Raw genomic sequence first — 68,486 nt, 5'->3', positions numbered from 1 at the left:
GGGTGTGCTGTCCGGTGGACTGTCAACTCGGACATTGGGGTGCCTGGTCAGCGTGTACAGGAAAGCACCTCTGTAGCGGTAAAGGAACTCGGACAAGAAAAAAGGTCGTTACAATTCAGGCGACGTGTAAAGGCAAACAATGTAAAAAGGAGACACAGTCACAACCTTGCTTTGTTGCCTGTTGTCCACGAGACTGTCAGGTACCTTCTTCGTTCACTACAGCGAGGGTAGAAAAGTGAGGGTTGGTGGTGTGTAGGTGAGCGCCTGGAGTTCGTGGAGTTGTACTGTAACGTGTGGTAACGGACACACTTTACGCAAGCGGACTGTACAGAGCAAAGCATCGTGTGGCGGTCTTCCATGCCCTCACCTTGCAGAGACCAAGACCTGTAGTGGCCAACCGGATCGAGATTGCAAGGTATCTGCAACAGTAATTGATAACAATCGAGTTGATTGACGTTTAATATTTAGGTCGGTGACTGGTCGTCGTGGGGTGCTTGCATACCAAAGAGCGGAAATTGCGGACAAGGGACTAAAACCAGTACCCGCACCGTTATTAAGAATCGTGTGTGTGGTGGAGCTGCCTGTCCGGCACTGTCTCGTACTATCGGCTGTATTCGCTGTTGTCTCACCAATTGTGTTACTTCTGATTGGGGGAGATGGAGCAGTTGCTCGGCAACGTGCGGATCAGGCGTCCAGTAAGCTCTCAAATTGGCCAAGTTACATATTGTATCTTGTTATACTCGCTTCCGGGTATCTACTCGCTTTAGAGCATGGACCCTCACGTGTGGCACCATAGGCGTAAGAACCAGGGGGCCACGGGAGCCATGGTTCCCCAGTCAGCAGCCTATGCTCACTAGATGTAAACTAGATTATTGTGAAAACGAGCTACAAGTGGAAGAAAACGAGGAGCTCCAATATACGATAGTACAAACTACACTTGCGCGCAGACGTCCTGGGTACACGAGGCTACACTTTCGCGTATTGCGGTTTGCCCCCAACCTTGATGCAATTTCTACGCCACTGTGTGCGACCACGTGCTTACGGCTACGAGAAGCTGTCAGCATGTGGTCACGCACGTGGGCCTCATGTTATAAAGTGTGGACAAATCTATTTTGGACTGATTCTAATTTGTTTGTTTGTTTGTTTGTTTAAGGTCTCGCAAACGGACTGAGACTACACCCGCGTCGTGTGGTGGTATATGTGGCAGCTTGGAGGAGATTCGCTCCTGTAAAGGAAGCCCTCCCGTCAATTGCACACACGGAGCGTGGTCAGACTGGTCAGCTTGTAGCAATGTGTGCGGCAAAGGGACCAAATCTCGATCTCGAACCGTCAGAAAGTCGGCTATATGTGGAGGCTCGTGTCTGAACGTTCACGAAACAACCGAATGTAAAGACTACTCCTCAAATCAAGATTGCAAACTAGAATGGGGAAATTGGGGCAGTTGTAGTTCGAAATGCAGCGTTGGAACGAAGATACGAAATGCAAGGGTGAAAACGCCAACGATTTGTATGGGCAAATCTTGCCCGCCTATAACGGTTATTATTATAATTGGCAATTTATTTTTTATTTTATAATTATTTGTTTGTTGTTGTTTTCAGGAGACGGCAACGTGTGGTCAGACCAATGGAGGTTGTGATCACGTGTGTAAAGATGACGTGTGTTCTTGTCATACGGGTTATAAACTGGACGCTGGCAGTTGCTCTGCTGTCTCTTGTGGTTCTCCATCTGTGCAGTATTGTCCTAGTGGAACGACGTATTCCACTTCTTGTCTGTATCCGGGGTTTTCCTGTTCTGGAACCACCTACCAGTCTTCGTGCACGCTGACGTGCAAGAATGGTTACCAACTCAAGAATGGACCATCCGTCATACTTTGTCAGTCATCTGGGATATGGACTGCTTACAATACCACCTACTGTAAAAGAAGAAATCGGAAACCCACCAGCGTACGGTTCTTATAAACAATAATTCTATCTACGACGTCATTTTTCTAATGTTTCGTTTTAGGTCGTGCTTTCTGCTACTTCATTTGACGAGAATACGTCATCTGGTAGTGTCGTCGCCACTCTGTCTACATCGGATCCTGATAAAACCGACACACATACTTACAGTCTTGTGGATAACGCAGGTGGTAAGTTTGCTGTGAATCGAGGCTCACTCATTGTCAAATTTAAAGCAGATTTTGAGACTCCGCCTAATCAGTAAGCGATTTTCTATTGTTCGACAAGCATCGATCGTCGTATCTTTACGTGAATCTCATGCCATTGTTTTCCAGGTACGCGATTATCATTCGAAGCAAAGATCCTGGAGGACTGTACGTCGATAAGAAGGTTACTATTCGTGTGAACGATGTCGGCGAAGCTCCCGTTGCGCTTTCTGTATGATGGCCGCATCCTTGAGGCAACGTGATGTTTAATTAATAATTAACATTTCTATTGTGTAGCCGACTGTGCTGTACGTGAATGAAAACAGTGGTAAAGGTACTGTGGTTGGAACTCTGACTAGCAATGATCCTGACGCAAGTCAGACACACACATACAAACTCATCAAGTCACCAGGCAATCTCTTTGCTGTACATGGAGATAAGTTAGAGGTATGTTGTAGTAAGTATGCCAATTGTGATTCATATCTATTAAGCGAATAACTGCGGGGTGAACAGACGACAAACTTAAAAGTAAACATAGCGATAGACAAACCGGATGTGGTGTGGTTGGGTTCTTTCAGAGATCATTTCATGAGCAAGCGCATAACTCCTGATTGCATGGTACCGGTAATCATCAGACCAAGTAGGAATGTCGACCATTCGCGAACGGTCCGTATATATGACAATTCGCGAATGGTCTAAACCCCAATCCCAACCCCAGCCCCAGCCCCAGCCCAGCCCCAACCCCAGCCCAGCCACAGCCCCAACCCTAGGATAGTCTGTGCTACATTGTACCTTTTCTGTTAACCCTAACTCTAACCCAATTTCGCCAATGGTCCGGACCGTTCGCCGATTGTCGGGATTTGTACTTGGTCTATATAAGTACTTCTTTTACGGTCGTACCTTAATTGAAACGAGCAGACGGAAAGACAAGTGAACGGACACTTTCAATAAGTAGTGCAAATTATACGACTGCAGCATTGCACTGCGTGGATTAGACTGGATACAGATAGAAATTCTACAAACATTTATTTTAGATGACACGTAGCGTATCATACTTATTTATTGTATAGGTGAATGTTAGCAACAGCAAGTGTTTAACGTCTGGTGGAAGTAGCTGTCAACTCAACTACGAGGTGAAAGCTTCATACAATCTCATAATTCGGTCAACGGACAGCGGCAGTCCATCGCAATCCGCTGACTTCACTATTACCATCAAATTACGAGATGTCAACGACAAACCTCGAGACTTGAAAATAACAGGGTACACAGTTAAGGAACACGCAGTCTCGGGGACTAAGATCGCAAACGTGTCGACCACCGACGAAGACTCGGGACAGAGTATTACATACTCATTGAGCACTAATCCGGGAAATCTGTTTGCTATCAAAGGAGATAAGTTGATAACCGCTAGTAGCTCGATTGATTACGAAACCGGTAAAAGTTACAAAATCGTTATTGTTGCAACAGACGGCGGCACTCCGTCAAAATCTGTGAGACATTTGACGCTTTTGTTTTGCCCAACGTTTTAGTCAGAATTTCGTTTGTCTAGACATCGGCTTCTTTCACAATTGACGTACTTGCGCTAAACGAACCGCCTGTCGAGCTCAAGTGTACCTCTACAGGCGGACAGCTCACGTTTCCCGACGACAAACCCGAAATTAGAGAGAATGCAGTGAAGAATGCGGTCGTGGGAACGTTAGTGGCGTACGACCAAGATGCAAATGAGCAGTTGACATTGAAACTGGATGACAGTGCGAATGGACGGTTTACGTTGAGTACAACGAAGCCACGATGTGTTGCAGTCAATACACCGGTCAGTTAAATGATTCATTTTATTTACACACGCGCGTACACGCACGCACGCACACGCACACACACACACACAAACACACACACACACGCACGCACACACACACGCACACGCACACACACCACGCACACACACCACGCACACACGCCACGCACACGTACACGCACGCGCGCGCACACACACACACACACACACACACACACACACACACACACACACACACACACACACACACACACACACACACACACAGAGTAATACTTTATGATGATATTATCATGATGTGACTGTGACATTGTCCAGACTGCCAAAACGAAGTGCGAAGCTCAACTACTGGTCAACGCCGCTTTGGATCACGAAACGGATCCTACACTCACTATCATTATTCGCGCTACTGACGCAAACGGTCTCTTCAAAACAGCGCGATACCAGATTAAAGTGGTTGATGTCAACGAGCCACCAAGAGTAAACATTATTTTCTTCAAGTTTGTATTATTTTAGCTTTACTGATTGTTGATGGTGTATGTAGGACATCACTGTTGCTGGTGGTCAGCTCTCTGTTCAAGAAAATCTCAATAACTTCACGGTTGCAGAATTCAAAACCGTCGACGACGATATCGGCAACAGACACACGTACTCGCTTGTCAACGACGCTGGCGGAAAGTTTACTATTACTGGTAGTCAGCTGATGACGTCTGTAAAAGCAAATCTTGACTTTGAAAAGACATCAAAACATACGATCATCGTGAGATCAACAGACAAAGGAGGATTACACTTAGACAAAGCGTTCGTTGTGACCGTAGAAGACGTCAACGAGGTTCCTACCTCAATGAGTTTGACAAATTCTAAGGTAAGTCTCCTGTAGTCGTGTGCGCGCACGTTGGTGCGTATTGATTTGTGTGTGATGAATAACTATTAAAGGTGCCGGAAAATAGTAAATCAGGCAATGTAGTTGGCACCATTCAGACGAGAGATCCCGATAACATATTGTCGAATCGTCAGTCGTTTACGTATACGCTACTGGACGGCGATCAAAAACGATTTAAGATCGAAAACGGCGTCGTGAAGGTCAGTACGCGATGACGACTCAAGTGTTAGCGACTCTGCCGTAGTTGTGGTTTGTTATAGGTGGCTACTGATCAGACGCAGTGCGAGAAATACGGCGGTTTGTATTGCAAACTCAACTATGAAGTGAGCAAGACACATAAGATTACTGTGACGGTGACCGACAACGGCAGTCCGGCATTGTCAAAGACGTTTACCTTAACTATCAGCGTTACCGACGTGAATGACAAACCAAGACAATTGACGATCGATAAGTTCAAAGTAAGTTAATAATGTAGGTTAGGTGAGTCTGTGCTATAACTATAAGTATAGGTACGGTGTCGACATTTGTCAGCAAAATTTATTGTTTACCACTTGTGTCGTTTGTAACAGATAGCGGAAAACGCCAAAATTGGTGCGGATGTTGGTACGTTGAATGCGTCTGAGGAAGATGTCGGTCAAGTATTGACATACACGATTACAAGTGCAAGTCAGTTTTTCAAGACGAAAGACAATCGGCTTATCGTCGCTCGTTTACTTGACTACGAGAGTGCAAAGATTCACATCATTACAGTTAAAGTAACTGACAATGGATCACCATCTCTAACAGTGAGAATACTTTATAGAACTTTTCTCTCTCCATTACTAATTTTAGTGGTTAATTGTTTAATAGATGTCAGCTAATTTTACTGTCGAGATACTGAATGTCAACGAGAAACCGTCGTTGCTCACTTTCAAGAATATCGGAGGTCAAATACAGTTTAGTGATAATTTCCCATCAGTGAACGAAATGAGTGCCGTCGGAAGCGGTACGGCGGTCGGAACGGTCGTTGGAACGATGGAAGCGATTGACGCAGACAGTGGGGACAAATTGACATTCTCTTTGGACAACGACGGAGGCGGTCGCTTTTCTCTGTCTCAGAGCACATCAAAATGCCAAACAGCAAGGAACAAGGTACATCAATCCGACGAGTGATAGCAAATATAAGATTGAAGCGAAATTTCATTGATATTTAGGATGTAAAGACTGTTTGTAGCATTCAAGTGTTGGTCGTTGGAACATTAGACTATGAATCGGTGACACAACACACTGTGACGGTCAAAGCGACAGATCAAGAAGGATTAGTAGTTTCCAAACAGTTTACTGTCAAAGTGAACGACGTCAACGAACAACCTACGGTAACGTGTTTGCTTGACGATGAAGTGCATGTGTGAGTTTTCTTCTTAAAATTGTATTGGTGTGCAGAACATTAGTGCATCTGAAGGAGTCTTTCGAGTAAACGAGAACGCAAACGGAGCGACAGTCGCATCTCTGATCACAACAGATCCAGATCGAGGCCAGTCGTTTGTATACAAAATTGTGGACAATCCAGCTGGACCTTTTACATTGGATGGCAATGTTCTGAAAGTGAAACAAACGGGAAACATCGACTACGAGATCAAGTCGTCGTATACAGTTACGATTCGATCGACAGACACCGGAAATCCTTCTCGCAGTTTCACCAAGAAAATCGTTGTGAAAATTATTGATATTAACGAACCGCCAACTAGCATTTCTCTTGCTCACGATAAGGTTGCTTGCACTTTATCGTTGCTGATATCTCTTTCTTTCTAGTTATTTACGTATTTCTACTTTAGGTAGCAGAAAACAGCGGTACTGGTACGGTTGTCGACGTTCTTCTCATCAGTGATCCCGAAACGAGTCAATCTCATACGTGTACAATGTTGGACGATGCAGGAGGACGGTTTGTTATGAATGGTTTGAATTTAGAGGTATGTATACATTGTGATATATTTGAATGAATCTGTGAAATTCTTTTCTGTTTGTGTATGCAGGTACGAGCGTCCAACGCAAGTTGCATTCAAGCCGGTGGCGCAAATTGTTTGCTCAACTACGAACAAAACAAATGGCACAAAGTGACTGTACGCTGTACGGACAACGGAAATCCATCAATGTTTAAAGACAAACAGTTTACTATTAATGTCGTCGATCGTAACGATCCACCGAGAGAGTTGAAACTCAGCAAACAAAGAGTACAGTAGCGCTCGTTGACTTAAATCGTCATAATGAACTTTGATTAATGTTTAGATCAGTGAAACGTTTAGCATTGGAGACGTAATCGGCGTGTTTTCGGCTGTGGAAGAAGACAGCGGTCAATCGATGTCGTATTCACTCACCAGCAACAGCAATGGTGTATTTGATGTGAAGAACTCACAACTTATTCTTAAGAAATCGCTCAACTTTGAACAACAAAAAACTCACAATATCGTCGTCAAGGTCACCGACAATGGCACCCCACCTCTCTCGGTTAGTTTTGCTTCTGCTCTTTAGTTAGATTTTAGTAAATGTTTGTATGTTTTATGGAATATTGATTTACCGTTGCAGATGACGAGAAGCTTTACCATTGAAGTTATCGACGAAAACGAATCTCCGATTATTGTCACCTTTCTTGATTTGAATGGCCAGTTGACGTTTCCTACCAACTTTCCAGTAGTAAAGGAGAATTCAGCAACAAACACAGTTGTGGGCACGATTGAAGCCGGAGACCCGGATATCAATGAAAAGATTGTCTTCAAGTTGACGGATGATGTCGGTGGTTTGTTTACACTATCCACGCCGTCGCGAAGCAGTTGCAAGAACGAATCTGGAACTCCAGTAGAAACATTTGTTGAAGAAAAGTTGGAGTGAATTTTTTGAATTGTGTTTGTGTGAGTGTAGGGTGTCAAGACTAAGTGTCAGGTGCAACTTTTTGTGTCTGGAATGTTGAATTACGAGCTGAACAGCAAGCACGATATCACGGTGTTAGTATCCGACTCAAACGGTAGGACCTACTTGGCCAACTTCACGGTCACCGTACAAGATGTAAACGACCCTCCAACGGTACCGAAACAAAATATTTGTTGTGTCGTGTTTGTATGTTGTGTTGTTTGTATAGAACGTGGAATTAGCCGGTGGATTGGCGACAGTTACTGAAAACCAGCAGTCAGATGTAGTAGGAGAACTCGTCACAACCGACGACGACCGACATGAGAAGTTTACTTACTCTCTTGTGAGTGATGGAGGTGGACCGTTTGATATAGTGGGGAAAGAAGTTCGACTGAAGAGCGGAACAAGCGTCGACTACGAGAAGAACAAACAATTCAGCATCCGCATTAAAGTGACCGACGGAGGATCACCCGCAATGTCTTTGACGAAAACGTTTAAAGTAAAAGTTATTGACGTCAATGAAGCTCCCACCAATGTCTATTTGTCTAAATACGAGGTTTGTTTATCAAAGTGTTGCGAAAATCAGAGTAAAATAATAATTTTGCTTTTAGGTCAATGAAAATAGTGACGCGGGTACAGAAATAGGAACTATTAGTACAAAAGACCCGGACAATGACGATACAATTACTCAGACTCATATTTATAGATTAGTTGACGACGCCGGAGGAAGATTCGCAATCGTCAATGGTGCTCTTAAGGTTGCAAGATCTTCGATGGTCGTAGACATTGATAAAATTATTATATATTTTATTTTATCTCTAAGGTGAAACCTTCAAACAAGCAATGTTTGAATTCTGGTGGAGATTTCTGTTTGCTGAATTACGAAAAGTCGACAAGTCATCGCATTGTAATCGAAGTTACTGACAGTGGCAAACCGTCAATCAAGAAAGAGTTTGTTGTAACAATTAAAGTTTTGGATGTCAACGATAGTCCTCGATCATTAACAGTCAGCAATCTGTTGGTACGTATAGACTAGTAACTAAAGCTATATCCTGGAAGCTACGAGCGTTTCAATGTAATTGCGTCACAATGTGTGTGTGTGTGTGTTTGTGTGTGTGTGTGTGTGTGTGTGTGTGTGTGTGTGTGTGTGTGTGTGTGTGAGAGAGAGAGAGAGAGAGAGAGAGAGAGAGAGAGAGAGATAAGGAGAGAGGGACAGAGACAGAGACAGAGAAGGGTTAGAGGACGATAAGGGCAGAGAAAGGGCGATGGGGGGAGAGGACGAAAGAGAAGAAGAAAGAAAGAGAGGGCTAGAGGGAGAATTCGTATATGTGGAGGTGTGAGCGTTGGTTCTATTGTATTCTGTTGGTGGTAAAGTACGTAGATGTAGAGCACATCCCTGCAAACATACGTACATGCATAAATGCGTACGCACCTGAAGTGGCAAAGCTAATTCGTTATAAAACAAGTAGCAACACTCGTAGTTACTATAGTATTATATTGCACTTCTTTTAAGCTTCCAACTTCTTTAGATAGAAATTATCCGTAGTTCCTTTGATATTAATGTTGCAGATTAACGAAAATCTTCGTAAAGGAACTCTAATAGGAAGCGTGTCAGCTGTTGATGAAGATTCTAGTTCCTCTCTATCATATCACATTATTTCGAGCGACGGTGGAAACTTTTACTTGAGTGGTAACCAACTGTTTACTGGACAGCTCGAGAACTATGAAGTTCGATCGTCATACCAACTCAAACTGCAAGTCAAAGACAACGGATCTCCACAACTCTCTGTGAGCGGTCACTATACTGGTTTACGTGTGTCTGTCCGTGACGTCATTTGTGTCATATTATAGATAAATCAATTGTTTACTGTGACCGTTATTGATGTCAACGAACGACCAACTTCGGTTTCTGTCCTCCAAACAGACGGACAATTAAACTTCACGGTCAACTTTCCCAAAATTCGAGAGCACACATTAGCTGGTACTGCTATCGGTACAGTGGAAGTAGTGGACGTGGATAAAGGAGAAATGATGACGATCACTTTGGACGACGATGACGGAGGGAATTTTCGAATAGCAACGAGAAATGACGTTCGTTGTGCTTCTGCAACATTACAAGTAATCATTTCAATCATTCTGCTTTCAGATTGAAGTGACTAATTAAGAGAATATCTCGTTTTTAGGGTTTCAATTCCGTTTGCCGAGCAAAACTTTTTGTTGGCAAGACGTTGGATTACGAAGTCAACGTGCGACACACGATCATCATTCGCGCTACCGACAAAAGTGGACACGGTCTCTCTCGAATAGTCAAGTTGACTGTCTTTGTAGTAGACGTCAATGATCCTCCAACTGTATTTGCATATTGAAATTTGTGAAATGATTGTCATAAAAACGTGTTTATGTTTTGCATTTAGGACGTGGATGTGGCTAGTGGCAATCCTCGTGTTCACGAAAATGTAAACGGTGCTGTCGTTGGAGAAGTGTCGGTCACAGATCAAGACACGTGGCAGTCGCACTCGTGTCAACTCACTGACAGCGCCAGTGGCCGTTTTGTGATGGTCGGTCGCAAAGTACGAGTGAGTTCGAATGCAAACTTGGACTACGAGTCGCAGCAGCAACATACTATAACCGTCCAATGTACTGACGACGGAACTCCTCCTCTTAGTATAACGAAGAGTTTTACAGTCAAAGTTCTCGATGTCAACGAAGCTCCTACTGCACTTTCTGTATGATGGCTGAAATGCATGCATTCTTGAAGCAACGCGTTGTTTATCCTATTTTGTTGTGTAGCCAACTGTACTGTACGTGGATGAAAACAGCGCTAAAGGTACTGTGGTTGGAACGTTGACTAGCAATGATCCTGAAGCAAGTCAGACGCATACACATCGACTGATCAAGTCACCAGGCAATCTTTTTGCTCTAAATGGAGATAAGTTAGAGGTATGTTATTATCTATAGCATACGTGGCGGGGATTCAGAAGCCTAGCTAGTGAAAGTGCATGGGGACACGTGGCCTTCTCTCAACAGCTCTCTGATTCTGATCTACACTTTACACTTTACAATAGCAGGCTGTAGACAGACAGGTTAGCAAACACTTAGAATAATTGCGTTGGCACTGGATTAGCGTAAATGCTTGCAGAAACAGAGTAACTTCTGTTTCTTATTTTAATCATTTATTGTAGGTGAATGTTAACAACAGCAAGTGTCTAGCGTTTGGTGGAAGTAACTGTCAACTCAACTACGAGACGAACGCTCTCTATAATCTCGTCATTCGCTCAACGGACAGCGGCAATCCGCCTCGTTCCACCGACTTCACTATTACCATCAAATTACGAGATGTCAACGACAAACCTGGAAACGTGAACCTAACCGGTTACACAATTAAAGAAAACGCAATCTCGGGAACGGAGATCGGAAAAGTATCGGCCATCGACGAAGACGCACGGCAACGTATTACATACTCATTGAGCACCAATTCGGGAAATGTGTTTGCTATCAAAGGAGATAAGTTGATAACCACTAGTAGCTCGATTGATTACGAAACCCGTAAAATCTACAAGATTGTCATCGTCGCAACAGACAACGGCAATCCGCCCAAATCTGTGAGACCAATTTTTACGACTTTGATTTGCTAAACGTACAACGAGAATGTTATTTGTCTAGACATCGTCTTCCTTCACAATCGACGTTCTCGCACAGAACGAACCGCCCGTCGAGTTTAAGTTTAGTGCTACAGGCGGACAGCTCTCATTCCCGGACGACAAAGCAAAAATCGGAGAGAATGCAGTGAAGAATACGGTCGTGGGGACGATAGTGGTGTACGACCAGGACGCAAACGAGCAGTTGACGTTAAAACTGGACGACAGTGCGGGTCGACGGTTTGCTCTGAGCACAATGAAACCACAATGTATTACAGTCAATACATTGGTCAGTGAGTATATGTAATGATGCAGACAAATAATGGTGTGACTGTGATGTCGTGTAGAACGCCAAAACAAAGTGCGAAGCTCAACTGTTAGTCGACGGCGCTTTAGACCACGAGAAAGATTCGCTCCTTGGTATCGTTATTCGCGCTACGGACAGAAACGGACTCTTCAAGATCGCGCGCTATCAGATTACAGTCGTTGATGCCAACGAGCCACCAAGAGTAACATTTGGCATTACTTTACAATTATTACTCGTATACTGATTGTTGACGGTGTGTAGGACATCACTGTTGCTAGTGGTAAGCTTTCTGTTCAAGAAAATCTTAATAACTTTGCAGTCGCAGAATTCGCAACGGTCGACGAAGATGTCGGCAACAAACACACGTACTCGCTTGTCAACGACGCTGGCGGAAAGTTTGCTATTACTGGTAGTCAGCTGGTGACGTCTGCAAAGGCAAATCTTGACTTTGAAAAGACATCAAAATACACGATCGTCGTGAGATCAACAGACAAGGGAGGATTATCCGTAGATAAAACGTTTACTGTGACCGTAGAAGACGTCAACGAGGTTCCTACCTCATTGAGTTTGACAAATTCTAAGGTAATGCTTATCAATGTGTATTCGTGTGCTCGTGCACGTATATAGTAATCTGTGTGTGATGAATAACCAACTATATTCAAGGTGGCGGAGAATAGTAAGGCGGGCACGGTGGTTGGCACCATTCAGACGAAAGATCCCGATAACCTGTTGGTAAATCGTCAGTCGTTTACGTATACGCTACTGGATGGCGACCAAAAACGATTTAAGATTGAAAACGGCGTCGTGAAGGTAAACACAATGATGACTCGTACAAATTTACCAACTATATGGTTGTGGTTGCTCTAGGTGGCTCACGATCAATGGGAGTGCAACAAAAAGGGCGGTTTGTATTGCAAACTCAACTATGAAGTGAGCAAGACACATAAGATTACTGTGACGGTGACCGACAACGGCAGTCCGGCATTGTCAAAGACGTTTACCTTAACTATCACCGTTACCGACGTGAATGACAAACCAAGACAATTGACGATCGATAAGTTCAAAGTAAGTTAATAATGTAGGTAGTGAGTCTGTGCTATAACTATAAGTATAGGTACGGTGTCGACATTTGTCAGCAAAATTTATTGTTTACGCTTGTGTCGTTGTAACAGATAGCGGAAAACGTCAAAATTGGTACGGATGTTGGCACGTTGAGTGCGTCTGAGGAAGATGTCGGTCAAGTATTGACATACACGATTACAAGTGCAAGTCAGTTTTTCAAGACGAAAGGCAATCGGCTTATCGTCGCTCGTTTACTTGACTACGAGAGTGCAAAGTCTCACGTCATTACAGTTAAAGTATCTGACGATGGATCACCATCTCTAACGGTGCGAATACTTTATAGAACTTTGTTGTAAATTTGCTAATTTTAGTGGTTGTTTAATAGATGTCAGCTAATTTTACTGTCGAGATACTGAATGTCAACGAGAAACCGTCGTTACTCTCTTTCAAGAATGTTGGAGGTCAAATACAGTTTAGTGATAATTTCCCATCAGTGAACGAAAGGAGTGCTGACGGAAGCGGTACGACAGTCGGAACGGTCGTTGGAACGATGGAAGCGATTGACGCAGACAGTGGGGACAAGTTGACATTCTCGTTAGACAACGACGGAGGCGGTCGCTTTTCTCTGTCTCAGAGCACAGCAAAGTGTCAAACAACAACGAACAAGGTGCATACAGTGTGTGTGTGTGTGTGTGTGTATATATATATATATATATATATATATATATATATATATATATATATATATATATATATATATACATATGACGAAAGTTGGGTTGAAGTCGATATTTTATTGATATATTTAGGATGTAAAGACCGTTTGTAGCATTCGAATGATCGTCGCTGGAACATTAAACTATGAATCAAGCACAGAACACAATATAACGATCAAGGCCACAGATCAAGAAGGATTAGTAGTTTCCAAACAGTTTACTATTAAAGTGAACGACGTCAACGAACAACCTACGGTAACGTACTTGCTTGATAATGAAGTGCATGTAAGTTTGTTTTATGTATTGTTGGTGTGCAGGACATCAGTGCATTTGAAGGAGTCTTTCAAGTAAAAGAGAATGCAAACGGAGCGACAGTCGCATCTCTGGTCACAACAGATCCAGATCGAGGCCAGTCGTTTGTGTACAAAATTGTGGACAATCCAACTGGACCTTTTACATTGGATGGCAATGTTCTGAAAGTGAAGCAAACGGGAAACATCGACTACGAGATCAAGTCGTCGTATACAGTTACGATTCGATCGACAGACAACGGGAATCCTTCTCGCAGTTTCACCAAGAAAATCGTTGTGAAAATTATTGATATTAACGAACCGCCAACTAGCATTTCTCTTGCCCACGATAAGGTTGCTTGCACTCTATCGTTGCTGATATCTCTTTCTTTCTAGTTATTTACGTATTTCTACTTTAGGTAGCAGAAAACAGCGGTACTGGTACGGTTGTCGACGTTCTTCTCATCAGTGATCCCGAAACGAGTCAATCTCATACGTGTACAATGTTGGACGATGCGGAAGGACGGTTTGTTATGAATGGTTTGAATTTAGAGGTATGTATACATTGTGATATATTTGAATGAATCTGTGGAATTCTTTTCTGTTTGTGTATGCAGGTACGAGCGTCCAACGCAAGTTGCATTCAAGCCGGTGGCGCAAATTGTTTGCTCAACTACGAACAAAACAAATGGCACAAAGTGACTGTACGCTGTACGGACAACGGAAATCCATCAATGTTTAAAGACAAACAGTTTACTATTAATGTCGTCGATCGTAACGATCCACCGAGAGAGTTGAAACTCAGCAAACAAAGAGTACAGTAGCGCTCGTTGACTTAAATCGTCATAATGAACTTTAATTAATGTTTAGATCAGTGAAACGTTTAGCATTGGAGACGTAATCGGCGTGTTTTCGGCTGTGGAGGAAGACAGCGGTCAATCGATGTCGTATTCACTCACCAGCAACAGCAATGGTGTATTTGATGTGAAGAACTCACAACTTATTCTTAAGAAATCGCTCAACTTTGAACAACAAAAAACTCACAATATCGTCGTCGAAGTCATCGACAATGGCACCCCACCTCTCTCGGTTAGTTTTGCTTTTGCTCTTTAGTTAGATTTTAGTAAATGTTTGTATGTTTTATGGAATATTGATTTACCGTTGCAGATGACGAGAAGCTTTACCATTGAAGTTATCGACGAAAACGAATCTCCGATTATTGTGACATTTCTTGATTTGAATGGCCAGTTGACGTTTCCTACCAACTTTCCAGAAGTAAAGGAGAATTCAGCAACAAACACAGTTGTGGGCACGATTGAAGCCGGAGACCCGGATATCAATGAAAAGATTGTCTTCAAGTTGACGGATGATGTCGGTGGTTTGTTTACACTATCCACTCCGTCGCGAAGCAGTTGCAAGAACGAATCTGGAACTCCAGTAGAAACATTTGTTGAAGGAAAGTTGGAGTGAATTTTTGAATTGTGTTTGTGTGAGTGTAGGGTGTCAAGACTGCGTGTCAGGTGCAACTTTTTGTGTCTGGAATGTTGAATTACGAGCTGAATAGCCAGCACGATATCACAGTGTTAGTATCCGACTCAAACGGTAGGACCTACTTGGCCAACTTCACGGTCACCGTACAAGATGTAAACGACCCTCCAACGGTACCAAAACAAAATGTTTGTTGTGTCGTGTTTGTATGTTGTGTTGTTTGTATAGAACGTGGAATTAGCCGGTGGATTGGCGACAGTTATTGAAAACCAACAGTCAGCTGTAGTAGGAGAACTCGTCACAACCGACGACGACCGACATAAGAAGTTTACTTACTCTCTTGTGAGTGATGGAGGTGGACCGTTTGATATAGTGGGGAAAGAAGTTCGACTGAAGAGCGGAACAAGCGTCGACTACGAGAAGAACAAACAATTCAGCATCCGCATTAAAGTGACCGACGGAGGATCACCCGCAATGTCTTTGACGAAAACGTTTATAGTAAAAGTTATTGACGTCAATGAAGCTCCCACCAATGTCTATTTGTCTAAATACGAGGTTTGTTTATCAAAGTGTTGCGAAAATTGGAGTAAAATAATAATATTGCTTTTTAGGTCAATGAAAATAGTGATGCGGGTACAGAAATAGGAACTATTAGTACAAAAGACCCGGACAATGACGATACAATTACTCAGACTCATATTTATAGATTAGTTGACGACGCCGGAGGAAGATTCGCAGTCGTCAATGGTGCTCTTAAGGTTGAAAGATCTTCGATGGTCGTAGACATTGATAAAATTATTATATATTTTATTTTATCTCTAAGGTAAAACCTTCAAACAAGCAATGTTTGAATTCTGGTGGAGATTTCTGTTTGCTGAATTACGAAAAGTCGACAAGTCATCGCATTGTAATCGAAGTTACTGACAGTGGCAAACCGTCAATCAAGAAAGAGTTTGTAGTAACAATTAAAGTTTTGGATGTCAACGATAGTCCTCGATCATTAACAGTCAGCAATCTGTTGGTACGTATAGACTAGTAACTTAAAAGCTAGGTTTTATCATTTTCGAAGGTGCGAGCGTTCGAATGTAATTCAGGACATGCATTGTGTAGCTAATGTGGTGTGGTGTTGTCTGTGTGTGTGTGTGTGTGTGTGTGTGTGTGTGTGTGTGTGTGTGTGTGTGTGTGTGTGTGTGTGTGTGTGTGGTGTGGGTCCGTGCGTGCGTGTGTGTGAGGAGAGAGAAGGGAAGTGAACGGAGAGAGGAGAGAAAGTACCTGATATGTGTTGTTGTGAGTGTTAGTATTAGTGTGGTAACTAGTGTAGTGGTTAGAGTAGACGTAGACGACATTTCTATTTTATAAACATACGAACATGCATAAATACGGACGCATCTGATGTGGTTGTATTCTTTGGCAAAGCTAATTCGTTATAAAGCAAGTAACAACACTCGTAGTTACTATAGTATTATTACTTCTTTAACTATCCAACTTCTATATAGAAATTATCCGTAGTTACTTTGATATTAATGTTGCAGATTAACGAAAATCTTCGTAAAGGAACTCTAATAGGAAGCTTGTCAGCTGATGATGAAGATTCTAGTTCCTCTCTATCATATCACATTATTTCGAGCGACGGTGGAAACTTTAACTTGAGTGGTAACCAACTGTTTACTGGACAGCTCGAGAACTATGAAGTTCGATCGTCATACCAACTCAAATTGCAAGTCAAAGACAACGGATCTCCACAACTTTCTGTGAGCGGTCACCACACCGGTCGGCGTGTGTCTGTCCGTGACGTCATTTGTGTCATATTATAGATAAATCAATTGTTTACTGTGACCGTTATTGATGTCAACGAACGACCAACTTCGGTTTCTGTCCTCCAAACAGACGGACAATTAAACTTCACGGTCAACTTTCCCAAAATTCGAGAGCACACATTAGCTGGTACTGCTATCGGTACAGTGGAAGTAGTGGACGTGGATAAAGGAGAAATGATGACGATCACTTTGGACGACGATGACGGAGGGAATTTTCGAATAGCAACGGGAAATGACGTTCGTTGTGCTTCTGCAACATTACAAGTAATCATTTCAATCATTCTGCTTTCATATTGAAGTGACTAATTAAGAGAATATCTCGTTTTTAGGGTTTCAATTCCGTTTGCCGAGCAAAACTTTTTGTAGGCAAGACGTTGGATTACGAAGTCAATGTGCAACACACGATCATCATTCGCGCTACCGACAAAAGTGGACACGGTCTCTCTCGAATAGTCAAGTTGAATGTCTTTGTAGTAGACGTCAATGATCCTCCAACTGTATTTGCATATTGAAATTTGTGAAATGATTGTCATAAAAACGTGTTTATGTTTTGTATTTAGGACGTGGATGTGGCTAGTGGCAATCCTCGTGTGCACGAAAATGTAAACGGTGCTGTCGTTGGAGAAGTGTCGGTCACAGATCAAGACACGTGGCAGTCGCACTCGTGTCAACTTACTGACAGCGCCGGTGGCCGTTTTGTGATGGTCGGTCGCGAAGTACGAGTGAGTTCGAATGCAAACTTGGACTACGAGTCGCAGCAGCAACATACTATAACCGTCCAATGTACTGACGACGGAACTCCTCCTCTTAGTGTAACAAAAAGCTTCACGGTCAAAGTTCTCGATGTTAACGAGAAACCACAGGCAATTCACATCAGTCACGACACGGTAACAATAATACCAATACTAATTTGTTTCATTTATATACTAGGCATGTCTGTCGTGCTGTATTTTTTAGATACCGGAAAATGCAAAGTTCATGCACGCTGTGGGTCGACTGTCAGCATCGGATCCCGACAATTCACACTCTATTAGACAAACGTTTACTTGGAAACTCGTAGATAGTGCCGATCGTCGCTTCAGAATGGATGGAGATATTCTTAAGGTATCAGAATGAGATCTACATTTCGAATCCTTTTTGTCTATTGTTTATGTGACGTCTACAGGTTGCAGTATACAATAGCAAGTGTCTAGCTCTAGGTGGCAAGTGGTGTATGTTGAACATGGAGGAAAAGAATAAATACGACGTTGTAGTGAGAGTGACAGACAGCGGGTCGCCTCCGCTCGTTAGAGATGAGATCATCACAATCCACTTGACAGACGTCAACGACAGACCGAGGAATCTCGATTTATCGAGTAACACCGTCTACGAAAACGATCCCAAAGATACTTTAGTGGGACTTCTCTTCGCTACAAATGAAGACAAAGGACAGACTTTGGAGTACGTCTTGGTCGATGACGACGACGGCAAGTTTAAAATCGTCGCTAACGAGTTACGGAAAGCGTCGCCTGCAGACTACGAGACGTCGACGAGTCATTCGATATTGGTGACCGTAAGAGACGACGGAATACCTTCACTTAACGTTAGTCTAGTCTCTTCTATTTCTAACCTGCACGTCGTTTATATAATAAAACAATGTTTTTATTTTACAGATATCGAGACGTTTTGTCATTGAAGTGAGAGACGTCAATGAACCTCCATTCAACCTTTCCATCGTGCAAGGTGACGAGGGAGACGTGGCGTTTGAGTTGAACAATCCACGTTTTAAGGAAAATTCTGGTTTGAATACGTTGGTGGGAATAGTCGAGATAGTCGAGTACGACAGCAACGAAACGGTCAAATTTATTCTTGACTCTGCTGACAATATTCCGTTTAAACTCGATGATGCGGGCAGATGCGAAACTGTCAGACATGTAACAGTAAGTATAACTCTGTCACAAACATAATTTTTAGTGCATCACGTAACATTTCAGGGGGTCAATACTCGTTGTTACACATCGTTACGAGTTGCTGGACATCTCAACTTTGAAGCACAAGAAAGCTACTACGTCAACATTCGTGCAGTAGATGCAAACGGGCTCTTTGTCGTCCGCAGATTTAAAGTCGAGGTGATTGATGTCAACGACGTTCCAATAGTACGACACAAATCTAATATCGTTGGTATTGTATGAATTACACGCTTCATTCTATGTAGAACATTCATATTTCTAATACAAATGTGGATGAGAATTTGGACGATTTCCTGATCGGTTGTTTCAACACCGACGATGAAGATCCGACACACAATCACACTTACACACTGCAGGACGATTCTTCCGGTCGCTTTGTTGTGTTTGATAGCTGCCTCTACACGTCAGCGACGGCCGATTTCAACTACGAGATGCTCAACGAGATAAACATTACAGTTCGCTCCGCAGACGATGGCAAACCATCTTTGTATCGAGAGGAGTTGTTTACAATAACGATATTAGATGTTAACGAACATCCGTCGATAATGACTACATCACATCTCAAGGTTAGTTAACAACGCTCGAGTATTTGCTTCAAGTATTTGTGTATGCTCACTCGATGCCACTGCGTTGCAGATGCCGGAGAATAGTCCACTAGACAGCGTCGTCGTCGTCGTGAATGTCCACGATCCGGACAATGACGGACCAAAAGGAAAATGGCAGAACTACAATTGTAGTGCGATTGACGACGCAAGTGGACGATTTGTAGTGAAGGGCAACGTTCTCAGAGTAAGCAATTTTGCAATTGCAAGGTTGAGAGACGATCGCGACCTGTGTATAACTTGCAGGTTGCCGCAAGTGACTTAAATTACGAGATGAATACTTCTCTTTCCGTCGTCATCCGTTGCACCGACACGGGCATTCCAACCCTCTATGATGATCGCAAGTTCACCATACAAATCTTGGATGTCAACGAGGCACCAGATAGAATCATAATGACGGGAGGAAAATTTCCAGAAAACACGGCTGCAGGAGTCGTAGCTAAGTTTTATACAATCGATCCAGATGACCAACTGACAACCAGAGAGGTGATCACGTGACATTTAAGTTGTAAGTATATTTTTGTCATTTTTTTATTTTTAGAACTTTACGTACATCATACTGCATACAAAAGAAGGGTTACCTTTTGTCATCGAGAACAACGAGCTGGTCACAACAAAGACGCTAAATTATGAGGAGACGCCATCTTGGAAGATAACGGTGACGTCGATAGATCACGGAGGCTTATCCATAACAGAAACATTCCAAGTAAATTGTTTACAAAAATTAGTCAAAATCGTGGACTCTTATGTTTTCATGTATAGATATCTGTAATTGACTTAAACGATGTACCGACTGACGTCGGTCTTGCAGGAAGTCTGTCTCTTCCAGAGAGCAGCAGTGCTCGTACATTTGTCGGATCGGTTTATGTAGTCGACCAAGATGTGAACCAAACATATCAAGTGTTTCTGTTGAATGTGACAGCAGGGTAATGAATATTTACACTAAACACATTTCGTGACTTTAATTGTTAATATTTATTTTCTCAGTCTTGGCAATTCATCTCTACGTCGTCTGCCGTTCTCTCTTGATTCTACGACCGGTCATTTGACGGTCTCTAGAGGTGCCGTTCTAGACTATGAAAGCATCCCGTACTATAGTCTTCAAATCATCGCAATCGACTCTGGAATTCCTTCGTACAACGTGACAGGATACATAACCGTGAGAATTTCAAACATCAACGAACAGCCCACTAACATATCGCTTGATCGTGAATACGTGAGTCCAACATACGGTTGCCTGAGGTGGTATTGTGATACTTTGTGTGTTTAGGTGTTGGAAAACAGTCGTGTAGGGACTGTTGTAGGTTATTTACATGTAACGGATCCGGACAACTCCCGTATCAATAATACTCAGTCCCATACCTGCGTCGTTCTGCAACCATTTAATGCTCTTTTTATGGTAGAAAAGACAGTAAGCTATACGGCGTGTTGTGTGCTATGTACAGTTCTGTTAAAATGTAGGTTACAAGTATGATGACTTTGATGGTTGCAAGCGATACCTTAGACTACGAAGCGGAACAATTTCATAATATTACGGTATACATAACGACTCTAGCAACTACAATCTATACTAATCGTGTTGTTGTCGTTGTTGTTGTTGTTGTTGTTGTTATTGTTGTTGTAAACCGTAGCTTCGCTGTTTTGATAACGGTCAACCTCAATTGTATGTGGACAAAGCATTTACTATTCGCGTTCTTGATATTAACGAGCCTCCTACCGACGTGGCTTTAAGCAATTCCAAAATTCCTGAAAATTTACCGCCGTTTACTCTTGTCGGCGTCGTCACTTGTCGAGATCCTGACAACGAGATCAACCGCAACCGTTCTTTTGTCGTCTTTAGTTTGAATTCGAATGGACCGTTTGTTCTTGTGAACGGCACCATCTTACTGACGAGCAGACAGTTGGACTTCGAGAATATATCATCATATAATATCACGTTGACCGCCACAGACGACGGAATGCCACCTCTCAATACGACCGCTTTGGTAACTGTCCACGTGACTGACACGAATGATCATCCTCGATCTCTTCGTTTCGTCAGCAACGGCGTTCTGGAGAACTCTCCCGTAGGAACGGTAGCCGGAAGCTTTTTTGTCTACGATGAAGATAGATTCCAGGATCATTCGTATTCCATTGCACAAGTCATTGATACAACGAGTGCGTCTGTCGTACTTTAATGTAGTTAGATTTGATGTGTTTCATGCAGTCGTATTCTTTTACTGTATAGATCTCTTTACCGTTATTAACAATCAGTTGGTGGTGGTCGTAAGCGACGGACTGGACTTCGAGCAGAGTCCGAGTCATACAATGATCGTACGCTGCACAGACAAGGGAACGCCGCGACTTTACGTCGAGGTACGGTAGTAACACGTGGAGAGAGAAGAAGGAAGGAAGTAAAGTAGACGGACAGACGGAACATCAGCCAGTACAAACATACGTACATACATACGTACATACATACTGTATTACATACATACATTGGTACAGACATTAGCGTGGGGGTGTCTGTGGTCCTTGCCTATTATTTCCTCGAAACTTGCTAAAATGGGTAAGATGTTTGTATTATTGTATCTACTCGTATAATCGATTGATTATACGAGTATAAAATACTGAAAGACACTGAGAGAAGTCAGGAGACTGACTGAAAGATGGTGGCAAGGAAGGCGAACAATTGCAAAAATGCTGTAGCACTTGTATTTCAAGCAACTGACGTCGTTGTTTCCATTTTAGGCTGAGATTACTGTAGATGTTCGTGACGTCAATGAAGTACCGTCCGACATCATTTTCCACTCTGTCGGTTCGCTCGACGAGGATGCTGCACCGGAAACTTCTGTAGCCAAGTTTGCCATTGTCGATCCCGACTTTAATCAGACTCACGTCTGCCGCTTGCTCAACGGATCGGAATATTTTCACATTTTGCAAGGAGACGTTCCCGAGCTGCTGCTGTCACGTAATGCTCATATCGATTACGAAACGGATCCTGACATTTGGGTCAGGCTTCTCTGCACGGACAGCGGGAGACCTCCACTTAATATTGAGCGTTCATTTCACATCGTTGTGACTGACCGGAATGAGGCGCTCACACAAGTCGTTTTCGAAGGTCGTGAAACGATTCCAGAAAACATTCCAAGTGGAACGGTTCTTGGTAATCTGACGGTTGTCGACGAAGACATCGGACAATCTTATTTATTTCGAGTAATTGGACGGTGGGCGTCTGCTTTCAAGGTTGTTATTGGTGATTGTCGTTATGTGTTGAGTGATGCTTTTGCTACGTTGTTGTGTAGATATCGAAGAGACAGTTGATTGTGATCGATGCAGCCCAGTTTGACTTTGATCGTTTGGCTGTGCCAATCATCAATGTTACCATATCTGTATATGATGATGGTTTGCCTTCTTCTTACACTTATGTTCAAACATTTTTCTTCAATATTACAGGCAAGGCGGAGCCTCCAGTTAATATTCGAGTAAACGGTGGTGCGTGGATTTACGAGAACAGTAGCATTGGGGAGAAAGTAGGACAGTTGATCTGTGACAACCCGGAAATAAATGAAATAGTCATCTACAAGATAGTAAGCATTGATGGAGACGAAAATTCTAGGGAATTCTACATGAACGGATCAAGTCTGTACTTGAATACTACTCTACAATATGATAAGATCTCTACATACGAGATTCTAATATTGGCAGTAGACGACGGTTTCCCGCCACTTTCGTCCCAAGAGACTTTGTTTGTGACGGTGAAACCAATAGATCCGTGTGCTACGAACACATCGGAATGCCACAAATACGCTACGTGCAATAGACTGGGATCAACGACGGCAAGCTGTCAATGTCGAGACGGCTTTACAGGAGATGGTAAACGGTGTTATGACATTCCTGAATGTGATTTGGAATTTATCTCTGCCGCTGCAAACAAAACATCTCAAAATTTATGTGCAAACGGCGGTACGTGTGTAGATGGCATAGGCAACTACAGCTGCATGTGTGCTAGCGGCTGGACTGGTAGACACTGTCGCGAAGAGATCGACGAATGTTTATCTTCTCCTTGTCTTTACGGGAAATGTGATGATGATATAGGAAGATATTTCTGCTCTTGTAAGAAAGGATTTACTGGATCGAATTGCGAAACTAATATCAACGATTGTGCTTCACTTCCCTGTGATTCTGGCACATGCATCGATGGTATAGACACGTTCACTTGTACGTGTCCGCCATCCTATAAAGGATACCGCTGTTCTTTTCCTCCAGATCGTTGTCAACATGACACGTGCCCAGGACAAATATGTGTTCCTCGACCCACTAAGGGTATAGATGCTTTGTTGGGACAAAGAAAAGGTGCACGGCCAGACAATAGTTTATCAGAGAGATACTGCACTGATGAAAACTATGTCTCCCACATCAAAATTCGTCTTCCTCCAGGTAATGATGGCATCGGAACCAAATTGGACGATGACTTTGAGCGTCTTATTGAAAATAGTCTCAACGTTGCATCTTTAAATTCTTCCGTTACTATGATCGAATCATCAACTGTCTACATCGTACAAATGGAATTGATAGGAGAGAGCGCATTCGTTCACTTTGTTGTGATTATCGATTGTGGACACAACACTACCAGTCGACTATTGTCTAATGACGATGTTTATGAACATTTTTTCTCGAGTACACTGAAGCATGACAATGATTTCTGCTCTAAGTTTACAACTCCAGGCATATCATCCGACCCGGATGTTCCCTCCCTGGTTTCCTCCTCCGTGGTTTCCTCCCCTTCTGTCAAAGAGTTCACACTGCCCATTGTTCTGTGCTTGGTTGCCATTGCAGTCGTCGTTGGTGGTGCTTTGCTGCTACGCATTTGGGTCGTCAAGAAGTCGACGAACGCCAGACCAGCGATCACTGAAGGCACAAATTATTCAATGATGCGTTCAAGTCGTGGTGACCGGATGAGCGATAATCCGATATACGGGGGACCAAATGGTTGGTTCAAAACGGTCACGCAAATAGACAACCCACTATACGACAGTGATGATGAAGGCAGCGTGGATTATGAATATGACAACAACCCTAACTGTTATAATTATCATGGTGTCGAAAATCCCTTGTTTTCAGAAGAGGATCCGAGGTTGGCTGTCGGTATTCTGTACTCTAATCCTCTCTACGAATCGTCTATAGAAGGAAATGAGACACAGCAAGTCAGTAACAACCCTCTGTATGAAAAAGTCATCACTACTAGTATTACAGATAACGAAATATACGAAGGATCTGAGAACGTTTATGATAATCCTCAATCCGTTCGTGATAGTGCGACCTGATTGGCTTCAATTTACCTCTTGTTGAATGACACCCCTAAGCGGCAACTTTCTTTCTATCAATTTCTATTAATCAATTATTTTGTGTCATAATGGAAGAACATGGCAACTAGTGCATGCGTGTTCGTTCAAGTTTACAGTCTTATCTAAACTCTACAGACAGTCTCTTCTGTCCTATAGACTTCATGGTTGCTTAGTTATTAAATCTAGAGCTGACGTATACGGATAGCTATATAGAATTACTCTCCACACTGTTTTATGGTTCATTTCAGTGTTTACGCTTTCCCTATCGATGGCTGTTCCACAAGTATCGTGAGCTGCTACTCCTGTTGTAACTACAAAGCAGCGTACGTAGAGATTGATTTTTGCTAGAATTCCAAAGTGTCGTTAGAACGCGATAACCCATTTGGAAGCACATCTGTGCAATTAGGGCAATTTCGTCCCCGACGTTTCTCTCTAGCTAGACAGTGCACGCGCACGCGCAACTTCTAGGGCAAACAGTGCAACACCTAGCAGTCTAGACATACGTTGAAAATGTGACTTGACTAAAGGAATTCGGATAAGTCTATTAAAACTGTCTAATTTATAATAAAACATTTATTAGAATTTACGATAAATTTATTCGATAATTATTCCATTTTCAACTTAGCTTATACATTTTCGTCAAAACTGCGTCGTAACTATGCACTAACTGTATTTAACTTACGTATTAGCGCATCGTCTCTTCGTGTGACGTCCTTGCACCTCGCGCGCCTGATTGGAGCTTCGAGGCCAGAACACACCCACGCGTCAAAATGTCTCTCGAACGTTCTCTTCGCTAGACAAATGGATACGAGGAGCTCCTCTAATACGTCCGGTTCCTTTCAGTCTCAATCGTACTACCAGACCGTCTTATCGCAGTGCGAGAAGGTAGAGGCGAACGTGGCCGACGTGCAACATCACCTCTCCTCTTTCCTCGAGGCCATCAACGCAGCAGGACACTCTGGAGTGTTACTGGCCGATGCGTTGGTAAGACTGTTTTCCGAGACGCCGCTCTGGAGCGTTGCCGTTCATTATAAGGAAAAGGCCGAGTCATTGAGCGAGTTGGCGTCTCGCACGACCAGCCAGGTGTCGCAAGATGTCTCGTCGGTCCTACACAAGTACACACATCTCACGCCGGGCACCAAAGCGGCCGTCGACGGGCACCAGAAGAGCCTACGAGAGCTCGACTCGGCGCGCGAGAGAGTCGACGAGTTGGGCAGCTGTCGCGACGTCGAGCGAAGAAGGCGGGCCGAGACGCGATTCGAGCGCGCGACGGAACAATATGTGGCGGACGACGTGCGACTAGTGAAAGCCGTGCAGGACATTCACGACCAGAAGATGCAGGTAATCGTCGTTTATTTCATCGATTATTGTCACCGGAAGCATGCATTCGGGGAGGCTTTCGTTTCCAGGAATACTTGCACGCAGCCCTACAAAATCGATTTGGTGAACGTCATTTCCGGTTGTTGGCAATTTCAGATGCTAGGCCCGGCCCTCTTGACGCTGTTTCAGACGCAGGCGTCGTACTACTCGCAGTCGTTCGAGGTCTTGTCGGCGCTGGGAAAATATCGCGAGGTCGGCGACGTTTTTCGCGACTCGAAGGCGTCGAGTTGTGTGAAGAAGGCGACGGCGCAGTGGCTGGCTGCTGCACAGGTGGGCAGTCTTGTTACGTGATGGGGTCTGTCTGTGTGACGGTTTTGTGACTCAGGCTTATGCTTCTCTTCGGAAGAATTCGTTGAGTCACAACGACGTGCAGTGCATCTTGCTGTGTGCTCAAGGAAACGAAATACCCGATCATATGAAATCGAGCTTGAATAGCAAGATCGATCGATTACTGCAAGAGTATAAAAAGGAGTTGAGCAGAAATCCGTTGAAACAGTTTACATGTCTTGGTGGATTTCACCTGAATCCGAAAGGTATCGAGTTGGCACTTGAAGTAAGATCGTGTTATATCACAACTTGAGTGAAAATATTGATCGAGGATGGTGTCTGTCTGTGTACAGGGATGTTGCAGTGATTTAGAAGCTAAAGGAGCGGGTGGCTGGAAGGACGAGCTCGACAGTGAAGAGACGATGGCTCAAATATGTCGAGACACATCGAGAGTCGAGTACAGAATTGGTCAGTTGCATGTCACTGTGTGTCAATTTGGAGTAAAACGGCAATGAAATCATGCAGGTCAGCAATGGTTCGACACGGTACCTGCTGGAAAGGTTGCCGAGGGAGCCAAAGCAAAACTGGTAAGCTAAGTGTGCACTGGGCGAACTAAGAATCGGCAATTTGTGTTTTGTTCGTGTTGTGCTTGTGATAGAGAGCTATTAGTGAGATGGTAAAGACTATGGCTGTAACCCTTAATGTCGCACCTTCTCAGCTTGATGAGTTCTCGATGTGCGTTCTTAATGAAACTTGTTCGACTGTCGCAAATTGTGCCTCGAGAACTGTCGTTCAGCTGGTGTTCGGAGTTGCCAACCTGGTACATGATTTATTGCTCACAGAACGAACCTACCTGATGCATGGCATTTTCTAGGTACTTGTCAAGCCGAGCTCTGATCATTTCGATAATCGTCCCACTGTGATCACGTCTCAGCATGATGCCATTCAAATTGAAGTGTCGTCGTGTTGGTCTGATGGATTCGACCACTCGTCTACTCTTTTGTATTTTGACGATTTGTTCTATTTGCTATATAGGTGGCTCGTCGAGGACACCCCTACACTTTACCATATTCGTCCGAATGTCGACCCGTCGATGAGGCTGGGAGGTGTCGACGTCGTTTATCAACGCACCTTTAGTGTGTCCAACTGGCTGGCATCCAAGTGAGCTGTGTTTTACGCAATTCTCACATCATTTTCTCACAATGGTGTGATAAGGTAATGATGTAGGTTTTGCTTATTGTCACTTTGTGTGTTTTTGACGCGTTAGGGCCCAGCCTTTACCAATTGTCTGCGTCAGGTGGCAGCAGGATCTCTTGCCTCATAAATCGTCGACAGAAAGCGGCGGCACGGCAAGGAGTCTGAGAAACTCGATCAGTCGGGTTTCAATGAAATTCACTTCGAAGCTTAATCGATACAGCGAGAGGAGAAGCAGTGGAAGCTGGAAAGAAAACGTCTGTCCTCAACAGGCTACTTTTCAATCTTACGTTGATTTGGAGGAGACGGGAGAGAAGGCAGAGAACGCGCAGGCGCCAACTGATCAACCGGTACCTCCTCCGAGGCTAAGAGGTAGACACGACAGAACGGCGCTCGAAGTCGAGGACGAGAAGAGAGAATCGGAGAAAGACGATTCGACGTCACGTTCTGGTGAAACACGGGAGACGAACAGAGAGGAAGACGGTGAGACATTGCAATGGCGGTCGGATGTTGTGGAACCAATGAGAGACGCGGGGAGTGGCCAGATTACCGACAGTAATGGGAAGGTGACTGAAACGGGGCAGGACCGGGGTGATGAAAACACTCAACGCAACGGTCAGTTGCTCACTTGTTGTTGTTTGTTGCTTCCTGTTCGCTGGTAGAGACGCTTTATCGGTCGGTTGCGTTGGTTAACACTGTGCTTGTGTAGTCTAGTGTTAGTGTTGTAGTTTGGCTTTATTATTTTTTTGTGTAGACGACATGCAGAAGTTGACCGAGACTCATTTGGCTTCACCGGCTGAACTTCAAAGCGTCATCGACTTCTTGTCGGGTTACCCCATCTCTAATCGATCTCTCCAGCAGGCAGACGACGTCGGCACTGTGGCCAACGCTTCTGTGCCGTTCAACTACGAGTTCGATTCGGACCTGTTTGACGGCTTTATCCCGCCTCATCAATGGCCGCGCAGTTGCAGCGGTACAAGTAGCAACGGCCGGGCGTCGTTTAATAACGGGCGAAGCGGAAGTCTGGGGAGAAACCGTGGTAGCAGTTTGGGCCGTAGCAGCCGAGGTTCTGGGTGTTCGGATTGTCTGCAGGACGATGTCACTCCATATGGATATGACGTGATCTACGAGGCTGCTTGTCCTGGTGGAGGTCGCACCGTGGACGGTTGCTTGACAAATAATTATTGTCTTGCACAAAAGAGCAAACCCGTCGGCGAACGCTCAGATTTCACATCAGGATTTGACATGGTTCAGCAGGGTATCGATCCGGTTAGAATCCTGGCTCCACCTCATGATCATGGTTTACTGGTGAGCAATAGTGCCGATTTGGTGGCGAGCGCTAACAGGTGAGTGACTGAGATTAGCACTTACACAAACTTGCACGTCGCCACATGACAGGTCTGATTGCTTTCTGCTCTTGTTTGACAGTCGACAAAACACTTTAGCACTTCGTAGAACGCTTCCCAGCTTGAGCAAGCCGTCTCACCAGGGTCACACGGAGGTACAGATCTTGCGGCTGTCACGTTAAGGTATGTAACGAGTAGTTTTGGTAGGTCCTCAACCGGTCTCCCGCCACTTGGCCTCGAGGAAAATCAGCACCCTGGGCCAGTGCGTCAAGTGAACATTCCGAGTTGCAGCACACATTCTCGCCAAATAATGGTTACAATGTAATGCAGGGAAAAGGTAGAGACTCCAGTCAGTGTAACACGGGGGTTGCTAGTCCGAGGGCGTTTAGCTCGGACTCTAGCAGTCCATCTTCTTCTCCACCGTTGTCTCCTGGTAGGTCCATCCAGCAGCAACAGGGTGCAATGACGTATGCTACAACTGCGGCTCAGCCGCATTGGCGAAATAGAAACCAAGGAAGAAATCATTTTGCCAATCAACAGGTTTTTGGCGTAGGAGGCTCTCCGTATCTTCAAGATTGGGAGAGACAGTGGAACTTGCAACAAAAAAACCTCGACCGTATGCTTCAGTCTTGACTGCTGAGCTATAACTGACCGATGAACACGTGACGAGCAGGATTATTATGCATGTCTTCTTATACACTCTGTTTGTAGATCATAGATGTGACGTCGATTTGAAGCGTTGTGTTTGTAGAATATTGTATACCGAGTAGTTTGGTGAGACGCTGCAGGTCAGCATGAACCTAGAACTAGAGACTGTGCAGTATATACTATAGACTGGAATTAGAACAAAATTGTGAGTTTCATATTGCTCTTTCTTCTATTACAATCTTGTACTTCGTGGCGTATCAGTTTTGCAATGAATTGTCGTTTCTATATTGCAGCCGGTAACATGACGAGTGCTAGCTACGAAGGCCAAATAGCCAAATATTTATTTTTGTTTCGTCTGTCCAAAGAACTTCCTCTCAAAATGGCGTTGCTTTATTGACGTACTTCTGACAAACTCAAGACACATTTGACGATACTTTTCTGATAGTACTTAGTAGGAGAGGCTATATCTCCCTCGTAAAATCCCTAGAATGCATGCGCTGTATATATGGTACACTAAAAATTGGCTCTACAGACTCTACTTCTGGACAACAGCTGATTTTCGCTAAGTTCAGACGCGACCTCTGGCGTGCTCGTGCTTTGCCCGCTACCGTTCGTCCGAAATTGTAAAGATTAATTGGTTTCAACAAACCTCGCGCGTCACGATACAAACCCAGCACGATCACCCTACTCTCGCGTAGCCAGACCCTTTCCGCTATCATACTTCCGGCGACAAAGGGTCTGGTCAAATGCCTAGATACGACTCTGACACACTGACGTGAGATGTGACTGACTCTATAATCTGAATGATGTCTCACACACAGAATCCAACCAAAGTGGGCATCTGGCTCGAAAGTGGTAGATCGACTCTTTTAGCTAACCATTTGTTTCCCACGTATATAGCTAACTACGCGCACGTACGAATGTGCATGCATGTAAGAAGCTAGAGTTTGTGGTATGATGCAAATGTCTTGAGTCGCACACGTGACGCAGCAAATTGTAAATCAATCCGGGACCGCTGTTTCTTCTCTAGTTCTGTGTGCCCGGTTCGTACACGTGTACATGATCTCATTATGGGGTACGCGACGGCCGTCTGCACAACGGCAATGATGCTAAACTTGTTCTACGCGACGCTATTCGTCATAGGACAAGTAAGAACTAGAACGCTTCCAGATCAAATGACTAAAAAAGACCTACAGCGTCAATACCGGCGGGTATCACGTGCTTTGCTTGCTCAGGTTGGGGTAAACGTCGTTTTGCCGCTGTGGATTGCAGCTTCAACGACATGGGGCAACGGTACCGGTAGCTTTCTAGTGATCGCGAGTCCAGAAAACGACAGCAACTCGAGTGCGTGTCCAAACACAAGCAACGCGACTGGACCAGAACCGAAATCACTGGATAACTTTTTTGTCATGTCGTTTGCCAGTTTGTCGTTTGGCATCATATTCGGGCTCGTCACGCTCGGTATCATTCTGTTTGGTCGGCCCGGCACCATCGGTCGTACGGAGAGAAAGTTTCCTCACACCGACATGTTCTTGATCGGTTTCTGCAGCGCCGTCGTTGGCATTATGGTCGTCTTTGCCGCAACCGCGTCCAGAACGAGTCCCATGTTGCAGACCCTGTTGGGAAACTTCGTGATCCCCTTGACTGTTGTCGCCAGGTACTAGATTACAGTTTACAAATTGGTAACTATAAGTTAAGTTAAATTATTTGCTACGCAGGATATTTATTTTGAAGAAAAAACCGAATATTGTTCAAGGTCTTTCAGCTGCAGCCGTCTTCATGGCTCTGTTTCTCTGTCTTGTCCCGGATATCTTTGACCTAGACAAATCACGCTGCAGTCAGTCCAATGCATCTACGAGTTCCACTGGTGCTGCGCGTGTCCTGTGGCCTTTATGTTTCATGTTCGGATTTGTACGTCATTAAACATCAATTAATTAATAATTTTTGATTGCAAGTCTATTAGTTGATAAATGCATGTCGTTTAGGTGCCCGCTGCCATCATGAACGTACTAGGAGAAAAGATTTTGAAAAAGAGAGTTCGCAGCGGTAACGAAACTCGTCAGATCAATTTGTTTTACTTTTTGTTTTGGACTTCACTCTATCACGTGCTGACAGCAGCCGCTCTCTTTTGGGTCGACATCATTCCCGGATTTGGCACAGCACACGGTAGCATAACTGAATTTGGAAAAAGTAAATTTCTATTGTTAATATGTTGTACTCATGCAACCAGATCAGTCTGGTTCGTAAAGTCTCTCGTAACACCGGAAGCAAACCCTGCCCCAGACCATGCATCATGGTTGTCTAGACAGAAGACATGACTTAAGCAGAATTCGACTGGATCCAAGAATTACTGCTTTTGTATTACACACCCGGTAGTGCTGCAGGTTGTGATGGCCTGGAATAATGTCCAGCAGGCGTCACGTGGGTCTCAAAAGTGTGGGGCTCATCAATTGAACATGTGACGTCATAGAGAACGCGTAACATGTCAAAACTATAAAATGTTTAGGACTGTCTGATTCTCAAGAAACTCGAGATTAAATACAATAATGATTTAACTAACCACGCCCTCAAAAAGTGGGGCTAGCGCCTACCGTAGCCCGTAGTATACGTGACGCCTTGCTGGCACCGTGCATGCAATACCTGCGTGCCCTGTGCCCAACACCACTGGAACAACCAGTGCCCTACACCACTCCAACAACCAGTGTCCGACACTGTCATGCACATGCGGCTTACCCTCCGTCAACTTCTCAGCCTGTTATTATTACAATTAGTGTTGTTGTTGTTGTTTTGTGTTGTTGTTGTCGTTGTTGTTTTTGTTAAAGCGTGGGCCAAAAAATTGTTTTGCAGTTATTGGTATGGAATAAAATGCTTTTTTGGTTACGGTGGATGTGGTTACTCATCTGGCTTGAGAGGAAGTATCCTTGTTGGATTTTACGTTGTATCAAACATCGGAGGTGGACTTCTTCTGCGCTTCAGCGACGGTGCCACATTTACGGCAATAGTCAATGTAGGATACGAAAACGAGCTGATCCATACTTTGATTATCATTGACCTATGTGTTTGTTTAGTCTCTCACCACACCTCTCGCATTTCTCTTCTGGACATTGTTTCAAGATCCTTCTAGGGGACCGTTTAAGTGGAACCCACATGCAAATACGAGAACTTATTTTAGCTTGGGAGGTCTCGTCATCATTATACCTTTTACCTTTATCTACAATTATCGACGGTAAGATTTGCTACGTTTTAATTTAATTAAAGGATTGTTTGTATTGAATTTGTTTAAGTGTATATATATATATATATATATATATATATATATATATATATATATATATATATATATATATATATATATATATATATGTATGTATGTATGTATGTTTGTATGTATGTATGTATGTATGTATGTATGTATGTATGTATATACTATAGGGCGCGGAAGTCGACGGTTGATTCTTTGGATGAAGACAGGACTTCTCTAGTTAGCTCGAGTTCCCAGCATTTTTCTGGGCATCGCGTTAATCCCGGAGAGAAATTTTTTTCGTATCTAGATGACTGACTGAATCGATAGCAAAGTAAGGTCTTGATGCAGCATAATAAGAGTTCTGTTGCACGAAATGTTTGTTTGATTATGCTAGCGGTGTCGTGCGTGAGTATTTTGTTTATTGTCGTTCACGTAAAACCAAGATATAGACTAGTAGTCATGCAATCAGTGTACACACACACACACACACACACACACACACACACACACACACACACACACACACACACATACACACACACACACACACACACACACACACACACACACACACACACACACACACACAAACACAAACAAACAAACCAGCAAACAACCAAAGAAACCACCAGCAAAGAAACAGACAGACAGACAGACAGACAGACAGACAGACAAACAAGAAAGAAAACAAGCAAACACATTACAACCTTTCACACAATTACTATATAGGGTGATTGATTGTCGTGGTTTGGTACGTTCGTTGCTCGTATAGTAGCAACCGAACTTCGAGGAACAACTAGCTCGATACAATATCAAGTCGCAAACAACGTCGATATCGATCGTCATTCGTCATGAATTCAAACGAAAGAAGAAACACTCGCAGGTCAGCATACTTTTTATCTCACTTGACCAGATTGTATTCTAGGTTCAAGGAATCTCCATCCGACTTCTCATCTGTTTACTTAGGTTATAAGCAAACTAGCTACTCTATCTAGAAGCGCAAGAAGGCAAACAAAAGCTCTCATCTGGGGAACTGGGAAATCCCTTCAACTTCTTGGAATCTTAGCTTTGAGCTCCAAAACCGTATACATTTTACTTTAGGCGGACCCGTGTGCAAGAGTTACGCAACTGTAACGCATATGCATGTGCTGAATTCGAAGTACAGTCGCGTGTCACTTATCCAATGTTCACTTATCCGACACGCGGTTATCCGACAGGTCAAGCTTGTCACGTGGGTGATCACGCGGCTGGTCATGTACATCCACGTGCATGTCAGTTGTTTCTTGAAACAAGTTTGAGAGCGAGTTCAAGCGTTTCTTCTCGTTGTATTATACATTCATCTACATCTACATTCATTCTACCTACATTCAGTATACCTAGTGCGGAAAAAATGCCGTATACTAGAGTGATTAATTTCGAGCTAGCAGATGCATTCCGGTAGGTTTTATTTGCAAACATACTTTTTACGCTGTTCTGGTATAGAGACGTCATAAACGTTTGGCGGGTCTGATTGGTGATTCGTCCATTGTCTATGATTGCAATGTACGACTAGTGACTAGTCGCAAACTCCTCGGTGATTGGACCACACTAACAGCGTGGCACATTCGTGAGCGTGACAGACATAGTCGACCCACCAGTCGAGCCTTATTTATACATATATTGAGCAAAAATCCAATAGACTTGCATATGTGTTACAAAATCAATCAATTAATTAATTAATTAATTTGTCGATCGTAATCTATAGCTTAACTTTCTACTTGTATTGAAATCAAAGTACAGTAAGTAAATATCATCCAACCGTTGCTAAATTTCCTCATTCCACGACGTACTATGTATGGCACGTAATCCATAAGTAATCTGACGAAATCAAACATTTCCTAGATTATCATAATATTATTCAATAAGTATAATAAGCTACTTCTACAAAAATCAGTCGACGAAGTCCTAACTGCAATTTGTAGACATCATACCCTAGCTGCTTTCATCCATCTCCACGTCCTCATCTCTTCCAGATTCTGCAAAGCGTACCTGCTGTAAACGAGCGACGATTTCGCTAAATGATGGTCTCTCGTCAGGATTACCCGACCAGCATCGACGCATCAGATCGACGTAATTAGCTCGAGCGTCAATCTGTGGAAGAGTCGGTCGAACTCCAGACAAGACGGTATCCTTCACGTCTTCAATAAACTCGAACTCTCGGTCTTCGTATGGAACACGACGAGAAATAATTTCCCACATTACGATACCATAACTATCAAACATTCTATAACAATTCTATAGTTGTAAGATGATTTCTGATACTAGCCTACCTGTACACGTCTGCTGATGTCCCGTACGCTTCCTCTAAAAATATCTCCGGTGCTCTCCACAAAACGGCACCTGCATTACGTGACAGATCGCTGTGTGGTTGGAGAAGTGGCGTCATAAGATCTTCTGCTTCAAAGGCATTAGCGCGACGTCGTGCTACCGTTTGTCTAGCTCTTTGAGCCTTGACTAGCCTGGCTGCACCAAAATCGGCTACTTTTACTGTCCATTCTTCGCTCACTAACAGATTACTACTCTTCAAATCACGATGGATTCGTGGAGGTTGAAGACTGTGAAGAAACTCCATTCCTTTCGCTGCATCTAAACAGAATGTGATCTGTCGCATGTAATCAAGATAAATCGACTCATCGTGAAGAATAGCACTGAGAGCACCCCGCTGCATAAACTCCAACACCAAGAAAGGACATTCGTCTGCTGCAAATCTTCCTGCACCGACAAACAACACGATGTTGGCGTGACGAATGGAACGCATCAATAAGATCTCGCGTTCGAATTCTCTCTCCTGTCTGCCTGCTCGCATCACCATCTTTAGTTTCTTCACGGCCACGTTCATGTCCCGATATCGCGCTCGATAAACGTTTCCATAACTTCCCGGCGTCTCTCCGTCGATGCGTTCGATCAGCCTCAACTCTGATCCGTCGATTGTCCACACGCGTCCCATTTCCTCCACTTCCATCTCTCTCGCTCGTTTCATTCGTCTGTATTTGATCATTCTTTGCAGGAAGACCACGAGACACAATAGAATGAGCAAGACAGCTATTGCCACGACAGTGATGATGTAATAAGTAGGATACTGACATCGAGAACCCGTGTAACCGAATTCACACTGACAATGAGCAGCCCGCTGTCCTTCTCTCGTCACAACAAAACATGTTCCATGTCTACCACAATATCTTTCGTCACATAGACAACTAGTCATGTTGGTGGCGCCTTCTGCTTTCGTCGTCAAACCCGAAGGACACGGCGAACACGACGTAGAGCCGGCGACTGCAACTTTTCCTATCGGACACAGAGAGCAGTATTTGAGTGACCAGTTCTCAGAGTACCATCCGGCATGACAGCCTGGCCGCATGGCCGTCAAGACTCGTTCACCTTGATTTTCTATTGGTAGACGCACGTATCTGTACTTCTCGGTGGGCATTCTCAAACTACCAGACGCGTAGACGCTGTTATCGACTACGTGCAGACTGTCGACAGGAAAACTAAGATTGTCCGTTTGTTGGATCCACTCGTTGGAATCGAGAGAAAGCGTAACTACACTATCTGATCGATAATCAAAGTCTCCGTACTTTTCACTGACATTGTGACGAACCGCTAAAATTTTCCTTCCCAACACAGCCGCTTTGACTTTGCAGAAATTGATTGGATGAACGAGATAAAACATCATATCGTTGTGATTAGATGGTTGTACTTTATGCCATCGTCTTCCAATTAAATCAAAATACCACAAGTCATGGGAACACAAACTCTGAAAATTGCGCGATGATTTTACGTTGTGAATTTGTTGTACATTACTAACAATATACTCTAACAATACATCAGATCCTCCAATCATGAAAACCATTGAATCTACAACCAAAAGTGAATGTCCCAGCCTTGCCATAGGCACAGGAGTATTGGGGATGGGATCTATGCGAGTCCATCGTCCCGTCACTGACGAGTCGTCTCTCAACAAATCCAACATCCACACATCGTTAAGGAGCGAGCAGTTCCACGGAATTTTCATTATGTATTCATCAAAAAGGTTTCTTCCTTTTTTGAAAACAGATAGACCTGCTACAAGAATGTTGTACAATATTGTTGCAGTTGTGTTTCTATCGCATGTAAATCCTCCGATCATAACAATAGAACCGTTTCCAACGTCGACCATCGCAGGATACAGACGATAGGAAGGCGCGTTTACAGTATCAGCTTCGATCCATCGCCTTTGACGGATGAGAAAAACACAAACATTTGATGAAGGTACTGGAGCTTCCAAATCGCCTTCAAAGCGTTCCCTACAAAACCATCCTGTCTTTTTACGGCACAAATTAACATATTTTCTAGTCCCGTATGCGACCACGTAAGTGTTGTTAAAACTCGCGACCGCCGTGTACCGAAAGCATGAAAAAGGACCAACGTTAGAATACTGCCACCACGTGTTGCTTTTCAAATCCAATTGCCATTGCGTATAAACTAAAGAGTTTCCCGAAAAAACATTAAAATACGGCGCTATCCTACTCATCCAATAAGATATTATATGAGATACAATATTAACATTGCCGGGAAGCCTATTTTTAACAGACATATTTTCCAATTTCCTTTTGTTAGATTTATAAATTAACATTTTCATGTAATACGAAAAAATACCCGCAGAAAATCCAAACTCGTCTGTAGCGAGTGGTTGAAGAACGGGTATAAAGAGACTGCCTCCTACTTGACATGAATACAGATAGGTCCACGGTTGGTCAATAGGAGGATTCTCTCTCGGTAAAGAACTCAGCTGCCATACGGATGTATTGCCTACAAACATCAGATACCACACTCTCGTTTCAGATAGATCTTGATCTCGCTCAACGCCGCTAAACACAAAAACGCCATAACTTGTAGAGACGGCCGACAATCCCATCGTGGATTGCTCGGGAGTAGACGTAGAGTTGCTTGATACGGAACGCGCTTCAATCCATTTCCTTGCTGTCAAATCTAGTCTATACACCTCACTTCCCATCACATGAAGAATTTCACTGCGCATTTTGTCAAACAAGACGAAACTTCTAAACTGCATGCTGTCGCAAGGCAATGTGTAAGCAAACCATCTTCGCCATCTTTGACGTTTGCTGTCGAACAGCCAGGCATCTCTTACCTTCGTCAATTCCGTCACGACTGCTGATGTTCCTTGCACACCACCATATACTAACATAGTGCTGTCGTTGATGGCGACTGCATGGTGTAGATGACGCCGTTTCGGCCATTCGGATATGTTCGGGTGCTCGTGTCGATACCAAGTGTATGTACGTTCACCGTCTTCTTCTTTCTGGCATCTCAATTCCAGCAAGTCGTTCATTTCCTTCATTTTCCTATTATTTCCATATTCCTCCAATCCTCCAAACACAAACAAACTCTCTTTACATTGACAACTGCTCCTTTCCTGTTGCAGTACGACACCGGTGTGAAATGCACGAGCTTTCACATCTTCTCCTTCCATTTTCACTTTTAGTTTCTTCCATTCTTCTCGAATACCATCAAAAATCCAAATGTCATTAAAAGTATATGATTCTCGGTCTTGAAAACCTCCAAATAGAACGACAGTCGTTTTACACAAACTCACCATTATGTGACCTATTCTATCGACAGGTTGCTCACTCGATGATAATGGAAGACGATACCAAGAGTTGACGAAAGGTGTGTACACCCACGTACCACGTATGGAATTTGGTGGATCAGGATAGCCACCAAACACGAGAATTCGCTCTAGATTGTCATAGGGATGTTTGAACATGCCGATAAACAGGGACCAGTCTTTAACCGAGCGTCTATAGACGGCAACCTGACTTCCAACTGACGGTTTCAGAATACTCCTATATTTTGATCTGTGATATACCGTCGAGTCCCACTCATTCACTGACGTTTCAAAATGGACTCCTTGCTTTTCCTGATTTTGAGTTCTCTTGAGAAAGCTCTGCACTGCAGTATGGCAGATACAACAGCACAGCAGAAACAAACGAAACAATTGTATGCGAACTAACGCCATATCATTGCTACTTAAGACACGAAAAATGACCACTTTGATGCTGCTGCATTGTCTTATATCTTACTGTAAAAGAGAATGTCTGAATGGTTACATGACTAATATAGCCTGATTAATTCTTATTGATAAGCAACGTTTTTTGTCTCGGAGAATTTCTCATAAGACTGTCGAGCTAGTTTCAAAACTGCTAGCATACAAATTCAGTCTGCAACTCTAAATTTGAAAACAGTCGATACTAGCAACCCACGACCAGCTATCGCCTTGCGCAGCCTCCAAGATTATACAAGCTCTAATGACAACGTAGTGTGAATGACCATTATAGTATAGTAAAGGGCAATCTTAGAAACTTATTTAAGCAGCCTCTCCATCCATCCAATTATTCGCAACCATCACGAAATCAAATGCAATGAAGCACCACACCGTGCATGTTTGCATGTGTTTCCCTTCTAGTGTAGTGTACATGCGTAGTCTATATCCTTTGATGGGCAAAATGTATATGGTAGATACTGTTGAGAATAATGTTTGCAAGACATTTAGCTTGCAGTTTGTTAATAGAAATGTCGTAACACAGCAAATTGCAATCATCTCTAAGAAATGAGAAAAGTGAATGAGAGATTATCTTTACTTACAACACGATCTCTACAGAATTGAGGTTTCAACTGACGAAAGAGCTTAGGGACGTGGACACCCTGAATTAGAAAGTCTGGACATAATCATGATTCATTTTACTGTCTTGAAATTCAGTTGCAGTTTGTATTTGAATGTTTCAAAACTATATATTGCAATATTCTTATGATTTCATGGCTGATGGTATATTGGCGGTTAGTGTTTGGAGAGAAACTAGTAGCGTATTAAATTACTATAAATGTTAAAAATTTAGCAAATATTACACAAAAAGTAATTTTTAGAATTATTGCTGTTCGATCGGTAGACACTATTAGAATGAAAAAGTAGTAAAGTGCTAAACCCTTGGCTGCTACACTCTTGCTCATTATTAGTTCTACATCAGCTAGACTGAATAATTATTGTTTTCTCACTAAACGTTTACTGTAACTATTTATAATTATAGCTTAGTTCCTGTGTAGTGTTGCTGACATAGCAACGTGCGTCATTGCAACACATGGCGACATCCCCTCACGTGACAATTTAGCACATGATTACCGGTAAAACTTTAATTAATACACAGAATCCCTAATTCGCATATAAGCCCGGTTTCAAGACTGGCTGTGCTATTGAGAAAAATTCACAAGCCATTGCGATTTCGTAAGTCTAAAGTGAGCTAGAGTGAACAGAGAGTAGACTGACAAGTGCAGTTGCACAGTGCGATGCTAAACATAACTAGAACTTAAACAATTCTCTTTGAAAAAAGAAATAGATGTAGGGATTGTATAAAATGTAATAGAAACAAGATTTAGATAATAGGAACCAAAGCCAGACATCGTTATTGAATCCTTCCAGTACACTAAAGGCAAAATGTAAGGAATGTGTGTTCGAAGGATTCAATAATGATGTCTGGCTTTGCTTCTTATTATCTAAATCTTGTTTCTATTACTTTTTATACAATCCCTACATCTTTCTTTTTTAAAGAAAATTTAGAAATAGTCAAGCGTAGTTAAATTTGTAAACTATTCTATGTGTCGTTTTCGAAATATTTAGCCACGTTTTAAGATGATTTCTGGAGGTCTAAAATCTAACCACGCCCACACAGCCTTGTCAATCCCTATATACAGGGTACTAAAACCGTACCCTGTGATACCAAGGATAACAATTTAAACCCTGGGGAATCGTTTGTCGTTTGGTCGTTTGGTCGTCGGTATACGCCGACGTTACTGTATACCCTACCGCTTCCGCACCTCGGGAAATTTTATTACATATCAACATTACGATAATGTTGCGATACCCTAACAATATCAGTATTCTCAAAATCGGACAAATTCATTATGTGCATGGATGTTGTATAGCAATTGTCAATTTGTGTGTTACAGAAACTAACCTCTCAACGATAATCTATATTTCAGTATAATTCTTTTAATTCAAACTTTAGAATGCCATCTAGATATATCCAGATTGTGTAAGTTTTAACTGCTCTTCACTGATATTCAATAAAAGTGCAACTAATTAAGATCAAACAATGATAAAATGTTTTCATTACGCAACGTACTATGGCGCGCAAGTTATACTTGAACTGACGACATTCAAATTTCTTTTATTACTACAATTAACTACTTCAGTTGTCCAGAGTTCTAACTGCAATTTCTTGCCATCAAGCGTTTGCTTTCATCCATCTCCATGCACGTGCTCGTCTCATCGATCTCTTAAAAACGCATCTGCTGTAAACGAGCGACGATGTCGCTAAATGATGGTCTCTCGTCAGGATGACCCGACCAGCATCGACGCATCAGATCGACGTAATTAGCTCGAGCGTCAATCTGTGGAAGAGTCGGTCGAACTCCAGACAAGACGGTATCCTTCACGTCTTCAATAAACTCGAACTCTCGGTCTTCGTATGGAACACGACGGGAAATAATTTCCCACATTACGATACCATAACTATCAAACATTCTATAACAATTCTATAGTTGTAAGATGATTTCTGATACTAGCCTACCTGTACACGTCTGCTGATGTCCCGTACGCTTCCTCTAAAAATATCTCCGGTGCTCTCCACAAAACGGCACCTACACTGCGTGACAGATCGCTGTGTGGTTGGAGAAGTGGCGTCGTAAGATCTTCTGCTTCAAAGGCATTAGCGCGACGTCGTGCTACCGTTTGTCTAGCTCTTTGAGCCTTGACTAGCCTGGCTGCACCAAAATCGGCTACTTTTACTGTCCATTCTTCGCTCACTAACAGATTACTACTCTTCAAATCACGATGGATTCGTGGAGGTTGAAGACTGTGAAGAAACTCCATTCCTTTCGCTGCATCTAAACAGAATGTGATCTGTCGCATGTAATCAAGATAAATCGACTCATCGTGAAGAATAGCACTGAGAGCACCCCGCTGCATAAACTCCAACACCAAGAAAGGACATTCGTCTGCTGCAAATCTTCCTGCACCGACAAACAACACGATGTTGGCGTGACGAATGGAACGCATCAATAAGATCTCGCGTTCGAATTCTCTCTCCTGCCTGCCTGCTCGCATCACCATCTTTAGTTTCTTCACGGCCACGTTCATGTCCCGATACCGCGCTCGATAAACGTTTCCATAACTTCCCGGCGTCTCTCCGTCGATGCGTTCGATCAGCCTCAACTCTGATCCGTCGATTGTCCACACGCGTCCCATTTCCTCCACTTCCATCTCTCTCGCTCGTTTCATTCGTCTGTATTTGATCATTCTTTGCAGGAAGACCACGAGACACAATAGAATGAGCAAGACAGCTATTGCCACGACAGTGATGATGTAATAAGTAGGATACTGACATCGAGAACCCGTGTAACCGAATTCACACTGACAATGAGCAGCCCGCTGTCCTTCTCTCGTGACAACAAAACATGTTCCATGTCTACCACAATATCTTTCGTCACATAGACAACTAGTCATGTTGGTGGCACCTTCTGCTTTTGTCGTCAAACCCGAAGGACACGGCGAACACGATGTAGAACCGGCGACTGCAACTTTTCCTATCGGACACAGAGAGCAGTATTTGAGTGACCAGTTCTCAGAGTACCATCCGGCATGACAGCCTGGCCGCATGGCCGTCAAGACTCGTTCACCTTGATTTTCTATTGGTAGACGCACGTATCTGTACTTCTCGTTGGGCATTCTCAAACTACCAGACGCGTAGACGCTGTTATCGACTACGTGCAGACTGTCGACAGGAAAACTAAGATTGTCCGTTTGTTGGATCCACTCGTTGGAATCGAGACAAAGCGTAACTACACTATCTGATCGATAATCAAAGTCTCCGTACTTTTCACTGACATTGTGACGAACCGCTAAAATTTTCCTTCCAGACACAGCCGCTTTGACTTTGCACAAATTGATTGGATGAACGAGATAAAACATCATATCGTTGTGATTAGATGGTTGTACTTTATGCCATCGTCTTCCAATTAAATCAAAATACCACAAGTCATGGGAACACAAACTCTGAAAATTGCGCGATATTTTTATGTTGTCAATGTTTTGTACAATATACTCTAACAATACATCAGATCCTCCAATCATAAAAACCATTGAATCTACAACCAAAAGTGAATGTCCCAGCCTTCCCATAGGCACAGGAGTATTGGGCACGGGATCAATGTGGGTCCATCGTCCCGTCACTGACGAGTCGTCTCTCAACAAATCCAACATCCACACATCGTTAAGGAGCAAGCAGTTCCACGGAATTTTCATTATGTACTTCTTAAGAAATCTTTCCTTTCTTCTGAAAGTCAAACCAGATAAACCGACTATCAAATAGTCGTAGAGAATTGTTGCAGTTGTGTTTCTATCGCACGTAAATCCTCCAATCATAACAATAGAACCGTTCCCAACGTCGGCCATCGCAGGATACAGACGATAAGAAGGCGCGTTTACAGTGTCAGCTTCGATCCATCGCCTTTGACGGATGAGATAAACGCAAACATTTGACAGGGGTACAGACATTGAACATTCGCCTTCAAATCGTTCACGAAAAAGCCATAATTTCTTTTTATGGCACATATTAACAAATCTTTGTGTCCCGTATGTGACCATGTAAGTGTTGTTAAAACCAGCTGCTGCCGTGTACCGAAAGCATGAAGAAGGACCAACGTTAGAATACTGCCACCACGTGTTGCTTTTCATATCTAATTGCCATTGCGTAGATACAGCTACAGTATCTAAAAACATGTATGGATAGTTCGTCACTCTACTAATCACATACATAAACAGGGAAACTACAACTTTTGAATTGCTATGGAGCCTCACGTCACTATATGTTTTTCTAGATCTCACATATCCATACTTAGATATAAACTGTTTCAAGTAATTCCAAATAGTATCTGCGTAAACTTCCAACTGGCTTGAAGACAGTGGTCGAACAATTGGAATAAAGAGACTGCCTCCTACTTGACATGAATACAGATAGGTCCACGGTTGGTCAATAGGAGGATTTTCTCTCGGTAAAGAACTCAGCTGCCATACGGATGTATTGCCTACAAACATCAGGTACCGCACTCTCGTTTCAGATAGATCTTGATCTCGCTCAACGCCGCTAAACACAAAAACGCCATAACTTGTAGAGACGGCCGACAATCCCATCGTGGATTGCTCGGGAGTAGACGTAGAGTTGCTTGATACGGAACGCGCTTCAATCCATTTCCTTGCTGTCAAATCTAGTCTATACACCTCACTTCCCATCACATGAAGAATTTCACTGCGCATTTTGTCAAACAAGACGAAACTTCTAAACTGCATGCTGTCGCAAGGCAATGTGTAAGCAAACCATCTTCGCCATCTTTGACGTTTGCTGTCGAACAGCCAGGCATCTCTTACCTTCGTCAATTCCGTCACGACTGCTGATGTTCCTTGCACACCACCATATACTAACATAGTGCTGTCGTTGATGGCGACTGCATGGTGTAGATGACGCCGTTTCGGCCATTCGGATATGTTCGGGTGCTCGTGTCGATACCAAGTGTATGTACGTTCACCGTCTTCTTCTTTCTGGCATCTCAATTCCAGCAAGTCGTTCATTTCCTTCATTTTCCTGTTATTTCCATATTCCTCCAATCCTCCAAACACAAACAAACTCTCTTTACATTGACAACTGCTCCTTTCCTGTTGCAGTACGACACCGGTGTGAAATGCACGAGCTTTCACATCTTCTCCTTCCATTTTCAGTTCTAGTTTCTTCCATTCTTCTCGAATACCATCAAAGAGCCACGTATCATTAAAAGCATATGATTCTCGGTCTTGAAAACCTCCAAATAGAACGACAGTCGTTTTACACAAGCTCACCATTGTGTGACCTGTTCTAGCAACAGGTTGCTCGATGGAAACTAGTGAAAGACGATACCAAGAATTGATAATAGGTGTGTACACCCATGTACCACGTATGGCATTTGATGAATCAGAATATCCACCAAACACGAGAATTCGCTCCAGATTGTCATAGGGATGCACATACATGGTAATATACATCGGCCAATCTTTAATTGAGCGTCTATATACGGCAACCTGAGTTCCAACTGATGGTTTCGGAATGCTCCTGTCTTTTGATCTGTGATATACCGCCGAGTCCCACTCATTCACTGATGTTTCAAGATTGACTCCTTGCTTTCTCTGGTCTTGAGTTCTCTTGCAAATGGTCTGCAGTAAAGTACTGCAGATACAACAGCACAACAGAAACAGGTCAAGAAATCGCATGTGAACTAATATCATACGATTGTCAGCGTAAAGGTCTAGAATCACTTCTTCTATACTGTGGCACTACATTATATACATCAGTAGAGTATTATGTTTCCATGATTGCATGGTTGATACTGTTTTATTAACGTTATTGTTCTCGGAGAACTGTGCCTAGTATTAAGCTATTAATTAAACCATTAACATATTCTACTGCAAGTTCAACAATGGATAACAAATTCAGTTGAAACTGTCTGCATCTTTAAAAATGAAAACAGAAAATAGCAGCAAGCCTCTAGCTTGCTTTTGCGCTGCCCCTGGTCTTACAAACTTTACTAATGACAGTCAGTTGGTAGAAGGTAGTAAGAGACAGTTTTAATCGTCCCATTCTATTTCATCAATCTTTCCAACCTAATTACAGCAACCTTTCCCATCCAAACTGTATTTAACTCCAACCCTAACGAAATCGTCACCAGTTAATAGTCAATATATTTACCGATGCTCAGGCTGATCGGTAACGTGGTTGTGTATGCGCTTCGCTCCTAGTATTTCATGTATATGCTTCATTTTCTATACTATAGTCTCTTCAGTGACTGGTTGTCAAAGTTTACAACTGATAGCGATCTATTAGATTTGCAAGACAAATATCCTGCGGTGCATGGAAATGTTGTAAAACAACAAATTATGAGCAGTCGTTTTCAAGAAATGAGAAAACTGAAAAACAAGTTATCTCTATGACACAATATCTCAATTTAGACTGATCAAATAGCTGACGGACATGGACAATGTCATGTTGAATCCGAAAGTCTGTAGGCAATCGAAAATCGATTTTGCTGTCTTGCACATTCAATTTATAATTCGCGTATGTCGATTGTTTCAAGAACAGAGAAACAAGACGAAATCGAACTTATGTGTTCACAAAGTGATGAACAGGTTTTTTGGTCGCGTACACCATGCACTCGTATACACAATGCAAACATGGCGAAAGATGCACGTTCTACTAAACGCGTGACCCATCCAAAAAGAAACTTGCACAGGCCCCATAGCTATATGTCTCCACTGCATTGTGACGGACCGCTATAAAATCGTCCCTCCCAACACAGCCGAGCCGCTACACATATCACTCTCAAAATAAAAACGTTGTGTATATAGATGTTGAAGACCACTTTAGTTTGCGTTAGTCATAATATACATGAAACATAACTTTTAAATGAGGCTATAGTACTAGGGAGTGCAAAGCAATTAACTGCCACGTATATATTGTAAACAGACTTTCTGTACGTACAGATAACCTAATGTACGTAATGTCGATGTCCCATCACAACTAGACAAGCCGACCCAGCTACGGCATCGGATGCATCAAGACGTCATGTGGTAGTCAAATTCTTGCTTACAGAACACATAAAATCATGTTCAAGTGTTGTCAGAAATAAACAGTTAAAGGAAATAAGGAGTTTGCGACTTTTAGAAGTTCCTATAGCCTAATCTAACTACAACAGTTAACATTTAAATTTATAGTTTCGTTTGCACCGTATACTATAGACTTGCAAGTTAGACTTCGAGTATACGACACACATCAAACATTGCTAAATGTTGTCATTCGAGAACACGTAATCTAAACCTAATCTGACGGTGGTCAACTTCAAACACAAATTTCTAAATCATCTCAAAATAATTCTACGACGAGAACATCAACAGTTATAATCGTCACGTGTCCCTATATTCAATCTTTGCCATCATACTCCTGTTTCATCTATGTCCAAATGTTCGTGTGATCTATCTCCTCTCGATGATGTAACAAGCATGGTATGCAAACGATCGACGATTTTGTCAAATGATGGCCTCTCGTCGGGATCAGACGACCAGCACTGACGCATCAGATCGACGTAATCCTGACGAGCGTCAACGTGAGTAAGTGTTGGCCGCACCCCGGCCAATACGGCATCCTTCACATCCTCGATCCACCCAAACGTTTGATCTTCGTATGGAAATCCACGAGCAACGACTTCCCACATTACGATACCAAAACTATATAGCAAAGATTTCTTAGATCACATGCAATTGTAATGATTTTTGTAAAGCTACCTGTAGACGTCTGCTGATGTCCCGTACGCTTCCTCTAAAAATATCTCCGGTGCTCTCCACAAAACGGCACCTACACTGCGTGACAGATCGCTGTGTGGTTGGAGAAGTGGCGTCGTAAGATCTTCTGCTTCAAAGGCATTAGCGCGACGTCGTGCTACCGTTTGTCTAGCTCTTTGAGCCTTGACTAGTCTGGCTGCACCAAAATCGGCTACTTTTACTGTCCATTCTTCGCTCACTAACAGATTACTACTCTTCAAATCACGATGGATTCGTGGAGGTTGAAGACTGTGAAGAAACTCCATTCCTTTCGCTGCATCTAAACAGAATGTGATCTGTCGCATGTAATCAAGATAAATCGACTCATCGTGAAGAATAGAAGTGAGAGCACCCCGCTGCATAAACTCCAACACTAAGAAAGGACATTCGTCTGCTGCAAATCTTCCTGCACCGACAAACAACACGATGTTGGCGTGACGAATGGAACGCATCAATAAGATCTCGCGTTCGAATTCTCTCTCCTGTCTGCCTGCTCGCATCACCATCTTTAGTTTCTTCACGGCCACGTTCATGTCCCGATACCGCGCTCGATAAACGTTTCCATAACTTCCCGGCGTCTCTCCGTCGATGCGTTCGATCAGCCTCAACTCTGATCCGTCGATTGTCCACACGCGTCCCATTTCCTCCACTTCCATCTCTCTCGCTCGTTTCATTCGTCTGTATTTGATCATTCTTTGCAGGAAGACCACGAGACACAATAGAATGAGCAAGACAGCTATTGCCACGACAGTGATGATGTAATACGTAGGATACTGACATCGAGAACCCGTGTAACCGAATTCACACTGACAATGAGCAGCCCGCTGTCCTTCTCTCGTCACAACAAAACATGTTCCATGTCTACCACAATATCTTTCGTCACATAGACAACTAGTCATGTTGGTGGCGCCTTCTTCTTTTGTCGTCAAACCCGAAGGACACGGCGAACACGATGTAGAGCCGGCGACTGCAACTTTTCCTATCGGACACAGAGAGCAGTATTTGAGTGACCAGTTCTCAGAGTACCATCCGGCATGACAGCCTGGCCGCATGGCCGTCAAGACTCGTTCACCTTGATTTTCTATTGGTAGACGCACGTATCTGTACTTCTCGGTGGGCATTCTCAAACTGCCAGACGCGTAGACGCTGTTATCGACTACGTGCAGACTGTCGACAGGAAAACTAAGATTGTCCGTTTGTTGGATCCACTCGTTGGAATCGAGAGAAAGCGTAACTACACTATCTGATCGATAATCATAATTTCCGTACTTTTCACTGACATTGTGACGAACCGCTAAAATTTTCCTTCCCAACACAGCCGCTTTGACTTTGCACAAATTGATTGGATGAACGAGATAAAACATCATATCGTTGTGATTAGATGGTTGTACTTTATGCCATCGTCTGCCAATTAAATCAAAATACCACAAGTCATGGGAACACAAACTCTGAAAATTGCGCGATGACTTTACGTTGTGAATTTGTTGTACATCACTAACAATATACTCTAACAATACATCAGATCCTCCAATCATGAAAACCATTGAATCTACAACCAAAAGTGAATGTCCCAGCCTTCCCATAGGCACAGGAGTATTGGGGATGGGATCTATGCGAGTCCATCGTCCCGTCACTGACGAGTCGTCTCTCAACAAATCCAACATCCACACATCGTTAAGGAGCGAGCAGTTCCACGGAATTTTCATTAAGTACTCATTAAGAAATCTTTCCTTTCTTCTGAAAGTCAAAACAGATAAAGTGAATATAAAAAGATCGTTGAGAATTATTGCAGTTGTGTTTCTATCGCACGTAAATCCTCCGATCATAACAATAGAACCGTTCCCAACGTCGACCATCGCAGGATACAGACGATAGGAAGGCGCGTTTACAGTATCAGCTTTGATCCATCGCCTTTGACGAATGCGAAAAACACAAATACTTGATGAAGGTACTAGAGCTTCCAAATCGCCTTCAAAGCGTTCCCTACAAAACCATCCTGTCTTTTTACGGCACAAATTAACATATTTTCTAGTCCCGTATGCGACCACGTAAGTGTTGTTAAAACTCGCGACCGCCGTGTACCGAAAGCATGAAAAAGGACCAACGTTAGAATACTGCCACCACGTGTTGCTTTTCAAATCCAATTGCCATTGCGTATAAACTAAAGAGTTTCCCGAAAAAACACTAAAGTACGGCCCTATCCTACTCATCAAAAAAGATATTATATGAAATACAATATTAAGATTGCCAGAAAGCCTATTTTTAACAGACGTATTTTCCAATTTCCTATTGTTAGATTTATAAATTAACATTTTTATGTAATACGAAAAAATACCCGCAGAAAATCCAAACACGTCTGTAGCGAGTGGTTGAAGAACGGGTATAAAGAGACTGCCTCCTACTTGACATGAATACAGATAGGTCCACGGTTGGTCAATAGGAGGATTCTCTCTCGGTAAAGAACTCAGCTGCCATACGGATGTATTGCCTACAAACATCAGATACCACACTCTCGTTTCAGATAGATCTTGATCTCGCTCAACGCCGCTAAACACAAAAACGCCATAACTTGTAGAGACGGCCGACAATCCCATCGTGGATTGCTCGGGAGTAGACGTAGAGTTGCTTGATACGGAACGCGCTTCAATCCATTTCCTTGCTGTCAAATCTAGTCTATACACCTCACTTCCCATCACATGAAGAATTTCACTGCGCATTTTGTCAAACAAGACGAAACTTCTAAACTGCATGCTGTCGCAAGGCAATGTGTAAGCAAACCATCTTCGCCATCTTTGACGTTTGCTGTCGAACAGCCAGGCATCTCTTACCTTCGTCAATTCCGTCACGACTGCTGATGTTCCTTGCACACCACCATATACTAACATAGTGCTGTCGTTGATGGCGACTGCATGGTGTAGATGACGCCGTTTCGGCCGTTCGGATATGTTCGCGTGCTCGTGTCGATACCAAGTGTACGTACGTTCACCGTCTTCTTCTTTCTGGCATCTCAATTCCAGCAAGTCGTTCATTTCCTTCAATTTCCTATCATTTCCATATTCCTCCAATCCTCCAAACACAAACAAACTCTCTTTACATTGACAACTGCTCCTTTCCTGTTGCAGCACGACACCGGTGTGAAATGCACGAGCTTTCACATCTTCTCCTTCCATTTTCACTTCTAGTTTCTTCCATTCTTCTCGAATACCATCAAAAATCCAAGTATCATTAAAAGTATATGATTCTCGGTCTTGAAAACCTCCAAATAGAACGACAGTCGTTTTACACAAACTCACCATTATGTGACCTGTTCTATCGACAGGTTGCTCACTCGATGATAATGGAAGACGATACCAAGAGTTGACGAAAGGTGTGTACACCCACGTACCACGTATGGAATTTGGTGGATCAGGATAGCCACCAAACACGAGAATTCGCTCTAGATTGTCATAGGGATGTTTGTACATGCCGATAAACAGGGACCAGTCTTTAACCGAGCGTCTATAGACGGCAACCTGACTTCCAACTGACGGTTTCAGAATACTCCTATATTTTGATCTGTGATATACCGTCGAGTCCCACTCATTCACTGACGTTTCAAAATGGACTCCTTGCTTTTCCTGATTTTGAGTTCTCTTGAGAAAGCTCTGCACTGCAGTATGGCAGATACAACAGCACAGCAGAAACAAACGAAACAATTGTATGCGAACTAACGCCATATCATTGCTACTTAAGACACGAAAAATGACCACTTTGATGCTGCTGCATTGTCTTATATATTACTGTAAAAGAGAATGTCTGAATGGTTACATAACTAATATAGCCTGATTAATTCTTATTGATAAGCAACGTTTTCGGTCTCGGAGAATTTCTCATAAGACTGTCGAGCTAGTTTCAAAACTGCTAGCATACAAATTCAGTCTGCAACTCTAAATTTGAAAACAGTCGATACTAGCAACCCACGACCAGCTATCGCCTTGCGCAGCCTCCAAGATTATACAAGCTCTAATGACAACGTAGTGTGAATGACCATTATAGTATAGTAAAGGGCAATCTTAGAAACTTATTTAAGCAGTCTCTCCATCCATCCAATTATTCGCAACCATCACGAAATCAAATACAATGAAGCACGACACCGTGCATGTTTGCATGTGTTTCCCTTCTAGTGTAGTGTACATGCGTAGTCTATATCCTTTGATGGGCAAAATGTATATGGTAGATACTGTTGAGAATAATGTTTGCAAGACATTTAGCTTGCAGTTTGTTAATAGAAATGTCGTAACACAGCAAATTGCAATCATCTCTAAGAAATGAGAAAAGTGAATGAGAGATTATCTTTACTTACAACACGATCTCTACAGAATTGAGGTTTCAACTGACGAAAGAGCTTAGGGACGTGAACATCCTGAATTAGAAAGTCTGTACATAATCATGATTCATTTTAATGTCTTGAAATTCAGTTGCAGTTTGTATTTGAATGTTTCAAAACTATATATTGCAATATTCTTATGATTTCATGGCTGATGGTATATTGGCGGTTAGTGTTTGGAGAGAAACTAGTAGCGTATTAAAAATTTAGCAAATATTATACAAAGAGCAATTTTTAGAATTATTGCTATTCGATCGGTAGATACTATTAGAATGAAAAAGTAGTAAAGTGCTAAACCCTTGGCTGCTACACTCTTGCTCATTATTAGTTCTACATCAGCTAGACTGAATAATTATTGTTTTCTCACTAAACGTTTACTGTAACTATTTATAATTATAGCTTAGTTCCTGTGTAGTGTTGCTGACATAGCAACGTGCGTCATTGCAACACATGGCGACATCCCCTCACGTGACAATTTAGCACAACATTACCGGTAAAACTTTAATTAATACACAGAATCCCTAACTCGCATATAAGCCCGGTTTCAAGACTGGCTGTGCTATTGGAAAAAATTCACAAGCCATTGCGATTTCGTAAGTCTAGAGTGAGCTAGAGTGAACAGAGAGTAGGCTGACAAGTGCAGTTGTACAGTGCCATGCTAAACATAACTAGGACTTAAAAATTTCTCTTTGAAAAAAAAAGAAATAGATGTAGGGATTGTATAAAAAGTAATAGAAACAAGATTTAGATAATAGGAACCAAAGCCAGACGTCATTATTGAATCCTTCCAGTACACTAAAGGCAAAATGTAAGGAATGTGTGTTCGAAGGATTCAATAATGATGTCTGGCTTTGCTTCTTATTATCTAAATCTTGTTTCTATTACTTTTTATACAATCCCTACATCTTTCTTTTTTTTAAACAAATTTAGAAATAGTCAAGCGTAGTTAAATTTGTAAACTATTCTATGTGTCGTTTTCGAAATATTTAGCCACGTTTTAAGATGATTTCTGGAGGTCTAAAATCTAACCACGCCCACACAACCTTGTCAATCCCTATATACAGGGTACTAAAACCGTACCCTGTGATACCAAGGATAACAATTTAAACCCTGGGGAATCGTTGGTCGTTTGGTCGTTTGGTCGTCGGTATACGCCGACGTTACTGGATACCCTACCGCTTCCGCACCTCGGGAAATTTTATTACATATCAACATTACGATAATGTTGCGATACCCTAACAATATCAGTATTCTCAAAATCGGACAAATTCATTATGTGCATGGATGTTGTATAGCAATTGTCAATTTGTGTGTTACAGAAACTAACCTCTCAACGATAATCTATATTTCAGTATAATTCTTTTAATTCAAACTTTAGAATGCCATCTAGATATATCCAGATTGTGTAAGTTTTAACTGCTCTTCACTGATATTCAATAAAAGTGCAACTAATTAAGATCAAACAATGATAAAATGTTTTCATTACGCAACGTACTATGGCGCGCAAGTTATACTTGAACTGACGACATTCAAATTTCTTTTATTACTACAATTAACTACTTCAGTTGTCCAGAGTTCTAACTGCAATTTTTTGCCATCAAGCGTTTGCTTTCATCCATCTCCATGCACGTGCTCGTCTCATCGATCTCTTAAAAACGCATCTGCTGTAAACGAGCGACGATGTCGCTAAATGATGGTCTCTCGTCAGGATGACCCGACCAGCATCGACGCATCAGATCGACGTAATTATCTCGAGCGTCAATCTGAGGAAGGGTCGGTCGAACTCCAGACAAGACGGTATCCTTCACGTCTTCAATAAACTCGAACTCTCGGTCTTCGTATGGAACACGACGAGAAATAATTTCCCACATTACGATACCATAACTATCAAACATTCTATAACAATTCTATAGTTGTAAGATGATTTCTGATACTAGCCTACCTGTACACGTCTGCTGATGTCCCGTACGCTTTCTCTAAAAATATCTCCGGTGCTCTCCACAAAACGGCACCTACACTGCGTGACAGATCGCTGTGTGGTTGGAGAAGTGGCGTCGTAAGATCTTCTGCTTCAAAGGCATTAGCGCGACGTCGTGCTACCGTTTGTCTAGCTCTTTGAGCCTTGACTAGCCTGGCTGCACCAAAATCGGCTACTTTTACTGTCCATCCTTCGCTCACTAACAGATTACTACTCTTCAAATCACGATGGATTCGTGGAGGTTGAAGACTGTGAAGAAACTCCATTCCTTTCGCTGCATCTAAACAGAATGTGATCTGTCGCATGTAATCAAGATAAATCGACTCATCGTGAAGAATAGAAGTGAGAGCACCCCGCTGCATAAACTCCAACACTAAGAAAGGACATTCGTCTGCTGCAAATCTTCCTGCACCGACAAACAACACGATGTTGGCGTGACGAATGGAACGCATCAATAAGATCTCGCGTTCGAATTCTCTCTCCTGTCTGCCTGCTCGCATCACCATCTTTAGTTTCTTCACGGCCACGTTCATGTCCCGATACCGCGCTCGATAAACGTTTCCATAACTTCCCGGCGTCTCTCCGTCGATGCGTTCGATCAGCCTCAACTCTGATCCGTCGATTGTCCACACGCGTCCCATTTCCTCCACTTCCATCTCTCTCGCTCGTTTCATTCGTCTGTATTTGATCATTCTTTGCAGAAAGACCACGAGACACAATAGAATGAGCAAGACAGCTATTGCTACGACAGTGATGATGTAATACGTAGGATACTGACATCGAGAACCCGTGTAACCGAATTCACACCGACAATGAGCAGCCCGCTGTCCTTCTCTCGTGACAACAAAACATGTTCCATGTCTACCACAATATCTTTCGTCACATAGACAACTAGTCATGTTGGTGGCACCTTCTGCTTTTGTCGTCAAACCCGAAGGACACGGCGAACACGATGTAGAGCCGGCGACTGCAACTTTTCCTATCGGACACAGAGAGCAGTATTTGAGTGACCAGTTCTCAGAGTACCATCCGGCATGACAGCCTGGCCGCATGGCCGTCAAGACTCGTTCACCTTGATTTTCTATTGGTAGACGCACGTATCTGTACTTCTCGGTGGGCATTCTCAAACTACCAGACGCGTAGACGCTGTTATCGACTACGTGCAGACTGTCGACAGGAAAACTAAGATTGTCCGTTTGTTGGATCCACTCGTTGGAATCGAGAGAAAGCGTAACTACACTATCTGATCGATAATCATAATTTCCGTACTTTTCACTGACATTGTGACGAACCGCTAAAATTTTCCTTCCCAACACAGCCGCTTTGACTTTGCAGAAATTGATTGGATGAACGAGATAAAACATCATATCGTTGTGATTAGATGGTTGTACTTTATGCCATCGTCTTCCAATTAAATCAAAATACCACAAGTCATGGGAACACAAACTCTGAAAATTGCGCGATGACTTTACGTTGTGAATTTGTTGTACATCACTAACAATATACTCTAACAATACATCAGATCCTCCAATCATGAAAACCATTGAATCTACAACCAAAAGTGAATGTCCCAGCCTTCCCATAGGCACAGGAGTATTGGGGATGGGATCTATGCGAGTCCATCGTCCCGTCACTGACGAGTCGTCTCTCAACAAATCCAACATCCACACATCGTTAAGGAGCGAGCAGTTCCACGGAATTTTCATTAAGTACTCATTAAGAAATCTTTCCTTTCTTCTGAAAGTCAAAACAGATAAAGTGAATATAAAAAGATCGTTGAGAATTATTGCAGTTGTGTTTCTATCGCACGTAAATCCTCCAATCATAACAATAGAACCGTTCCCAACGTCGACCATCGCAGGATACAGACGATAGGAAGGCGCGTTTACAGTATCAGCTTTGATCCATCGCCTTTGACGAATGCGAAAAACACAAATACTTGATGAAGGTACTAGAGCTTCCAAATCGCCTTCAAAGCGTTCCCTACAAAACCATCCTGTCTTTTTACGGCACAAATTAACATATTTTCTAGTCCCGTATGCGACCACGTAAGTGTTGTTAAAACTCGCGACCGCCGTGTACCGAAAGCATGAAAAAGGACCAACGTTAGAATACTGCCACCACGTGTTGCTTTTCAAATCCAATTGCCATTGCGTATAAACTAAAGAGTTTCCCGAAAAAACACTAAAGTACGGCCCTATCCTACTCATCAAAAAAGATATTATATGAAATACAATATTAAGATTGCCAGAAAGCCTATTTTTAACAGACGTATTTTCCAATTTCCTATTGTTAGATTTATAAATTAACATTTTTATGTAATACGAAAAAATACCCGCAGAAAATCCAAACACGTCTGTAGCGAGTGGTTGAAGAACGGGTATAAAGAGACTGCCTCCTACTTGACATGAATACAGATAGGTCCACGGTTGGTCAATAGGAGGATTCTCTCTCGGTAAAGAACTCAGCTGCCATACGGATGTATTGCCTACAAACATCAGATACCACACTCTCGTTTCAGATAGATCTTGATCTCGCTCAACGCCGCTAAACACAAAAACGCCATAACTTGTAGAGACGGCCGACAATCCCATCGTGGATTGCTCGGGAGTAGACGTAGAGTTGCTTGATACGGAACGCGCTTCAATCCATTTCCTTGCTGTCAAATCTAGTCTATACACCTCACTTCCCATCACATGAAGAATTTCACTGCGCATTTTGTCAAACAAGACGAAACTTCTAAACTGCATGCTGTCGCAAGGCAATGTGTAAGCAAACCATCTTCGCCATCTTTGACGTTTGCTGTCGAACAGCCAGGCATCTCTTACCTTCGTCAATTCCGTCACGACTGCTGATGTTCCTTGCACACCACCATATACTAACATAGTGCTGTCGTTGATGGCGACTGCATGGTGTAGATGACGCCGTTTCGGCCGTTCGGATATGTTCGCGTGCTCGTGTCGATACCAAGTGTACGTACGTTCACCGTCTTCTTCTTTCTGGCATCTCAATTCCAGCAAGTCGTTCATTTCCTTCAATTTCCTATCATTTCCATATTCCTCCAATCCTCCAAACACAAACAAACTCTCTTTACATTGACAACTGCTCCTTTCCTGTTGCAGCACGACACCGGTGTGAAATGCACGAGCTTTCACATCTTCTCCTTCCATTTTCACTTCTAGTTTCTTCCATTCTTCTCGAATACCATCAAAAATCCAAGTATCATTAAAAGTATATGATTCTCGGTCTTGAAAACCTCCAAATAGAACGACAGTCGTTTTACACAAACTCACCATTATGTGACCTGTTCTATCGACAGGTTGCTCACTCGATGATAATGGAAGACGATACCAAGAGTTGACGAAAGGTGTGTACACCCACGTACCACGTATGGAATTTGGTGGATCAGGATAGCCACCAAACACGAGAATTCGCTCTAGATTGTCATAGGGATGTTTGTACATGCCGATAAACAGGGACCAGTCTTTAACCGAGCGTCTATAGACGGCAACCTGACTTCCAACTGACGGTTTCAGAATACTCCTATATTTTGATCTGTGATATACCGTCGAGTCCCACTCATTCACTGACGTTTCAAAATGGACTCCTTGCTTTTCCTGATTTTGAGTTCTCTTGAGAAAGCTCTGCACTGCAGTATGGCAGATACAACAGCACAGCAGAAACAAACGAAACAATTGTATGCGAACTAACGCCATATCATTGCTACTTAAGACACGAAAAATGACCACTTTGATGCTGCTGCATTGTCTTATATATTACTGTAAAAGAGAATGTCTGAATGGTTACATAACTAATATAGCCTGATTAATTCTTATTGATAAGCAACGTTTTCGGTCTCGGAGAATTTCTCATAAGACTGTCGAGCTAGTTTCAAAACTGCTAGCATACAAATTCAGTCTGCAACTCTAAATTTGAAAACAGTCGATACTAGCAACCCACGACCAGCTATCGCCTTGCGCAGCCTCCAAGATTATACAAGCTCTAATGACAACGTAGTGTGAATGACCATTATAGTATAGTAAAGGGCAATCTTAGAAACTTATTTAAGCAGTCTCTCCATCCATCCAATTATTCGCAACCATCACGAAATCAAATACAATGAAGCACGACACCGTGCATGTTTGCATGTGTTTCCCTTCTAGTGTAGTGTACATGCGTAGTCTATATCCTTTGATGGGCAAAATGTATATGGTAGATACTGTTGAGAATAATGTTTGCAAGACATTTAGCTTGCAGTTTGTTAATAGAAATGTCGTAACACAGCAAATTGCAATCATCTCTAAGAAATGAGAAAAGTGAATGAGAGATTATCTTTACTTACAACACGATCTCTACAGAATTGAGGTTTCAACTGACGAAAGAGCTTAGGGACGTGAACATCCTGAATTAGAAAGTCTGTACATAATCATGATTCATTTTACTGTCTTGAAATTCAGTTGCACTTTGTATTTGAATGTTTCAAAACTATATATTGCAATATTCTTATGATTTCATGGCTGATGGTATATTGGCGGTTAGTGTTTGGAGAGAAACTAGTAGCGTATTAAAAATTTAGCAAATATTATACAAAGAGCAATTTTTAGAATTATTGCTATTCGATCGGTAGATACTATTAGAATGAAAAAGTAGTAAAGTGCTAAACCCTTGGCTGCTACACTCTTGCTCATTATTAGTTCTACATCAGCTAGACTGAATAATTATTGTTTTCTCACTAAACGTTTACTGTAACTATTTATAATTATAGCTTAGTTCCTGTGTAGTGTTGCTGACATAGCAACGTGCGTCATTGCAACACATGGCGACATCCCCTCACGTGACAATTTAGCACAACATTACCGGTAAAACTTTAATTAATACACAGAATCCCTAACTCGCATATAAGCCCGGTTTCAAGACTGGCTGTGCTATTGGAAAAAATTCACAAGCCATTGCGATTTCGTAAGTCTAGAGTGAGCTAGAGTGAACAGAGAGTAGACTGACAAGTGCAGTTGTACAGTGCCATGCTAAACATAACTAGGACTTAAAAATTTCTCTTTGAAAAATAAAGAAATAGATGTAGGGATTGTATAAAAAGTAATAGAAACAAGATTTAGATAATAGGAACCAAAGCCAGACGTCATTATTGAATCCTTCCAGTACACTAAAGGCAAAATGTAAGGAATGTGTGTTCGAAGGATTCAATAATGATGTCTGGCTTTGCTTCTTATTATCTAAATCTTGTTTCTATTACTTTTTATACAATCCCTACATCTTTCTTTTATTTAAACAAATTTAGAAATAGTCAAGCGTAGTTAAATTTGTAAACTATTCTATGTGTCGTTTTCGAAATATTTAGCCACGTTTTAAGATGATTTCTGGAGGTCTAAAATCTAACCACGCCCACACAACCTTGTCAATCCCTATATACAGGGTACTAAAACCGTACCCTGTGATACCAAGGATAACAATTTAAACCCTGGGGAATCGTTGGTCGTTTGGTCGTTTGGTCGTCGGTATACGCCGACGTTACTGAATACCCTACCGCTTCCGCACCTCGGGAAATTTTATTACATATCAACATTACGATAATGTTGCGATACCCTAACAATATCAGTATTCTCAAAATCGGACAAATTCATTATGTGCATGGATGTTGTATAGCAATTGTCAATTTGTGTGTTACAGAAACTAACCTCTCAACAATAATCTATATTTCAGTATAATTCTTTTAATTCAAACTTTAGAATGCCATCTAGATATATCCAGATTGTGTAAGTTTTAACTGCTCTTCACTGATATTCAATAAAAGTGCAACTAATTAAGATCAAACAATGATAAAATGTTTTCATTACGCAACGTACTATGGCGCGCAAGTTATACTTGAACTGACGACATTCAAATTTCTTTTATTAGTACAATTAACTACTTCAGTTGTCCAGAGTTCTAACTGCAATTTTTTGCCATCAAGCGTTTGCTTTCATCCATCTCCATGCACGTGCTCGTCTCATCGATCTCTTAAAAACGCATCTGCTGTAAACGAGCGACGATGTCGCTAAATGATGGTCTCTCGTCAGGATGACCCGACCAGCATCGACGCATCAGATCGACGTAATTATCTCGAGCGTCAATCTGAGGAAGGGTCGGTCGAACTCCAGACAAGACGGTATCCTTCACGTCTTCAATAAACTCGAACTCTCGGTCTTCGTATGGAACACGACGAGAAATAATTTCCCACATTACGATACCATAACTATCAAACATTCTATAACAATTCTATAGTTGTAAGATGATTTCTGATACTAGCCTACCTGTACACGTCTGCTGATGTCCCGTACGCTTTCTCTAAAAATATCTCCGGTGCTCTCCACAAAACGGCACCTACACTGCGTGACAGATCGCTGTGTGGTTGGAGAAGTGGCGTCGTAAGATCTTCTGCTTCAAAGGCATTAGCGCGACGTCGTGCTACCGTTTGTCTAGCTCTTTGAGCCTTGACTAGCCTGGCTGCACCAAAATCGGCTACTTTTACTGTCCATCCTTCGCTCACTAACAGATTACTACTCTTCAAATCACGATGGATTCGTGGAGGTTGAAGACTGTGAAGAAACTCCATTCCTTTCGCTGCATCTAAACAGAATGTGATCTGTCGCATGTAATCAAGATAAATAGACTCATCGTGAAGAATAGCACTGAGAGCACCCCGCTGCATAAACTCCAACACTAAGAAAGGACATTCGTCTGCTGCAAATCTTCCTGCACCGACAAACAACACGATGTTGGCGTGACGAATGGAACGCATCAATAAGATCTCGCGTTCGAATTCTCTCTCCTGTCTGCCTGCTCGCATCACCATCTTTAGTTTCTTCACGGCCACGTTCATGTCCCGATACCGCGCTCGATAAACGTTTCCATAACTTCCCGGCGTCTCTCCGTCGATGCGTTCGATCAGCCTCAACTCTGATCCGTCGATTGTCCACACGCGTCCCATTTCCTCCACTTCCATCTCTCTCGCTCGTTTCATTCGTCTGTATTTGATCATTCTTTGCAGGAAGACCACGAGACACAATAGAATGAGCAAGACAGCTATTGCCACGACAGTGATGATGTAATACGTAGGATACTGACATCGAGAACCCGTGTAACCGAATTCACACTGACAATGAGCAGCCCGCTGTCCTTCTCTCGTGACAACAAAACATGTTCCATGTCTACCACAATATCTTTCGTCACATAGACAACTAGTCATGTTGGTGGCGCCTTCTGCTTTCGTCGTCAAACCCGAAGGACACGGCGAACACGATGTAGAGCCGGCGACTGCAACCTTTCCTATCGGACACAGAGAGCAGTATTTGAGTGACCAGTTCTCAGAGTACCATCCGGCATGACAGCCTGGCCGCATGGCCGTCAAGACTCGTTCACCTTGATTTTCTATTGGTAGACGCATGTATCTGTACTTCTCGTTGGGCATTCTCAAACTGCCAGACGCGTAGACGCTGTTATCGACTACGTGCAGACTGTCGACAGGAAAACTAAGATTGTCCGTTTGTTGGATCCACTCGTTGGAATCGAGAGAAAGCGTAACTACACTATCTGATCGATAATCAAAGTCTCCGTAGGTTTCACTGACATTGTGACGAACCGCAAAAATTTTCCTTCCCAACACAGCCGCTTTGACTTTGCAGAAATTGTTTGGATGAACGAGATAAATCATCATATCGTTGTGATTAGATGGTTGTACTTTATGCCATCGTCTGCCAATTAAATCAAAATACCACAAGTCATGGAAACACCAAACTTGAAAATTTAGCCGTTTATTATTAACAAGTCTTGTCAATAATTTAAAAAATACATCAGATCCTCCAATCATGAAAACCATTGAATCTACAACCAAAAGTGAATGTCCCAGCCTTCCCATAGGCACAGGAGTATTGGGCACGGGATCAACGTGGGTCCATCGTCCCGTCACTGACGAGCTGTCTCTCAACAAATCCAACATCCACACATCGTTGAGGAGCGAGCAGTTCCTCGTAATTTTCATCATAAATCTTTCATTTCTTCTGAAAGTCAAACCAGATAAACTGACTATTAAAATGTCGTAGAAAATTGTTGCAGTTGTGTTTCTATCGCACGTAAATCCTCCAATCATAACAATAGAACCGTTCCCAACGTCGACCATCGCAGGATACAGACGATAGGAAGGCGCGTTTACAGTATCAGCTTCGATCCATCGCCTTTGACGGATGAGATAAACGCAAACATTTGACAGGGGTATCGCAATTGAACAATCGCCTTCAAATCGTTCACGAAAAAGCCATAATTTCTTTTTATGGCACACATTAACAAATCCTTGTGTCCCGTATGTGACCATGTAAGTGTTGTTAAAACCAGCTGCTGCCGTGTACCGAAAGCATGAAGAAGGACCAACGTTAGAATACTGCCACCACGTGTTGCTTTTCATATCTAATTGCCATTGCGTAGATACAGCTACCGTACCTAAAAACATGTATGGATAGTTCATCACTCTACTAATCACATACATAAACAGGGAAACTACAACTTTTGAATTGCTATGGAGCCTCACGTCACTATATGTTTTTCTAAGTCTCACATATACATACTTAGATGCAAACTGTTTCAAGTAATTCCAAATAGTTTCTGCGTAAACTTCCAACTGGCTCAAAAACAGTGGTTGAAAAATTCGAATAAAGAGACTGCCTCCTACTTGACATGAATACAGATAGGTCCACGGTTGGTCAATAGGAGGATTCTCTCTCGGTAAAGAACTCAGCTGCCATACGGATGTATTGCCTACAAACATCAGATACCACACTCTCGTTTCAGATAGATCTTGATCTCGCTCAACGCCGCTAAACACAAAAACGCCATAACTTGTAGAGACGGCCGACAATCCCATCGCGGATTGCTCGGGAGTAGACGTAGAGTTGCTTGATACGGAACGCGCTTCAATCCATTTCCTTGCTGTCAAATCTAGTCTATATACCTCACTTCCCATCACATGAAGAATTTCACTGCGCATTTTGTCAAACAAGACGAAACTTCTAAACTGCATGCTGTCGCAAGGCAATGTGTAAGCAAACCATCTTCGCCATCTTTGACGTTTGCTGTCGAACACCCAGGCATCTCTTACCTTCGTCAATTCCGTCACGACTGCTGATGTTCCTTGCACACCACCATATACTAACATAGTGCTGTCGTTGATGGCGACTGCATGGTGTAGATGACGCCGTTTCGGCCGTTCGGATATGTTCGCGTGCTCGTGTCGATACCAAGTGTATGTACGTTCACCGTCTTCTTCTTTCTGGCATCTCAATTCCAGCAAGTCGTTCATTTCCTTCATTTTCCTATTATTTCCATATTCCTCCAATCCTCCAAACACAAACAAACTCTCTTTACATTGACAACTGCTCCTTTCCTGTTGCAGTACGACACCGGTGTGAAATGCACGAGCTTTCACATCTTCTCCTTCCATTTTCACTTCTAGTTTCTTCCATTCTTCTCGAATACCGTCAAAGAGCCAAGTGTCATTAAAAGCATATGATTCTCGGTCTTGAAAACCTCCAAATAGAACGACAGTCGTTTTACACAAACTCACCATTGTGTGACCTATTCTATCAACAGGCTGCTCACTTGATGATAATGGAAGACGATACCAAGAGTTGATAATAGGTGTGTACACCCAAGTGCCACGTATGAAATTTGGTGAATCGGAATAACCACCAAACACGAGAATTCGCTCTAGATTGTCATAGGGATGCATATACGTGGCAATAAACATCAGCCAATCTTTAATTGAGCGTCTATAGACGGCAACCTGACTTCCAACTGATCGCTTCGGAACGCTTCTATCTTTTGATCTGTGATATACCGTCGTGTCCCATTCATTCACTAATCCTTCCAAACTAACTTTCTGCCTTCTCAAATCTTGAGGTGCCTCAGAAAAACTCTGCACTGCAATACTGCCGATACAACAGCAAAGCAAAAGCGGACAAATAAATCGTATGTAAATATCTAATGACATGCGAGTACAGTGTACCAGTTCAGACAAAAAATATAACCGTCTCTATGCTGCACCACATTATATATGTATCAGTATAGTGTATGTCTGCATGATTGCACAAGTAATGTATTTTGTGTGAAATCGTAAGAGGTGTTGTTTATCTCGGAAAACTGTTGTCTGCTACAGTAACGCAATCGCGCTATCTCACCGCAATTGCAACGCTGCAATCATACAATCTAAATTTTCAAATTCAACAGTAAATACCAGCAAACCCAATTTGCTTTGTTTTGCCTCATGGTCATCAATGCTAATGACAATGTGAATGACAGTAATCTGATGGACCGAGATATCATCATCTTTTAGTTCGGCAGCCTTCAACCATATTTATACCTCAAATTATTCCCAACCATCACACAAATTATTGTGTATAACGACCCCTATAGACCAATGAGCGACGTGATTGCTTAAGTGTCGCTCCTACAGTATACATATTTAATAATGATTTCGTGTATAGCGTTGTTGTCAGGATGTTGGCAATTTAGTGTCTCTCCCGTATTCCCTAGAGAATTTGGCCATAACGGGTGCTCTAAACCATAATTATAAGATAATTTAACTCGAGAATGTCATATCTCCTAGCTATTTCACTTGGATTACGATTAGCGCTAAACTAGTAGCGTCTAGCAACCGAAAACTGTTAATTAAAGGATTGAACAATGAGAATTGAGAAGAGAGCAACGTTTGAGTGACCAGTTCTAGAAGTACAATCCGACATGGCAGCCTGGCCGCATGGTCGTCAAGACGCGAGTGCTGGTCCTAATTTTCTATTGGCAAGCACATATCTGTCCTCGTTAGATCGAATATTATACCACAAGCTATAAAACACAAATTCGTATAACAAAGCATAACTATAACTATTGATGTCGTTAATTCAACAAAAGGGTGATATCCTCCAACCATGAAAACCGGTCGCATAATAAATGTACCCAAAATATTGAGACGAGATCAAATTAATACGACCCCATCGTGCCTTTCACTAAAAGATAGCAAATCACCGGTAATTAAATTTGCTATCTTTCACTAGCGTGGTGTACACCTTAAATTGTTGACTATGTTCCACTACAATACTTATATTTTGTCCCCTTTAGGAGTGACACTCGTTAGTCTCCACGCTAAAAAGTAAATAGTTCCTTCAAATTTCTGTGACTGCGGCTACTAGCTATCAATAATATATATACGTCTGTGTGTATGTGTATGTGTGTGTGTGTGTGTGTGTGTGTGTGTGTGTGTGTGTGTGTGTGTGTGTGTGTGTGTGTGTGTGTGTGTGTGTGTGTGTGTGTGTGTGTGTGTGTGTATTCCAATGAGGGCCAGGTGATTGTCTTTCCAGGGGAGAGACTACGGCCCAAGATTTCTTGCAGCTTCATTTACCAGATAACAACCACAAAATTGATTCCAGCAGTCAGCATCAGTTACAACTTCTGTTGGACTCTGCGTTATGGTCATCACTCAAAGACTCGGCGAGCATAAGGGATCGAGCTGGACTGAATACTATTTCTGGTCAACACACTGGGGCATGGCTACGGGCAGTACCGAACCCGAATCTTGGCCTGTCCATGCCCAAAAGAGAGATTAGTGTTGCATTACGAATATGGTTGGGTATCCCAATTTTCCCATCCCCAAACTCGAAACGCTGCCCTTGTGGTAACACAGTTGATAAGTTTGGAGACCATCTACAGGGATGTAATCAAGGACAAAGCTTTATAACAAAACGTCATGATGCTCTATGCGAAGTGGTGTATAACGCTCTACTTACAGATGATTCTCGTTGTTGTAGGGAGGCAAGATGTAGCAGTAGCAACCAAACAAGACCAGGAGATGTTTACCATCCCGATTTCGAGCGCGGTTTGCCTGCCTATTTTGACTTATCGGTACGAAGCTCTTTACAACCGTCTTTTCTCACTCAAGCGGCAAGTCATCCAGGTGCAGCATCTGAAGCTGGAGAGATGGAGAAAGACGAACGACATCACCTAAATGTGTCCAGCACAGGCAGTATTTTTCATCCGCTCATGGTTGAGACTCTGGGTCTTTGGACAGCTTCTAGCCTTCAAGTGCTCAAGATCATAGCACGTAGAGCTTCACTTAAACATAATGTTTCAGTTAGCCAATCAGTTTGTCATTTCCATCAGCAACTCTCTACTAGACTGTGGTGTAGCAATGCTAAATGATATCAGCTAGATGTAGTTTAGATTGTACGGCTAGTCCCTTGTGGGACCTATATATATATATATATATATATATATATATATATATATATATATATATATATATATATATATATATATATACATACATACATACATACACTCCATACTTGTTGATATCAAAGTATACTAAACATCAAACATTGATAAATGTTGTCATTAAAAGACGTACTTTGACACGCAACGTTTATCTAAACTGGCAAAATCCAAACTTTCAAGTATCCTATATATTATCTATAGCAAAATAACTGCGTTTGCGACAATTAGTCGTCGGTCGTTGTAAATGCACCCATCAAAGAATGCTTTCATCCATCTCTACGAGCTCGTCAGATCGATCTCTTCCCGATTCTGCAAAACGCATCTGCTGTAAACGAGCGACGATGTCGCTAAATGATGGTCTCTCGTCAGGATTACCCGACCAGCATTGACGCATCAGATCGACGTAATTAGCTCGAGCGGCAATCTGAGGAAGAGTCGGTCGAACTCCAGACAAGACGGCATCCTTCACGTCTACAATAAACTCGAACTCTCGGTCTTCGTATGGAACACGACGAGCAACAATTTCCCACATTACGATACCATAACTATCAAACATTCTATAACAATTCTATAGTTGCAAGATGATTTCTGATACTAGCCTACCTGTACACGTCTGCTGATGTCCCGTACGCTTCCTCTAAAAATATCTCCGGTGCTCTCCACAAAACGGCACCTGCATTACGTGATAGATCGCTGTGTGGTTGGAGAAGTGGCGTCGTAAGATCCTCTGCTTCAAAGGCATTAGCGCGACGTCGTGCTACCGTTTGTCTAGCTCTTTGAGCCTTGACTAGTCTGGCTGCACCAAAATCGGCTACTTTTACTGTCCATTCTTCGCTCACTAACAGATTACTACTCTTCAAATCACGATGGATTCGTGGAGGTTGAAGACTGTGAAGAAACTCCATTCCTTTCGCTGCATCTAAACAGAATGTGATCTGTCGCATGTAATTAAGATAAATCGACTCATCGTGAAGAATAGCACTGAGAGCACCGCGCTGCATAAACTCCAACACCAAGAAAGGACATTCGTCTGGTGCAAATCTTCCTGCACCGACAAACAACACGATGTTGGCGTGACGAATGGAACGCATCAATAAGATCTCGCGTTCGAATTCTCTCTCCTGCCTGCCTGCTCGCATCACCATCTTTAGTTTCTTCACAGCCACGTTCATGTCCCGATATCGCGCTCGATAAATGTTTCCATAACTTCCCGGCGTCTCTCCATCAATACGTTCGATCAGCCTCAACTCTGATCCATCAATTGTCCACACGCGTCCCATTTCCTCCAGTTCCATCTCTCTCGCTTGTTTCACTCGTCTGTATTTGATCATTCTTTGCAGAAAAGTCCCAAGACAAAATAGAATAAGCAAAATAACTATTGCCACGGTAGTGATGATGTAATACGTAGGATACTGACATCGAGAACCCGTGTAACCGAATTCACACTGACACTGAGCCTCCAGCTGCCCTTCACTGTTAACAACAAAACATGTTCCATGTCTACCACAATATGTTTCGTCACATATGCAGCTAGTCATGTTGGTGGCGCCTTCTGCTTTTGTCGTCAAACCCGAAGGACACGGTGAACACGATGTAGAGCCGGCGACGGCAACCTTTCCTATCGGACACAGAGAGCAATGTTTGAGTGACCAGTTCTCAGAGTACCATCCGGCATGACAGCCTGGCCGCATGGCCGTCAAGACTCGTTGACCTTGATTTTCTATTGGTAAAGGCACGTATCTGTACTTCTCGTTGGGCATTCGCAAACTACCACACACGTAAACGCTGTTATCGACTACGTGCAGACTGTCGACAGGAAAACTGACGTTGTCTGTTTGTTGGATCCACTCGTTGGAATCAAGAGAAAGCGTAACTACACTATCTGATCGATAGTCATAGTCTTCTGCTTCATCCAGACTGTGACGAACAATGAGAAGTTTCTTTCCCAACACACCCGCTTTCATTTTACATAGATTTAGTGGATGAACGAGATTAAACATCACATCGTTGTGATTAGATGGTTGCACTCTCCACCATCGCCTTCCGATCAAATCAAAATACCACAAATCATGTGAACACAGCATTTGGTATCCATTTCGACTATATGACTCATTGCGCAAACTAGAACCTACGTCAGATCCTCCAGCCATAAAAACCATCGAATCTACCGTCAATAGTAAATGCCCGATTCTCCCTGGAGGCGAAACCGTACCGGGAATAGGATCAATAAGAGTCCACTGCCCTGTCACCGACGAATCACTTATCAGCAAACGCAATAGCCACACATCGTTGGACAGAGAGCAATTCCTTTCAACTTGTGCAAACGATATGTTTGCAAGACGTTCATTAGAACGGCCTACTGC

At 42.7% G+C, this 68,486-nt stretch overlaps 8 protein-coding genes and 1 long non-coding RNA gene across 12 annotated transcripts in view; 4 read left to right on the top strand and 5 right to left on the bottom strand.

The window, feature by feature from the left end:
* Positions 1-7,860: 7,860 nt before the first annotated feature.
* LOC134177974 (protocadherin Fat 4-like) lies at positions 7,861-25,156 on the top strand. Its single transcript, XM_062644753.1, has 46 exons — positions 7,861-8,260; positions 8,316-8,462; positions 8,528-8,725; positions 9,274-9,492; positions 9,556-9,822; positions 9,888-10,055; positions 10,119-10,430; positions 10,495-10,644; positions 10,887-11,306; positions 11,368-11,631; positions 11,690-11,851; positions 11,911-12,231; positions 12,313-12,459; positions 12,517-12,714; positions 12,822-13,037; positions 13,097-13,378; positions 13,521-13,682; positions 13,745-14,071; positions 14,137-14,271; positions 14,335-14,532; positions 14,588-14,806; positions 14,885-15,154; positions 15,217-15,378; positions 15,434-15,760; positions 15,817-15,963; positions 16,029-16,226; positions 16,738-16,956; positions 17,020-17,286; positions 17,352-17,519; positions 17,583-17,909; positions 17,980-18,126; positions 18,188-18,604; positions 18,675-18,941; positions 18,996-19,157; positions 19,217-19,537; positions 19,608-19,760; positions 19,820-20,059; positions 20,115-20,279; positions 20,336-20,499; positions 20,561-20,789; positions 20,844-20,972; positions 21,035-21,109; positions 21,205-21,730; positions 21,801-21,928; positions 22,304-22,798; positions 22,858-25,156. Exons 1-46 carry the CDS (start codon positions 8,180-8,182, stop codon positions 24,877-24,879), a joined length of 12,318 nt encoding a protein of 4,105 aa, XP_062500737.1. The 5' UTR covers positions 7,861-8,179; the 3' UTR covers positions 24,880-25,156.
* Positions 15,096-15,522, top strand: LOC134178416 (uncharacterized). The gene is made up of 3 exons (XR_009969623.1): positions 15,096-15,154; positions 15,217-15,378; positions 15,434-15,522. It is a non-coding gene; the product is annotated as an uncharacterized LOC134178416 (long non-coding RNA).
* Positions 25,157-25,554: 398 nt separating the features above from the next.
* LOC134178618 (granule associated Rac and RHOG effector protein 1-like) lies at positions 25,555-30,008 on the top strand. 4 transcript variants are annotated; one of them, XM_062645499.1, is made up of 11 exons: positions 25,559-26,550; positions 26,606-26,833; positions 26,901-27,015; positions 27,073-27,134; positions 27,206-27,367; positions 27,422-27,516; positions 27,583-27,708; positions 27,815-28,356; positions 28,496-29,087; positions 29,170-29,242; positions 29,295-30,008. In XM_062645499.1, exons 1-11 carry the CDS (start codon positions 25,702-25,704, stop codon positions 29,718-29,720), a joined length of 3,270 nt encoding a protein of 1,089 aa, XP_062501483.1. In that variant the 5' UTR covers positions 25,559-25,701; the 3' UTR covers positions 29,721-30,008. The 4 variants fall into 4 exon arrangements, with proteins under 4 accessions (XP_062501484.1, XP_062501482.1, XP_062501483.1 ...); XM_062645501.1 differs by having other exon boundaries at positions 25,560-26,241; positions 26,377-26,550; positions 27,422-27,708; XM_062645500.1 differs by having other exon boundaries at positions 25,555-26,550; positions 27,422-27,708; positions 27,815-28,224.
* A 773-nt stretch (positions 30,009-30,781) lies between these two features.
* On the top strand, positions 30,782-33,355 carry LOC134178956 (uncharacterized). Its single transcript, XM_062645867.1, has 7 exons — positions 30,782-30,883; positions 30,971-31,392; positions 31,454-31,646; positions 31,721-31,925; positions 32,583-32,742; positions 32,804-32,961; positions 33,168-33,355. The coding sequence occupies exons 1-5, from the start codon at positions 30,806-30,808 to the stop codon at positions 32,597-32,599; spliced, it is 915 nt and encodes a 304-aa protein (XP_062501851.1). The 5' UTR covers positions 30,782-30,805; the 3' UTR covers positions 32,600-32,742; positions 32,804-32,961; positions 33,168-33,355.
* A 1,343-nt stretch (positions 33,356-34,698) lies between these two features.
* On the bottom strand, positions 34,699-36,087 carry LOC134179002 (uncharacterized). The gene is made up of 2 exons (XM_062645913.1): positions 35,289-36,087; positions 34,699-35,230 (listed from the first exon to the last, which is right to left on the bottom strand). Exons 1-2 carry the CDS (start codon positions 36,014-36,016, stop codon positions 34,951-34,953), a joined length of 1,008 nt encoding a protein of 335 aa, XP_062501897.1. The 5' UTR covers positions 36,017-36,087; the 3' UTR covers positions 34,699-34,950.
* A 4,967-nt stretch (positions 36,088-41,054) lies between these two features.
* LOC134178984 (probable serine/threonine-protein kinase drkC) lies at positions 41,055-42,635 on the bottom strand. Its single transcript, XM_062645896.1, has 2 exons — positions 41,640-42,635; positions 41,055-41,581 (listed from the first exon to the last, which is right to left on the bottom strand). Exons 1-2 carry the CDS (start codon positions 42,572-42,574, stop codon positions 41,347-41,349), a joined length of 1,170 nt encoding a protein of 389 aa, XP_062501880.1. The 5' UTR covers positions 42,575-42,635; the 3' UTR covers positions 41,055-41,346.
* A 4,280-nt stretch (positions 42,636-46,915) lies between these two features.
* LOC134179033 (probable serine/threonine-protein kinase drkC) lies at positions 46,916-48,611 on the bottom strand. Its single transcript, XM_062645939.1, has 2 exons — positions 47,432-48,611; positions 46,916-47,374 (listed from the first exon to the last, which is right to left on the bottom strand). Exons 1-2 carry the CDS (start codon positions 48,586-48,588, stop codon positions 47,083-47,085), a joined length of 1,449 nt encoding a protein of 482 aa, XP_062501923.1. The 5' UTR covers positions 48,589-48,611; the 3' UTR covers positions 46,916-47,082.
* Positions 48,612-60,220: 11,609 nt separating this feature from the next.
* On the bottom strand, positions 60,221-65,326 carry LOC134177973 (uncharacterized; the record flags this gene model as incomplete). Its single annotated transcript, XM_062644752.1, has 4 exons — positions 65,252-65,326; positions 64,693-64,698; positions 64,035-64,198; positions 60,221-63,785 (listed from the first exon to the last, which is right to left on the bottom strand). Coding segments are annotated over exons 1-4 (3,810 nt in total), but the record flags the coding sequence as incomplete, so codon positions are not given.
* An 851-nt stretch (positions 65,327-66,177) lies between these two features.
* Positions 66,178-68,486, bottom strand: part of LOC134177972 (uncharacterized) — a 4,557-nt gene continuing 2,248 nt past the window's right edge. The window contains exons 1-2 of the mRNA XM_062644751.1: positions 66,727-68,486; positions 66,178-66,668 (exon numbers count right to left, since the gene is read on the bottom strand). The exon at positions 66,727-68,486 is cut by the window's right edge and continues 2,248 nt beyond it. Coding sequence (XP_062500735.1) covers positions 66,377-66,668; positions 66,727-68,486 — 2,052 coding nt within the window. The 3' untranslated portion in view covers positions 66,178-66,376. The remainder of the gene's footprint in view (positions 66,669-66,726) is intronic.

This window comes from Corticium candelabrum, chromosome 4 (assembly GCF_963422355.1).
Source record: "Corticium candelabrum chromosome 4, ooCorCand1.1, whole genome shotgun sequence".
Classification (NCBI taxonomy): Eukaryota; Metazoa; Porifera; class Homoscleromorpha; order Homosclerophorida; family Plakinidae; genus Corticium; species Corticium candelabrum.
This window is presented reverse-complemented; position numbering and strand designations above follow the sequence as displayed.

What these genes read in the sequence shown, in the direction of transcription:
- LOC134177974 (XM_062644753.1), top strand. Translation starts at nt 8,180, where the DNA reads ATGTCTTTGACGAAAACGTTTAAAGTAAAAGTTATTGACGTCAATGAA. An exon ending in ACGTCAATGATCCTCCAACT is followed by an intron (nt 17,520 to 17,582) that starts GTATTTGCATAT and finishes TTTTGTATTTAG; the next exon opens with GACGTGGATGTGGCTAGTGG. An exon ending in CTGTTGAATGTGACAGCAGG is followed by an intron (nt 20,500 to 20,560) that starts GTAATGAATATT and finishes TTATTTTCTCAG; the next exon opens with TCTTGGCAATTCATCTCTAC.
- LOC134178618 (XM_062645498.1), top strand. Translation starts at nt 25,702, where the DNA reads ATGGATACGAGGAGCTCCTCTAATACGTCCGGTTCCTTTCAGTCTCAA. An exon ending in AGGGAGCCAAAGCAAAACTG is followed by an intron (nt 27,135 to 27,205) that starts GTAAGCTAAGTG and finishes TGCTTGTGATAG; the next exon opens with AGAGCTATTAGTGAGATGGT. An exon ending in TGTTCGGAGTTGCCAACCTG is followed by an intron (nt 27,368 to 27,421) that starts GTACATGATTTA and finishes GGCATTTTCTAG; the next exon opens with GTACTTGTCAAGCCGAGCTC.
- LOC134178956 (XM_062645867.1), top strand. Translation starts at nt 30,806, where the DNA reads ATGGGGTACGCGACGGCCGTCTGCACAACGGCAATGATGCTAAACTTG. An exon ending in CCCTTGACTGTTGTCGCCAG is followed by an intron (nt 31,393 to 31,453) that starts GTACTAGATTAC and finishes TTTGCTACGCAG; the next exon opens with GATATTTATTTTGAAGAAAA. An exon ending in TATGTTTCATGTTCGGATTT is followed by an intron (nt 31,647 to 31,720) that starts GTACGTCATTAA and finishes CATGTCGTTTAG; the next exon opens with GTGCCCGCTGCCATCATGAA.
- LOC134179002 (XM_062645913.1), bottom strand. Translation starts at nt 36,016, where the DNA reads ATGATCAAATACAGACGAATGAAACGAGCGAGAGAGATGGAAGTGGAG. An exon ending in ACATCAGCAGACGTGTACAG is followed by an intron (nt 35,231 to 35,288) that starts GTAGGCTAGTAT and finishes AATGTTTGATAG; the next exon opens with TTATGGTATCGTAATGTGGG.
- LOC134178984 (XM_062645896.1), bottom strand. Translation starts at nt 42,574, where the DNA reads ATGACTAGTTGTCTATGTGACGAAAGATATTGTGGTAGACATGGAACA. An exon ending in ACATCAGCAGACGTGTACAG is followed by an intron (nt 41,582 to 41,639) that starts GTAGGCTAGTAT and finishes AATGTTTGATAG; the next exon opens with TTATGGTATCGTAATGTGGG.
- LOC134179033 (XM_062645939.1), bottom strand. Translation starts at nt 48,588, where the DNA reads ATGCCCACCGAGAAGTACAGATACGTGCGTCTACCAATAGAAAATCAA. An exon ending in ACATCAGCAGACGTCTACAG is followed by an intron (nt 47,375 to 47,431) that starts GTAGCTTTACAA and finishes TTTGCTATATAG; the next exon opens with TTTTGGTATCGTAATGTGGG.